We start from the raw sequence: 68,861 nt of genomic DNA on the forward strand, positions 1-68,861 counted from the left end.
TTGTCGATGCGAATAAAGGTATCGGCTCATTTCGTAATTGGACGGCAGTAAATCTTACTGGAACTCTACTGACGGCAGCGCAACCGAATATCACGTGGATTGGAACATTGTCATCTCGGAATGTGTCTGGAGGATTGACGGCATCTACGCTGACTGGAACGCTTAGCACAGTAGCTTAACCTAATATTACATCGCCTGGAACTCTCACAACTGGATTGGAAACAACGATCAACAACAGCACAACTTAATTTGCAAGTTATGCACGCGGGACAAATTGGCTTACTACGCCAATGAACTGTGTGCTCGAAATGTCAAACATCGCGCCTAGGTTCGGATCAATCTCGCAACATCCTTTTCGTATCTGTTCAGGCAATGTAAATGCGCTATGGATGGACGTGATCCAGAACGTGAGAATTGGAACCGTAGCACCAAGTGGAACGTAAAAGCTTGAGGTCGATGGCTCAATAAACGCTACCGCTATTAACATCAATGGCGTTGCCGTTGCTTCTTCGGCTGATATAACATCTATCACCGGTAGCACTGCGGGGCCAGCTTCCGCAAACAAAGCTTTGGTTGTAGACGGTGGTCTATATATCGCTGGAATAAATTCTCTCAGCGCAATATCATTGACCGGCAATTTGCTTACTCCAGCTCAACCAAACATAACGAGCGTTGGCACATTATCTAGTTTGAATCCGTTGGGTTCAGGTATCACTCATACACAGAGTGCCGGAGGAAATGCTGCTTCATTTATTAACTCAACAGCTGTAAGCACGCTCACCATCGGTATTGCAATTTCTGGTGGCGCATGCGATATTCGATCAGCTACTGCAAGCGATCTATACCTGGGTGCTAATAATACGAGAAGGCTCTCGATTAAAAGCGGAGGTAATGTCGGTATCAATACAACTTCTCCGGGTTATCAGCTTGATGTAAGCAGTTCTTTCAATTCAACCAGCTTTAATATGAACGGAACACTTACCACAGCCTCGGCAACAGATTTGAATGGAGTGACGGGATATGGAACGTATCTGAGTGGGTTCTTCGCAGCGCGCAAAACTATGGTTACCATTCCACACTCAGCGATTCAGTTCGGATCGGGCAGCGCTACCACAAACCAGGCCAAATACTTTGCGAGCACGAGCCTAAAGAGATAGTATTCGAGTCTTTAGTGTGGATGATTCCAGTCCACTGACCATTGGTACGCAAAATGATGGATCCTCTAGCACCAATAGAGCATATCCCCTTCTAAATCTCGTTTCTTCGATTGATCCCACTGCACAAGTAGGTGGTTTTCAGCTACAAGCGCTGACTTATTCAATATCAACTGGAATGATGAGCCACCTGTTGATTTAACGTCTCAAACGCATAGATTCTACTTTAATGTTAGAAATAGTCAGCCTCTTTAAAAGTGGATATCCGCATACGTATACTCTTGCAACTTCTGCTGATGCCTTTTGTATAAATTCTCCTGATTCACCCCCAGCACCAACGAGAGGATGTATCTACCTTGTTTCCGACACTGTTAATAAGATGATATCCAATTCGAATACGCCATACCCATTTCATTTAGACCAGCGCCAGTTACACTAAATTCTGGCAGTATTAACATATAGGCATCTAACGCATTAAACGATTAATCGGCAAACTTCGATATGCCGGTTTTCATGGAAGTCCTCCAACACGTCGCCGATTGTATTGCAGCTGAGTAACGTTAAGAATGCGACTTCAACCAGCTCTGCATATTTTGGGACCACAACAATAAACGACCTCGTGATGATGACTGGGAATATAAGATGACTAACGATAAGTCTTACCGGGCAATTAGGCATATAAACTGGTTCACCTTCTGCAACGCTGCATGTTTCAGGGGCAGTATCGAACACATTTAATGTTGGTGGAAGCTTATACTCTCAAACAACATCGACTGCATCAACGTTCAGTCAGCTGGGCCCAGTAACTGTTTCCGTTAGTGCCATGTTCTCGGGACCAATCCAGCGTTCCAGTATTTGTTGTACTTCGTATAGACGAGCTAAAGAAAACATCAAGCAACTTAATAAATCTAATGTGAAAACTTCTTCAAAGTAATTGTTTCACGTTTAACTACATTAAATCGGAAGAAACCATTCCTAAGATTGGCTTCATTGCTCAAGACTTGAATCGCCTTGGCTACATGCATTTGTTGACTCGTACTCCAAATGAAAACATCAAGAAAGAAAATGATGATGACATCGAAGGAGCTCAAATGAACATTGACTACAATTAGATCACAGTCAAGAAATTGAAGAAGCGTATTGAAGAACTAGAAGCAAAAATGGACCAGCTAATATAGACTATGAAGACCAAAAATCCAAAGCCAATACCCGAAGGTACAGCCATAATCAACTCAACTGTGATATCCTCGGATTCAGTAATGATAATCGATGGAAGGATTCTGCTGTCAATTTAAGAAGAAATAGATTCCAGCGTGATTGAGATAGATTTGAAACAAAAAATGATCGAGGTGCTTCGAGGAGTGAATGGGCGCTTGACAAATAAATTTCTTCCAACCAGCAAGAAAAAAACACCAAGTGCATTCGTATTCAAAAACGATTTGTAACTTCGGGAGGATAGTTTCTCGATGTAGAGTGATTTTGTTCAAGTAAAAATTTCGGTGTCTAATATAACATTCATCCACTCTTTCAATTGGTTTTTGTATTCGTTCAAGCTGACCTTCGTATGTTTTCCTTTCATTTTCGGTGCATGCGTATCAAAATAATATTACCATGCCTTTCATCTACGACCGATTTAAATTGTGTTATGATAGTATTAAGAAGATGGTTTCGATTCGCACCTGTGCTATCATCAACAACTCTATTAAAATAAGCTTTTACACGCTCCTTAACCTCCTCTTTCTTATCAGCGCCAAGATCAGGAGAGCGCTTTTGCACTCTATTTCTTCCTGTTTGATTTTAGTTTTTAGTCGGAGATTAGGAGACGTCTCATCTGGAGCAGGTGCATCTCGTTTACGTTTAAGAACGCTTTTGCGATTTCACTGGCCTTATCGTCAATATCTTCTTTAGTAGTCTTACGGTTATGCATAAATATCTGCTTCTAAAATCTTTATTTTTAGTTTAGTATTTTCGATTACGATCTTGAAAAACTTCTTCCACATCCATCTTTTCCTTTTAGTGTAATCGAAGTTGTTCATATGATTTATGAAATTTTCGTCATTGAACATTTCCTCGTACGAGGAGCTCGGTGGAGCATTCATGTTTCCGCCCGTATCAGTTAGCTGAGGAACATACTCATATTTTTTGAAGATGTAGATTTGGATTTGGTTTCTTTTGGTGAGGGTTTGGTTTCTTTTTAATGAGTCATGGGGTTTTCCTTCGTCACCCCTAACTAGTGGGGGAGCCTTCTTCGTGAGCTTACTAGTAATCTGATCATAGTCATAATCTCGTGATTTGCCCATGACTTGTTGGAACAGACCTGCCAAAGAATCGCTGCTAGCGTCGTCTAAAGCTTGCTGCTGAATCATTGTTTTCACCTTTGTACCTTGTACAAAGTCACTCTTCGCCATTGCATTGTAGTAGCGATCATGCGCGTTTTGCTTAGTTTGCTTATCAGTGAAGAATCCGTTCAATTGTGCCTGGATGCTATATTGGCAAATAAAAAACAAATACTAATTGATAGGGGTCGGCATTTAGTTTTGAACCGCGCCTTGAGAAACCGTTCCCATAGCAGTGTCGACGTTTGCGACAACTTCGCGTAGAATGTGATAATAAATCGTAAGCGCGTAGTTCGTGTTGTTCGTGCCCGAAACAATGATCGACTTGATTGCATCATCTTCGCTGGGTAGACGACGGCCAATGCCAACAGCAATGAATCGGTACAGTGATTCCCATAGACGCTGAGATAGTAAGCCAGCATTAGTGACATCATCGAGACCGCCATCAACACCAGATTTTATCATTTCATTGTAGGAACAGATCATAACCAAAGATGACTGGAGTGTTCCAAATTGGAGCGCTACCCACCGTCACCAGGATATTTTTAGGGCTGCATAAGGACTTGTCGTGGCCGGAATCGTTGAGAAGCAACTTCGGAACGGATTGATCACATCTGGTAAAGGGCTTGATCCAGGCTTAACGTTTGTGATAACAGGTTGCATAATCAATTACTTCGGATTGGCAATACCATTTGTCACCGTCCATGTAAATGACTGACCAGCTTGGAGAGTAAACTTGTAAGTTACACGTTCAAAGTAGCGGAACGTCTTTTTTTGGATAAGAGCGTTGTCTCCTGATGGATTTGGGCTATACGTTGGAACAAGTAGACGAGAGAACATCTGCGATGGACCAATACCACTTCCCGAAGTTGCAGTACCATTAACATCGGCTGTGACTAATAAATTTGTTGATCCTAAACCAGTTGCTGCATCAGTGTTGGTTGTATTTGCGGATGAGCCATTCCAGAGAATTGGGCAAGTGTTGCCAAAGTTCATGTTGCTGTTGATGCTAGCAATATTCGTTGCTGTAACCGTACCTGCTGCTGCACCAGTGGTAATTGACGTAGCAGAGCTGTTATAGCTGATATAGATGGACCCCTTCGGGTTCTTTTGCATTGGGCATTTCTTAATGGAGCCGGATAAACCAGATAGGCTAATGCAGGCTAAATAATGAGCTACGTAAAATGGATCACCGGCGGCAACGGCGCCAGCTGGCGCGACGTATACTTGCGGCTTTGACACAGCTTGGATATTGGCATTAGATCCCATGATATCATATGCAATTCACCGCTGCTTTGATCAAGCGCGGTGAATAGCGATCCATCGTACGCACCTACATTCGAAAATGAGTTAGAAAGGTCCTATTCGCAACAGTGCCGTTAATATAATTGGATGTTGTCATGTTGTCGAAATTTTGGGCGCCTCCGGGAATTGGTAGACGATATTCATCTAGCACGAAGTTGTTCGTTGGTCCTCGTTTAATGTAGGAGTTGTAGTCCCATTCGGTTAGCGCCTTGAACGTAGCATTCACATTTTCGTGAACTTGATTTGTCTGAACGGTAACGCCATCTACAACAACTTGAACGGAATCAATGAATTGCCAGGCACCTGCCTTATGAACAAGCTGACCAATGGGACAAGCAGTTTCCAGGTAGCACTTCAGAGCGGGGAACAGGACATTTATTGCGAGTGTCTGAGTGAATGGCGGGTTCGAGTTGCGCTGGCCGAGGAAACACCGAGAATGAAATCTACAACTAAGTGCTAGGTCTATCTTCGGCCTGGAACTGAGACGTGTGTCGAGTGAACTATCTTTGTTCTCGAACTGAGACGTGTGTCGAGTGAACGCTTCAGGCTCCTGGAAATAGGAGCATCCTTAACAGGATATTTCCACTTTCCAGGTAACACTTCAGAGTGAGGAACAGGACATTTATTGCGAGTGTCTGAGTAGATGGGCGTGGTGCGCGGCCCCATTTGAGAATTTATTTGCGTGGCGCAGGCGCCGGCTCAATATTCGCACTATCAGCTTTGATAGTCCCGTTGATGCTTGAGCAGCTTACCGGGGATATTCTTCGTAGCAATTTGAGAGCCACCTCCCCAGTAGCTTGATGGTCAGTCCGTCAGCACCGTCTTCTGCGAGTGCTGTGGCACCTCCAATTCTAAGTGAGTGAGTACCGTAGTTGGAGGGCTGCCCTTCCGCTTTCCGTGCGGTGGTCTTGATCGCGCTCGCCACTGATCGTGAGCTGAGATTGTCACACAGGTAGCGACAGGCTTCAATCTTGAGAGACTTGCGGGCACTTGAGATGTGTCGGAGTGCCTTCACTGGGTATAGCGCGCTGTGACCTGAAGCGTGCATGGTTCTCCGGGCACCCCGGCCAAACTGGTTGTTCTTCGCCCCTTCTAGGCCGACAGTGACAGACGTAGACCGTACTGGATCAACACGATGTCCTCTTGTGTCGGAGAAGTATACGTTCTTGCGTTTGAGACAGTAGAAGCTGTATTTCTCGTCGACCTGGAGGAATTCGAATCTTCTTAGTAGAAAGAAGTAGGCGAGTAGGACGCTACCCCAAAGCAGAAGCTGTCGAAGTTTGGATAAAATCGAGCGAGCGGTGCAGCATTCGCAAAAATGGCGGTGTGAACGGCTGCTTTTTGCGGCGAGGTGTAGACATTTGCTTGATACCTTGAAGCAAGATGTCAAGTCTGGGTGTCGAAGGTATGATAGTGTTTTTGTATCTCCGGTAAAACCAGCGAATTGCTGTATTCTTTAGAAGGATCGTAGCGTGTTGGTTTCCTTGGTGGTTCTTGTTCCAACCGCTCACCCAACAGTGCGTAGCAAAATACTCCGGTGGTCGTGACGTACGATTGATCAATACCCATCATGATCCCATCCGACGAGCGAATTGACACCACTGCTTCCAGTGCTGAGAGTACTTGGGTTTGGTAGCGCGCGCCACGGCGCGTCCGCGCAACATTGTTAGCACGCGTCGGAGAGATTGTTGATAGGAGGTTGGAGAGGTTCCTGCTGCCACGACGCCGAAAGACTAGTCCAAGTTGTTAATAAGGGGTGAGTATTGCTCCATACGCGAGATCCCGCATCAGCCATAGTGCTCATCTTTCCTGCGAAATGAGTAGCCGTACACACCAGATTGTGTTGGAACTCGGCGAGGGAAAATAACAATTTTATAACTGCGCTTGGGAATGCGATGACGATCGCTTGTTCACCCATGCTACTGAAGTCATGTTGTCGATGTGGAAGCAGACATGGGTTGGAACGTCTTTCGGTGAGGACGCCCAAACTGGACCCCATAGTAGGGCTGCCAGGACTGCACTACGCAACTCTCGAATATTGATAGACAGGTTAGATACTTTATCTGTAAAGAATTTCTGGCGGATGTAGCGGTGGCGTTGTGGCTCCAGAACGCATAAGCCGTCGTCGCTCGCATTCATATATACGTGTTTGCTTGGTTCTGCCAAATCTGCGAGCGTAGCAATCGGTATTTAGTTGAATCAGTCGGCGTACCGGAGAACCATGTGAGGTCGTTTAGTGCAGATCTGTCCAGGCAGTGAATTTCAAATCGAAGGACGAGTTAGCTGCTGTCTGAAGGCGCTGGAAAAATGAGCGAGCAGGGCGTAAGCAACATGAACCGTGACGCAGACTGCCCAGCACTTGCAGCAGAGTCGTCTTCGTAGCTTTCTTGGCACGGAGCGCTGATTGAACTCTGTAGAGAGCCTTTTTAATTTTCTCTGCCGGGATTGAGACATACTCACGGTCAGTGTCCCACAGAAGCCCCAGCGCTTTCCCAGTTATTGCCCATTTGGTGAACTTGAGTTCGTTGATGACAGACGGTCCGAGAACGGTAGCCATAGCTCTACGGAGGGCCAGATTAGTGTCGAAGCTTCGAGTAGTGATATTGGATTCGACGTTAATATGGCCGTCACACCACACGCCGCCGACTAGAGTACGGGTGAGTCCGTGCCCAAGATCGTACTGGCCGTTGATATGTGTACCAGCGAATGGAACGCGGGTGAGCCGCACCAGCCGAATCCGCAGGATAGATCGAGGACAAGTAAGTCGTCGATGAGGAACCCAAAGACGTGGACGTGTTCTGCGTTGATCGGTACGTGGCGGAATGCACCAGTGACGTCTCCTAGCATAACGTTTATCCGGGTTCTGGATCGAGATCGCTTTAGGCGATGGCACGCGGTGGATTGTAGGGAATTCCCTTTGATCCGTGTAATCGTTGACCGACGCGGAAGGGGGGGGGGGCGAATAGTCGTTGATTAAACGGATGTCGTAGCCGCCGGGCTTCTCGACGACACCGAGTAGGCTAATGAAGACTTCCGGCCAACGATCAAGAAGATGTGATTTGACGATCAAGTACCTACCGTCCGCTTGACCTATTCGAAGGTGTCGTGGGATTTGTGCGATATGGCCACAGATACGCCGATGATTTATCGGGCGTATAGACTGCGTAGGTGCGGCGCCACTTATCCGCTGAGGTATCAACCCATGTTGGACGATTTCATTCCAACGAACCGTGCTGTTGCGCACCACTGGGTTTGACGGTAAAGGGAGCTCGAAGAGATGCTTGTTTGGTTTAGGATCATCGATCGTCTCACCTCTCACCTGTCGAACCACGTCGGGTAGACTCCGTTTTTCGTGCTCGGCAACGGCTGTCCGGAACGACACAACATTCACATCGTTGTCGTCTGTTGAATCTGTAGTAGGATCAAGTAATTTGACGCCGAGCCGCGCAGCGAGGTCGGCATGGCTGTTTGTGGATTTCGGTGGCGCACTGATACTGAGCACGCTCGAGTGTAGACATAAACCGATCGTACCGGGAGACACACGCCGACTGGCAATATAATTGAATGCTGTCATGTTGTCGAAATTTTGGGCGACTCCGGAAATTGGTAGACGATATTCATCTAGCACGAAGTTGCTCGTTGGTCCTCGTTTAATGTAGGAGTTGTAGTCCCATTCAGTTAGCGCCTTGAACGTAGCATTCACATTTTCGTGAACTTGATTTGTCTGAACAGTAACGCCATCTACAACAACTTGAACGGAATCAATGAATTGCCAGGCACCTGCCTTATGAAGAGGCTGATCAATGGAACAAGCAGCGGTCGAGGTGACAGCAGAGTTGCCGCCCTTGAGAATCGGAAGCTTAATTGGAAGCTCAATCACAGCTTCTTCCCAGTTGACAAACGCAGCTTGCGAAGCGATCGTGGATAAATTGAATTGAATTTGACCAGCGTATTGACCAGGGTTACTAGTCGAATCCTGAATATAACGGATGCGCCCAAATAGTGTCCTGTGGGGTGCTACATGCCTGCACTATTAAATACAAGCCTCTCCCGAATAGAGTCCTCATAAAAGCTACCAAATCCGCTATTACAAGCTTGCTGACCATCCATTCTACAGAGAGAAATACTTTTCCGTCATTTTCAATAATGCCTCATCAAAGGCAGTCGGTTAGCAATGAGCTAAAGCAAGAGGTGATCAACTGGATTATATATGTCGTTGCAAGGACCTATTGTACATGGAAATAACGCTTGGAAAAAGTCAGACCGAGTCGAATACACTCGCTTTGGTAGTCCACGTATGTCAAGTGCTGACACCGTTTGCGATTGGGTCCTCCGCGCGTGGCGAGACAGAGGCAACAACCATGCGGAGCGCTGAAATAGCAGGCTTCTCGAGAGACCCCTCGTCGTGGTTTATATCCAAGCACGATGTGTATGGCGCAAAATTTCGTGAAAAGTGGTCGAGGAGCCGCATATGGACGAAGACGTCAATCTGTTAAATCCTTTAGAGTTAGATGATGCGTTAGACGATATTAACCTAGTACACGAATCATTTCAGCAAAGAATAATGTTCTCACCCGTTTAAAGTCCTCTCTGTCACTTTCGGGCGGCACTATTAAATATAGTCCGGACTCTAATAGGGCGCGTCCGTTTGGTCCATTTCTTATCACGGAAGCGCGTTTCGGCTGAAGCTGGCTCGACGGAGTGCTCGAAAGCAGAGATATCACTTGCGGTGGACATTGTATAGTACGAGATTGCTTCATATTGGGCAAGATATAGATCGTCAGCAAAAACATAATAGCAATTAAAAATTGCATGGTATCTACGAGATCGAGCATGAGCGAGAAGAAAATTATTAAATCGTCTCGAACAGCAGATGATCAACTAATGAAACTCGCTAATTCTCTTGGGGTAAAGGTAGATCAAATCGATGTCATGCAAAATCTTGATAGAAGAAAAGATTATTGCATTTTGAGCATGGGCAATCCAATTATCGGAGGAAGCCACTGACTCGGAGTCTCAAACAAAGATAAGGCTTTCTTCGATCCTCTTAGCGGAATTGATGTCCAAGACCCTCGATTCGGGCACTGCGGGACTTTCGTAACTACTATTTGCAGCATGGAAAAAGGAGGAGTTCTACAAGCTATTTAAAATGTACATGAATGGATCTATTTTAGGCGATGATACAAAGATATATAGCAAACCTATTTGATACAATTTGAGGCATCATGATTGGCCGCGTTTACAAAATAATCTGTTTAAAGTCAAACGACATCTACATTGGATCAACATTCAAGGCGTTACGAGTGCAATGGAAGCAGCACCGAGATCGCTATGGAGTTTACAAGAAGAATCCAGCGAGATCAATGAGTATTCACGCGTACTTTGATAAGCTCGACATCAAAGATTTCAGAATCATTTTAATCAAAGAATATGAGGTTGTTGATCGAAAGCATCTTGAATGTAAGGAGCAGCTTTGGATTAGCAAGCTTAAGTACATAAATCAGCAATCAGCATCCAATCCTTTGCGCAAGTCATATAATGCTCGGAAAGACTATAATCAGTCCTAAAAAAGTAGAAAAATAAATGTACGTGTGGATCCACATATCGAAACGGTAATTCAAAACGCTACGAACGCACAAAGAAACACCAAAAGTATTTGGTTGACAACGTTCAATAAACCAACATTTTTTTTTAGTATTTGACAAGGGCAAAAAATACCTCACCCCGAAGAATGGTTCATATTCGACATCACTAGACTCAAGGCCTTCGCTCGAATGTTAGCATCGAACTTCAACTTATCAGTGTCGATTGTAAATGGCTTCACGCTGATTGGTGTGATTGTTGGATTACAAACTTTGTAATAATTATCATCAATAACGACTAGCTCCTCATCAGTTGTATCAACGTATTGAATGTCCATTTTTTAGGTATATATATCTGATATATATTTAAGATAATGTAGAAACGATGTAATTATCTTCATGTTGTTCATGTGTCATTTCTGCGATTGACGCTTAGCGCCACCATGACTATCTACACACTGTCATTATCTATATCTAGGAGTCTTTAATTTTTTGCCAGGGTCACAAAAAATATCATAGTCAAAGCACTCTGTTCTTCTAGCCACCGCTTGTGTTTAAGCGATCGAACGTGAACATGGCGATTTGCAGCAGAATATTGACCACCACACTCGCAATTGGATCGAGTTGCCAGCCGCTCCTTAGAAGTTGCTTCCCATCGCCGCTTATTGGCTTTATAATATGGAACTGGATAAAGTCACACAGTGGGATCTGCGTCATAAAAAAGTAAAATTCAAGTAGGTGGATAAATTTACCTACGTTTGAAAATAAGAAAAAAGGAAACACCCCCACTCCCCCCTTTCACCCATCCTCCACCGTTTCCAAGTCTTTCATTTCAGAATCCAGCCCCGACAATGGAAAGTGCTGCGTCGTCGTCGGGCGCAGAATCTGAGAGAGACCAAGCTACGGCGGCTTCCCCCCAGACTCACGTCCCTACTACAGCTTCTGAGTGCGCACCATGTATGGTATGGCTCTACTACACAAGCTGGGACAGCTTTTTCGCCGCTTTGACTGAGTATCAAAACGCTACTCATCTAGTTTCCGCAAACGAACATCGACAAGTGTCGCTTCACGCTACGATGAATTGAACAAACGAGGGACACTGACGCCTACAACACAGATCCTGCTGTCCTTTACAACGTATTACCTATAAACGCTAACGGTGTTTGACCCTCAGCAGCAGAAGAAGCACTATGACGAATGCGAAAGCATAATCAAAGCTCTGTTCGAAGAGACCGCGAGAGCCATGGTCACGCAGCGAGAAGAAAATTTGAAGCAGCTAGATAGTCACAGCTGCGGCCCATTAGTGCTTCTTTTTTTTCGAGTGCGTTGTGCGAGGAATAGTCTTACCAGCCTCGCCTTCCAATGGCCTTCTACGCTACTATCTAATGCGGTGTTTACTGAAGACACTACAGGTTTAGAAATAGTTTTAAAAAACTTAAAAATGGCTTCCCCTTGCTTCTTTATTGTTGGTTCGACAGTGTACACAACAAGGTCAGGTTGATGTGGAAGAGGAGACGACAATGACGTTCATATTCCACTACTGGCAGATCTGGTCTCACTTCTGGTTGAGCCTGCGCACGAGAATAAGCGTGGTCTCGAGCGTGATGGGGCCCGTGAAGGTCGTACCCAGGCGTGTGCTGCTGGTCGTGGTGTTTACCGGCAGGGTGTAAATGGTCGTGATGCCTGATAATTTGGGTCAGTGGATGGTTGGCAACATTTTCTTGGTGGTTACATAGTTGGTTATCGCTATCAAGTAAGTAGCAACTCCTCCGTCGTTGTCGCATCTGAAAAGGACAAGTTCTAAATACGTTCCAGTAACAACCGCTCCTGTTCAGTTACATTTGAGCGACATTTTCGCAGCTTGGCTCCTGCTTCATTGTCTATATTTAGTGAAATCTATTGATGGTATCCTACGTAATTTACGCCTGGTGTGCCTTTTCATCTCACACACGGCTGATGTGACCCACGCAGTGACCGAAATACGCACTTAAGTACGAAGTCACAAACCGGCTGTGTGACTCTAACACTGATCTTATAATTTAGGCTCTACACCGTTCACGCTAATTAGTCGTACCCTGACTAATTGTGGTGTACAGATCAAAGCCCTTTATACTGGGATTTCAGCTGTCCATTTTGTAAAACCTACCTGTCTAATTTTTAAACCGAGCATACTGGAACAAAGAGCTCGATGAGATCTGCTCAAAACCGGTCTTTTTCGTTAGATTTGATCATTTTTGTCGAATATCCCGAATTTGTAATGTCACCAGTGCAAATCCAGGACTAATTGCGAACTACGACTAATTAGCGTGAACGGTGTAATGCTTTCTTTATTTTGTTCTTGATAATCCTTCTTACGCAGATGATCTATCGTAAATAAATTATTCTTATTCACTGCTGATTTTCTAAAACATTGCAATCCAGAGCTGTTCATATGCTTGAAGATGCTGTTGGTCGACAACCTCATACTCTTTTACAAGGGTGATCTTATATTTATCAATTTCATATGCTCGAAAGTATGCAAAGATTGACATATGTGTACGCTTGCCTTCGACCCAGCGTCGAAAGTTATGTTTATGCCATTGTCAACGCCATGATAGCTTATTGATAGTAGAAGCGATATAGCATAGGCCACTTTCAAGATGAATGATTCTGTAGACTCGGCCAATCTTTTTATATCTCAAATTGGATTTACAATTTTTATAGCTTCTTTGTATTGATGAACATATTTTATCAGAAATAAAAATATTGTTGAGTTCCGAGGTTCCAAAACCGCTTTCCGAACCGGTTCCAAAATGATGTGGTACTTACTAGAGCTGCTGTGGACAGGGGTTGGCAGTAATTTGGGAGAGCAGTACAAAATAGTACTATAGTACTATTACTGTTACTGCAGTAGCCAGTAGTCTCCTCGAATATGATCAAACTGTTACTGTAGTAACCAGTAACTCAGATGCGGCTACAAAAGTACTGCCGAGTTACTACTGAGTTACTGTCGATACCCAGAAGTGCATCTGACAATTCTCCATTTTGACCACCGCCCCGGACTCTATGTTGGACACGAGGAGGCTTGCTAACAGCACAGTATACAGTCTTTCACACTCTCGTCGTCTCCGTCGCACGATTTCGGCGGCTGCAGGATCTGAGCTCAGTCAACGGCCCCAGTTCGACCAGTCAATCTTCTTGCCGTTTATCTTTGATGGTTTGAAGCTCATTCTCGTTGCACCCCCAAGAACGCTTTCCCAGCTCTCGTCACGCTTAAACCAACACCCACCACGTCGATAAAGTGCTCCTTTGTTGACTGTATCAACCCGGAGCTAACAAAGACGGATCCGTGTTCCATCTGCGATCAACCCGTCCACCACCTGTGCTCGAACGACCTGTGCGACCCGAGTAACATTGCTGTTCGGTGAGTTACGGTTTAAAGATACTAAATACATTGTTAAGCACTAACTGTTGTGCTATAGCTTCTGCAGCTCCACGTGTGTCGCTGAATGGAAAAGCAAGAACTTGATGGTAACCAACGCTGCCGACGATCGCATCACCTTTGAGACTATGGGGTGGTCGCCAGATTCGTCTTGTCAAGAATCCAGCCAGACTGCGTCCAGTGGTTCGACGGAGCCATTCTTCTGCCAGATCTCGGATGCAACGCTTCCGCCTGACACCCCAGCCTGTGTGGACTCGTACGGGATCCCTCTAGACATACACCACTCCCGCCAACTCGGCAAGCGTGACAACGTATGGGACGTGGCCCACGTACTCGCGGCACCGTACTCGATCGGTAATGACGACGACGCCGAGAGGTTCACCCACATCTGCCTCATTTGTGCGGCTAACGCAGCCAGTCAGCCCAACGCGGCTGGCAACGCGCGGGAAACCGTACTTCGCCGGTGGAGCCACACGTCCAACGTCAAGGACCACATGGTTGCAATGCATGAATCGCACCCCGTTGGCATGGCTGAAGTGAAAAAGAGGACCAAACGTGCTCGTCGGCAGATAGCCTCGGTGATGAACGATGTTAGTGGATATATTTCGCAGCGTGTCACCGAGTCGCAAGAGCCGATGGCGAAGCGAGGTGCTCTGCAAAAATTGTGGAGCCCAACACAAAAGGAGCTCCATGTGCACATTCCACGTTGGTTGATCAACGATGGTAAATTTGTGTGCTTTGTGTGCTATCCGTTACACGATACACGTATTATGAAACTGGTGTGTGTCTTTGCAGGCCTACCGTACAACACAGTTGTGACCAAAGACTTCCGTAACCTCATCCAACGAGTGACGGGCACGGCGAACGTTACCATCCTCTCGTCGAAGACCTACGCCAGCATGCTTGAGGCTTCTTTCCAGCGGTTTTGTGCGATGGTGAAGCAAGGAAGAGTTTGAAGCGGCTTATCGTTTGCCGTTTCTGAACTTGTTGCACGACTCCTGTACCACCGGCAACAACAAGAAAGGGATTGTGGGCACCTCTGTGAGCTTCATCAACCGAAACTGGGACTACTGCAACCTCGCGCTACTGGTAACCGTGCACAATGGTTCGCATGCGTCGTCCGAGGTAAAGACACTAATGACCTCCCGAATTGAACCGTTGTATGGGATATCGATTGCGGACATGGCGCAGTTCACGATGTCCGACACGACTCCCAGCGCTCGCAAGGTCTCCAAGTTGTTCGAAGATTCGATTCCGACCGACTGCACCATGCACGTTTTAAACTTGTGTCTATTGTATGGCATGGGTATGAGGGAGAACACGGAGCCGGTGTACGTGATGGACTCCGCGACCAACATGCAGAAGAAAGAGCGCCGAGTGTGCACTGTCGGTGGCCCGTTTCCCGAAGGCGCCCGACTGATTAAAAAGGTGTGGAGCCTTAACAACTACTTCAACTCGCCGCAGCGTGTTGAACGGCTGACCAAGCTGCAATTCTACAGTCTCCCCGAATCAAGCCCAATTGTGGACTGCGATACTCGCGTGGCATCCTCTGTGACCCTCTTTCAACGTACAATCGTCGACTACTCCGCGTTCAGAGATTACTTCAGGCACTGTGAAAAGTACGACGATCCCCAAGTGTTCGACAACTTGTCGGAAGACGAGTGGGAGCTACTGGTTGAGATGGAGGCCATCACAGGGTCCTTGACCGACCTTGCCCGCATTGAAGTACAGCGGAGCAACCAAGTGGAATCGGAGCTGTTCGTGTTGCTGAAGGCAGCTTTTGATCGGCTGAGCACTGACAAGTATCAAATCTACAATATTGACGCGGTTAGAACACCCAAGACGAACGAGAACTCCCTTCCCCGCCGTGAAGTTCGTCTGTCTGCTCTCTCCACGAACGCTGAAGTCTGTGTCCGTCGTATCAAATCGCAAGTCGCAAAGCGACTGCCTACGCTTACCGCTGAGTCTGTAGTAATTCTTCTACTGGATCCGCGAACGAAATTCACGGTCAGCGATTTGGTCCGACCTGTCAAATTTGCGGAAGCTGGCATCGCGGGACCCTCAACTGATACTGGTGATGTTGGTGCTGCTGCAATCGATGCTGTCATTGAAGACGCGGGGCTCTCGACAGATGCTGGTGATGTCGATGCTGCCGCAATTGATACTGTCATTGAAGATGGCAGGACGATCCTGCAAAATGCTCACCGAGAGGTTTACTGCTCCATGCATGCCAACAATTTAAGTGGCGCCTAAATCAAGGACTTGGACATGCCACCGAATCTGGACTTGGTGTCATCTGTCCATGACGAGCTCGTCATGTGTGGTGCCCCCGTACCAACAGAGGCTCCTCCTGAAAACTCCATGGCGAGCCTCCACGACCAAGCCGACAGAGTCCTGGACAAGTGGTACCAGTACACAGTGCAATGGGTGCGTGTTGCCGTCCAGCAAGCACCGGACGAGATGCTGTCAACGGAAGACTTCACCCGTCTGCTCCTTGTCCGCCACGATGACAGTGTATGCTGGAGACTGCAGGCTCTAGCGAAACACGTGGATATCTGTCGCTGGTACCGCGACGCAGGATCGAAGCTATTCCCGTCCATTGCTGCGCTTGCCCGTGTTTGGCTTGGCCGAAGCCCCTCCAATGCTTTCCAAGAGCGCGTCTTTTCTACCGGTGCTTTCGTCATGAACTCGCTTCGCACCAGCACGGACAATATGCGAGCCGAAATGCAGGTTCTCTTGAAGCATAACCGTACTGAGAACCGTCGTATGGAGATGGAGAGCGTCGCCGTGTCTGATTACACACAGTCAGCCTAGGTGTTCGCAACGTCCAGTTCAGTGGACCACACACAGGACGATTAGGTGGTCGTAAGCCAGTAGTTTAACAGTACTATAGTACTATTACTACAGTAACAAGGAAGACCAAATCAGAGTTACTGTTACTGCCAGTAGTTTATATTTTTTACTGGCGAACTACTGCCAGTAGTTCAGAAGAAACGCCGGTTCTGCCAACCACAGTCTGTGGTGCTTCAATTCTATAGTGAATTGCAAATAATTGTTGAATTGTGGGAGCCCTGGTTCCAGAATTTTCGGAACCAAATTTTAATAACTAGAAGGGCTGTGGTTACATTGACATCTTCTATTGGTGCTCGAGTTCCGAGTTCCTATACTTTCAGATATAAAATATTTGTAGAGAGGGAGGGTAGGGTATCGAAATATAGAGAGGCAGTGCTGCGTTTTTTTTGGAACTTAGGAACTCGGACCCGCATGGTATATAATACCTACCATGATCATAATAGTTGGTGTTGCATGGTTCGGTGACATGGGACCGATTCAAATCATGTTTCGGAACTTTACGCACTACTTGATTTTAAATAACTACAATCAGTCGGGTGGTCCCTCGCTCAAAGTGACTTGATCATACAATGTATGGGATGCGGTTTATGTTCCGGAACTCCCAGAACTACTGGCTTTAGATAACTACACCTGCTCTGGTGACGCATTTGTTAAAGTGTCGATTGGAAACAACGTTGCCAAATTCACATTAGGATTACGTTCACTCGCGCGATCTTTCTGTTGGCGTACGCTGGTGGACGGACGTAATGGATTAGGCTACATCGTCCGCCCAAGCAGTGCATAAAATGACATCTAGAGTACCCCTAAACCCCCTTATAGTGACTGTAGGGACAGTGTGATGTACTACATAGTACAAATCAGTCCTGGAGCAATTGGCAAATGCTGTTTACTATCCTGGTGGCGCGGGTTGTCGGGGTCCATCGGCTGCAGTGAGTATCCTCGTGCTGGCAACACTGGAGATTTCGTCTCTTGTTTTCCTTCATTTTTTCTTGCAGTACAAGTTTTATTTTTCTGGAATGCACCAGCTTGCCTACACATTGGAAACCTGCGTCTGCCTCATGCAGGTGAAACTTCTAACCGGAATCCTATTTCTAATTCCATTCGAGCTAGGGCATTTCGGTACGCTTTTGGGTGCCGACTCACCTGATTCAGTGTTTTTCATTTGCCTTTTGTTAAGGTGCTGACTTTAGTTTTTGATTCGAATGGCTCGACGACAACTGAAAAGTCTCTCTGAGATGAGTCAGCTGTGTTGGCGTTATGACGCACTTTCGAAGTACTGGCCTGGCGGATCTTCAGACACTGCACCACTCGAAGCGCCAGCATCGAAAATGAGAGGCACACTTTGGAAGGTTTCTGTGTCTACGGTCTACGAGGTCGCAGCGATCGATCGCAAGAGGTCTGCAGTTCGCTCCAACTCGTTACAGCTGCGTGAGCGTCGGTCTTCAATACGGTCAACAAGTAATTCGGCTCGCTTGGTCACAAAATCGGCCACGCTGGCGTCTGAGAGAGACGAGAACGTGTCTCCTGCCAAGCTTGGAGGCTGCGCAAAGCGTAGTAGATGAAATTTCTCGGCAGCGGCATACAGCTGGGCCTTCCTGCTGTTCCTGCTGCTGCTGGTTGATGACTTGTTGGCTCGATGCCACTTCCAAGCGCGCTGAAGGAGCAGAGCAGCGCTCTCTTTGCGTTGACGAATGAAGCGATAGAAGCGTGCGACATCGAGCACTATTTGCTCTTGAGGACACAATTGCAGCGTGTCGATGAGTACGACGCGCAGCAAGCACGCGATGATCATACCGCCGATGATTCCTCCGATTGCGATAATGATCTTGCCCCCGAGAGTCCACGGGAAGGTGTCGCCGTAGCCAACTCCAGTGATGGTGACAATTGTGAGCCAGAAGGCGTCGCTGGCGTTCGTCTCAGTCGGGTTGCTTGCCCTATTTGACCCAAGAGTGGCGACTATGAGACCCCCTTACGTGTAAGAAAAAGACAAAGAGTAGTGTCGACGCACCGCTCGAAGAAGTTGAGTGCAACTGAAGTGAGCAGCCAGTCGATTGTCAGGAGGCTCAAACTCGACTCGAAGGGGAATTTCTGGATGGAAAACTTGACGTTGAGCCAGATCGAAGACAAATCCACTTGATGAATTGAGCCTGCACGAGCACAAGCCAATTAAAATTTAATACATTGACAATAAAGTGCATTTTGTTTTTTTCCTTGATCGTCGTCCGTACCAACAAGCCGCGCTTCATGTGATGAAGAATTCAGCCCCAAGTGGTTTCTCAACACCCGACCGAGCAGGTAAATGCGTAGGAACACCAACACGTCTGTGATCGACAACACATAAGCGTCACACGACAATTTAGTGAGCCTTTTTTATCTTCATATTTTCCTTACCCAGTTGATCGAGACATAACACGTCATGCTCTCCCCAGCGCCATATCTCGCGATCGGCACTGAGAAGTGGCATGTGCGCTATGCAGACCAGCGCTTCTAGTAGAAATTGACTACCAGTCAGTGAGCTATCGGTTAGCAACTTATCGGATAGTATTGTGTTAAGGAAATAGCGACAAAAGTTACAAACCTCCGTAGACCTGAGCACGCGCTGAAAAATGCAGCGTCGGGTGGCAGTTGATTCGCCAAAATCTTGGTCTTGCACACGATTCCTGTCAGCAAAAAAACAATAATTTCAAAGAATGAAATTACTTTTTTTTGCAAGCAGTCAGTTTACCATCTATACGGACGTACGATAGCGCATCACGAGGGCGTAGAGAAGCAGCCCCGACGTGCCCGAGAGAACGCCCTTCAATACGATAAACACTGTCGAGTAGGACTGCGACGACGAAACGTTTCTTCCCTCTTCCACCAGCTGAGCCAGCTCGACTCCGAGCATTTCTCCCTCGACGCTGGCACACAAGATGCCAAACACAGCCAGAAGCAGCATGAAACTTTCCCAGAACGCCCGTTCTTCTGCCAGCTATAAAACAATTATTAGTTTCGACAATGTTTAAAAGTTTTGCTGGAAATTGCTACTGTATTAGACCTTTCGACTGCGATCGAAACTCTGGATTGTGGCGATTGTCGTTTGCCACTTAGTGTCGTTATCCTGGAATTTGCGTCGCAGCTACAGTAAACGTACGCGGGGAAATCGTTAGGCAAATGCGGGAGTGAGGACCCGGTATGCGAAGCGTGGACCTGGTCAATGTAGATGGCTCGGCGAGATATCGAGGAGGACCTTGGAGGCACGTGGACGGCTACATGCGGTGCGGGGCTCGAAGGGGGTGGCATCTCTGACCTTCACCGTCGACTATCCTTGAGAAGTACTGATTTACATAAATGCTACACAAATTACCACAACTACATAATATGTAGTTGTGGTAATATAATATTATACTGGGATAGTCTGGAAGGCTAGTCAACCCAAATCGGATTAATTCGTCGCGGTTACTGAAGCCGGTAGCTGAAGCCGATAGACTGAAGCCGGTAACTGTCCGGTTTACCGGGTAACTGTTCGATTTGAGCGAGAACAAGGAACGGACTAGACCAGGTGCAGCACAGCTTGAGCTTCGAGGTCTTCAGCTTTACCCTGGCGCCCTGACATGCGGCGGCATCTGCAGCAGCAGCACGCTGTACTGCTGAGCTAGGACGACGGAGGCCGTAAGCTGTAGTAGTAGTAGTAGAAATGCTATGTCTACACAGGTACTAAGATGTGTGTTTTTCCTCTTGCTGTTGCAGAGGAATTGCGAACGTATTTGTGTTTCCGGCAAAGATATTACAGGCTCCAAATGGTCGATTATCAGTAAACTGGCAATTGGATTGACGTGAAGAATATCCCAACGTGAAGAAAAGGCCGAGATGAATTCTTTCACGTGTCGCCATCGAGTGGCAAAGCTAGGGATGCATACGAATGTGTACATGTCGCCTGCGTATCCGTTCCCACGCAAACAGGGAAGTATGTGGAATGCCAATATGGCGAGATGGAGTTTTTTGCAGGCTTAAATTGTCGAATGCTGTTTTATTTTCACCCGTACAAGTACCAAAGCTTGATGTCGCCGTAGGAGTACGCATACGGCGACCAACTTTACTATTTGGAGATAAAATTTACTATTTGCTTCCTGAGCTCGTACGAGACCACGAAAGAATACCACTTTGCAAAAGATGTCATGCCAACCCGCGTGAAAATGAGTTTAGTGTCGCTATGCGGCTACGATCAGTTAAGTGTTCGGCTGGAAGCATTTGCGTCTTGTTGACATCCACCACATCGTAGAAGCTCTGGAAGCTGACGTCACCGTTCGGGGACACAAGTGCTAGGTAGTGGACATTGTCACCCACATATCGTCTCGCCCTTCGTTCTTCAGCACGCTCGCTTAATTGTGACGAATACAGTGGAGGCCTAATCACGTACCGGCGAATCACGCTGCTCCGATCCAGCATTGGCTTCGCACTATTTGCTGCAATAATAGCAGTAACAATTGAGTTCTCGCACTTAGCTGATCGTAGCCGCATAGCGATGAATCTGCGCGCATTTATCCTCTTCAGGACTTAAAGCCCAGCACACCTTCTCCGTGGGCGTTTATCGCGCGTGTGATAGCAAGGGATCCCGTGCGTGAATGGAAAACCTGGCAAAATAATGGTACATTGCTTGAAGTTTTCGTTGCCGACTCACCCAATATCGTTTACCGGGTTACCCTGTTCAACAAGGCAATTACAAGTTAAGGTGACGTCATTGTTCCTGGAAACAGTTGCTCCTTCTCCGGCGGCCGGATAAACCTGCGTTTTCGGCGAAGAATTGCGTTGAGATATCCTTCGGATCCAATGCGGATATTCACCTGGCCCAAACTCCTTTGTTGGATGCCTCGCAAATACCTACCGTTACAATTGCCAACCTTGCGGCAGTTGAGGACGGGTCTGTAACAACAACTATTGCTATTGTGCATCGGTTGGGCTCGGTGAAGCGTATTGTAGCGCGGAAGGGGAAGACGACTGATAAGCGAGAGCTACTCCTTGTTGATGATTCCGGGTACCAAATAGTTTGTACGACGTGGGGTCACCTCGCCAATGGAGACATTTTACAAAGCAGCGTTGTCGTTGTGAGAAATGCTACGCTTTCTACGTACAACAAACTCCGGTATGTTTCAGTTGGTCCTGCATCGGAGATTCTACACGAACCTGCGATCGATCGCGTCGACCTACTCCGTAATTGGTACGGTGGTTTGGCGCCATCCCATACGTTCTCACCTCTTTCCGGGCTTTAAACCTAGCGTTTCGTAAACGACAATTTTGCATTTTTTTTTAAAAAAAAGTAAGAAAACAATACATTTTCGTTTTTCTTAAACTATCCCAGCCTTCGCTTCGCCCTAGTTGAAGGACTTTAAAACTTGCGGTATACAAGCCTTCGTCCACGGTGTCAGTCTCTACCTGGATCACCACAGTTTACCTAGCCGTGCAAGGCGCTCGCAACTCCGGATGAGGGGAGCGGAAGGACGAAGAGCTCTACTTCATTGTCGGCAACAATTATGCAGGATAATGCGACGAGTTGCTGGGTCCAGATGGATTATGAGCTGCCAGAGAGCGAGAATACGTGAACATCGGTGCGAAATTACGGAGCGGGCGCAGCACATGGGAGACCATGCGATTGAACATAGCGGGGCATTCTTCTGGCCTTGTGGCATAACAAGCCACTCCCAGAGCATACCACTGGGAGTGCTTACCGCTGTGAGCGATATGTCACTCAGCTTCATGAGGATTTGATAGAATCCTTCGGTCAGGTCAATGGCGTTGTAGACCTCACTACCCGACATAGCGTCGAGCACCATGTCCTTCCGAAAAATTGGCGTCTAAGCAGGAATGGTATCGTCGTTCAGCTTGTTGAAGGCACGGACGATGCGCCACCCACCCGTGGCTTTCTTCACAAGGTCGGACTGGAGTGCGGCGATGTGCACTCACGCACATGACCAGCCTTGCGGCGGCTCTCGAGGAAGTCGTTGATAGCTTGGACCTGATTTCGCGGGAGCGGTCACTGCCGCGTCACACAATGCTTCGAGCCGGGCACGAGATCGATCTCGTGGAGAAAGCCTCGGTCAGCTGATAACTCAGCTGGGATCTTATCCGGAAAGACATCTTAATATTCGTGGGCGGACTCGTAGCTTGGGCTGTTGGATTTGCATAGCGCTTCCTAAGATTGCGGTGCGAAGCGCTCCTCGCGGGCCGAGTTCGGTTCGGCGCTCTTTAAGCGCGAGGGAGCGTCGTCGTCACTGACTGCATTCACTTCGAGCGACGCCAAATCGGTGTCGGTGATCAGGTAGACCTTTCGATTTCATTGTCCTCGAAGCCGCAAAGGAAGTTCTTCCAAGAGAAACCTGGAAGTCAAATGATCGACTGCGCCTCTCGAGGTGGGTTTGCAAGCTCGAGCGTTCGTCAGCGACCGGAGGTACCTTCCCCGTACGCAAGCACGCAGACCGACTCCGTCGGTGAGTTGTCACTTGGTACGGTCTCTCGGTGAGGTTTCAGCCCGACGCCGCTTCGACTTCTTCTATTTCCACCTCGCGTGCGAATTCAAGGATGATGAGTCGCTTTCGCTGGACGAGATATCACCCCCCTCGAGCGGGAGTTCCTTCTCGACCGCGGTAGTGTTCAGCGGGAGCGCCGACTGCTCGACCACCGGCTCAATTGACGGGAGCTTCTGCTCGACCGCCGTCTCTTCGCTCAACGGGAGCCCCTGCTCGACCGCCAGTTGATCTTGATCCCCGCGTCGCCGCGGGGAATCATCAATTAAGAGCACTGCGCAAGCCGTTCAGAGAGCACCATCGCTCACACTGTGCACAACGTGCGTCGGGGATGACTGGTCCATGACGGTGACGTGATGCCAATTTTGCTTGGCGACCAGGAGGTGCGTGAACACCTAACTCACATCATAATCACTGCGGCACTTGACCGACCGGACCAACCAGTCAATTTCTGATTGATAGCGCGACAACTACGGCATACCCAGGATGCAGTCAAACGCGTAATTCATTTCAATGAAGAGGAAGTCGTCGCTGCTTCGGAAACCGTCGAACGTGTATGGAAGGGTAATCTCACGCCGCGCGACGCAGCGTGATTTTCCATCGGCTAAGCTGACAGCGACTTACCCTCTACTTTTAGGGACAGCGATGTCCGACGGGGGTACCGACAAGCGCGACACACGGAGGAAGTTGTCGGTCGCTCCTGAATCAAGGAGCGCACGCAGTGGTCGACGGGCGCCGGCGACATGGAAACTGACAATGATCAATCTTGAATCACTCGGCGTAGCGGTGGCCCTAGGAGGTTGACCTTCCACCGGGGCCCCCGGACCTCCGTTCCAGCCAGCACCTACTGACCCTGACCGGTTTTTGGCTGGTCAGAACTCACAGGCTCGGCATCGATATGCGAAAGCACGGGTGGAGGCGCTCGGCACTCCAGCGCGCGATGACCGACATTCCGACAATGGAAGCAGGTGAAATAACGACCGTTCCGGTGCGTTACATGACGCTGGCGATTAATCGTCGCATTGTTAGCGTCGATGTCCATGGGCCCGGGCGCAGATTCTCGAGCTGCAGCGGGCAGCACGTGGGCGTATGATGCCGCAACCACGTAGTCCTCGCGTAGAGCGAGAACAAACGCCTCTTCGAGTGTAGAGGGATCCGATCTTGTAAGGCAGTAGCGCGTCATGCCTTCGCGCACACCGAACACGAGCACATGAGGCTGAGAGGCCATATCTATAGGCTTGGACACGATACACAGCGCGATGTGTCACGTCTTTTGGACGTAGTCGCACATTGTCATCGTGCCTTGCCGAAGTTCGAAGAAGTCTGCCCGAATTCGGGATTTATCTTGCGACGGCCCGAGCGCGAGCCAAAGGTAGCTCTGGAGAGTATCCAGAGTGGGGGAGGCATTGGGGTCGACGCCCAACTTGCCGAGGGCCCAGTCCTTGGCTTTCCCAAACAGCCGCGAGAGGAGGACGTGGACGATCGCGGAAGGCGCTCGATCAACTTCGAGGCGATGACGATGTCGATCTCTCGAAACCAACGGTTCAGCGGATGTCGGTCCTCTCCAGCGCCGGTGTAGGTGGACGTCTCTAGTTTCACGACGTCTTTCGTTGAGATACGCGAGGGAGTTGACACTCGCCGTTTCGCATCAGCGAGCTCGCGCTGCATGAATTCCTGTGCCGCAACACGCTGCTCGTCGGGCGTCAGTGAGCGCAGTAGCGAGGTGACGACGGCTTCTTTAGGCACCGCCGTGGAGAGCTTCCCACTCGATCCAAGTGGGATGGGGGAAAGCAGCGTGGTCGAGGTCTTGGCTCATGTCGAACTTGGTCATTGGAGGACTACAAATTGCTACCAGGTGTAACGGGCCAGGTATTTACTCCGTTACTTGCTTACACAATAGTGTTAAGGAAACTCGCAATAGGACGACTGCCTTAGTGTGACGGGGTCACACAGCACCTTGCGCTAGAGGAAGTTATCTTCCGAGAGTATACAAACTCTCAGTGAACGGCAGTTCACAGGTCCCCTCTTTATTCAAAAGAGAGCGAAGTGACCAAATTAAGGTAGAATGTAAACTGAGTGTATTTATAGGTAGATAAAGCTTGGGTTTAACACAAACTATAAGTCACCTATCGATATGCAATGTCGTTAACCAATGGTTGGCTTTGAACGACCTTGGTACTTTGTACCAAATATCCCGAAGTATGACGTGTCATACTTCTGAAGTGTCCGGTGTCACACTTCATGTAACCAGGGTACACTTAGGGCTACGTACCCCGTTACATCCTCCCCCACTTAGCTTCGGTTTACCGACCAATCAGAATGAAGAGGGGTTTGTCACAAACTCTCATTCTCAAAGTCGAAACCATCGACTTGGCCGCGCGAGCGCGGCGGAGGCTCACTTCACAGTTAGAGCCTCGAGTAGCAGTCAGTGCGCTCTTCTTCTAGGTCTTCCACTTCGACCGTTAACCATGCCTCGTGGTACTGCAAAGAGCGGTGCGAAGACACGCCCCAAGGCTGCTGCCGAGAAGGCGCAAGCCAAGAGCACTAAGCCTCACGGCAAAGGCTCGGCACTTAAGGAGGCTACTCAGGTGACCTCCGAGGCAATCGGTTTCTCGGGTGACGCGGCTGTGGGCAAGCGAGCAAGCAAGCGCCGCAGCCCGTCGCCCTCGGCCTCTCCAGACAATCGTCCGAACCCTCGGTTCGTAGAACGTGAGTTCGACTCTGGCAGTGAGGACGAAGCCGAGTCCGAGAGCACGCACGATGCTCTTGCGGGCTCTGTGGGAGGGCACAGCTCAGTGCCCAGTGAACACAAGGACGACAGCGTGCAGTCGCTCGCACGTGATCAAGGTGATCACAGTCCCAGGACGTCTGTGCGCTCTGAGAGTCCGGCCGTCAAGGCTAAGGGCACTCCCAAAGCTGGTGGCGATGAGGAAGAGAATCCTCGCAAACGTGTCTCGCTTGCCGAGGGTCTTGCGCGTGCTAAGGCCTCTAAAGCCGAAGGCGCCAAGCCCTCAAAGAAGCGTACAGCCTCTAAGTCTCCACTCCGTGAGGAGAAGGAGTCTCGACACTCCCGTCGGGGCATCTTCGATTCCTCGGATGAAGAGGAGGAGAAGGAGGAAGAAGAGGAGGAGGAGGGTGCTATCTCTGAGCCCCGGGAGGTCTCGAATGACAGCAGGAGGATTACCAAGCTGCCCAGCGTGTGCGTGGGGGTTCGGTGGTGGCACCCGTCAGCCAGGGAGCTGCCATCAACTCAAGAGGGTACTAGCCTCCCGAGGAGAGCTCTGGGGCTGATCTCTTCTTAGAGCTTCTCGTCGCTCCTCGTGGCCTTGTGGCCGGTCACACTTCTAGGGGCATCTACGAACGTGCCCTTGTTCAGAAAGAACAGTTATTCGTTGACAACTTGGAGGGTGCTCGGTGTGTACTTCTCGCGCCACACCGCATTCCCCTTAAGGACTTCACGACTTGTCGTAAGAAGCCCGAGAACCGGGGTGGTCTCTATCCTCTTTGGGGGTACCCCTGAGTTATGCCCGAGATCTGTCCCACGTGGAGTTCTTGTGAGGACATGTTCTGGGCATGGGTGGAGTCTCTTAAGTACTCACCCACGGAGTTACGGGAACTCCATGAAGATCAGCTGCTGTCCCGCATCCTGGACCAGCGTGATCTTCGTGTGAGGCTTGCCCACTTGGTCAGCAAGCGTATGCTGCCAAGGGACATCCTGAAGCGCGCGGCTTCCAGCGCTCACAATGAGCGCGGGTACGGAATGTATTCATCGTCCGTACCCCGTTCGGGCAAGAAGCCCCGGACTACTTATGAAGCTGCCACTGCTTCTGTTCCCAGATTGCGACAGCCTTCGGGCGGTCAATCAGGAGCCGTTCAATCGGCTCCCATGAGTTCTCGGAGTGGGCATAACCCCTCCACTTCACGAGGAGCTGTCACTTATCGCGACGCCGTTGCTCCTGGAGGATCCGCTCCACGTGGAAGTGGACTTCTCCATTCCGGCCAAGCAGGGGCGGAGGTGCCCTCGTACGAGTACGAGTACTCGGTGCCTCCCGAACGCCACTCTCATCCGAGTACTCCGGCTGCGGGTCCGACACAGGGCCCTGAGGTTGACCGCCTCCGTCAACGTGTCCTCGTGCTTGAGATTGCACTTGGCCTTGGGACTGGCGGTGATGCTGCCGCCCAGGCCGGGAATCAAGGCGAGCTCGCTCGTCTTGCGGGCCGCCTGAACCTGTTGAAGCGAGAGGTCGCGAGCCTGCATCTGCGGGTGGATCGCCGGGCCTCTTCGTCCGATCTGGACGAGGCCTTTCGCATGATCCGATGGATCGAGGCTCTGCTGCCACGTCCGGAGCCGCCTGCGGCACACTCCCAGACGTACGCGTATGGTGCGTACCCGGCGTACTCAGTGTACTCGGCGTATGGCTCCGGGGTCCGTTCGTAAGGAGCCCCTCCGGCGGTCTTGACCGCAGCCTTGCCGTTTCGACCGAGGCTTGGGTGCCTTCTCCGACGCCCTCGTCGACGTCTGTGACCGGACCTCGCTTCGAGGAGCTGGGTCAAGGTGGGTCTGCGAGTCAGCAACCCCCTGCGGATCAAAGTACCGCTTAAGACGTCCAACATAGAACGTCGGGTGCGTCGTCATTGACTTTGGCAGGTCGATTGTGTACGACGCACCATGTCTGGCCAGGGCTGCAAATGGTCCGATGAAGCGGTGCTTCAGCTTGTTGCTGCCAACAGAGCTGACAGTGTCAAGAGGTATATTCCTCGTGTCTAGCAACACTAAGTCCCCCACCTTAAGTATACTTAAGTTTCCTCTTCCATGTTTGTCGGAGTACTCCTTTTGTTTATCTTGGGCCGCTGTCATGGCATCGCGGACCCTGCTGACAACGCTCAGCTTGGTATCCATAAAGAATTCCACTTGTTTCCGCAGCGAAACTGGTCTCACATCCGAGACCTGGGAGGAAAGGGCTTTCCGAGCCTCTCCCCCACTTAGAATAGAGGAGTCAGTGTCTCCTCGAAGAGTGAGAGGCACTTTGGGGTGACGGAAGCCGTTCAAGTAGAACGGCGTGAGCCCTGTGGATGCGTGCACCGCGTTGTTGAGCGCAAACTCAACAACTGGAAGCTGCGTCGACCATGTACGTGGTGCTGCCGCGCACACACTGCTCCGAGTATCCTCGAGCACTCGATTGACGCGCTCTGTCTGGCCGTCTGTCTGTGGATGATCCGCAGTGGACATCTGCAGACGAGTTCCCAGTAAAGGAAACAGCGTTTTCCAAAACGCAGCAGTGAACCGCGGGTCTCGGTCCGAGACAACCGTCTCCGGGAGATCGTGATAGCGGAATACGCCATCGACGAACAACCTTGCGGGTTGTTCGCCCGTAACAGTGACGGGAACCGGAGCAAGATGTACCATCTTGTTCAGCCGACACACGAACACCAAAATTTTGGTGTTGCCGTGTCCCTCGGCGGGAAGCCCAAAGATGAAGTCAAGACTCATCGACTTCCAACAGTCAGCCGGTACGGGCAGGCTCTGTAGTGGAGCCGAAAAGTGCCCTGCGGGTTTGACCCGCTGACATGTTTCACATGTCTTAACGTACCGGTCGACCCACTTGTACATGTGGGTCCACCAGAAGGCCTGAGATACCGACAGAAAGGTCTTCTCGCGGCCCAAGTGGCCGCTGGAGGGCGAGGATATCGCGAGGATATCGAACTTCAGATCCTCGTCGTTGGGTACGACCACCCGTGGAGGTTAATTGGGCTCCACCCGGTAATAAAGGAGGCCATCCTTCAACTCATATCGGTGGAGCCGTGAGCGCTGTCGCGACGAGAGCCAGTCGGGCCTCGAGCTCGTTCCTTCCATAAGGAACTTGACGATAGGCGCGACAGCCTCATCGTCCCGATACGCCATGCGTATCCGATCATATAGATCCGTTGTCACCCGTGTGATGTGGGCCAACTCATAGTCAGGACGCAGAGAGAGGGCGTCCGCAAGCACGTTGAGCTTGCCCGGCTTGTATTCGACGCGGAAGTTGTACTCCGCGAAGAAGGACAGCCACCTCGCCATCCTTTGGGAGAGGTGAGGCGACTTAGTCGCCGTCCTCAAGGATGCGTGATCTGTGTAGATCACGAAGGGCCGAGAGCCCAGAAGGTGAACACGAAACTTCACAAGGGCATATTTAATTGCCAGGAGCTCCTGTCGTGGACAGGGTAGTTCCGCTCGGCAGCTTTGAGCTGCCTGGACTGGAACGAGATGACTCGTTCATGTCCAGCCGTGTCGGCCTGCAGCAATGCACATCCGATGGCGTAATCGGAGGCATCGCAGACGACGCTAAACGGCTTCGTCTCATCCGGCAGGGCCAGGACAGGGGCCTCTTGGAGACTGGCCTTGATGCTGTGAAAAGCATCCTGGTGCTCTTGCTCGCAGCGCCAGTCGACGTCCTTCTGAAGGAGGCTCGACAAGGGCTTAGCAAAGCCAGCGTACCCTGCGCTGTACTTGTGAAGGTAGTTGGCCAAGCCCAGCCACTTTCGAAGAGGGGATCGGGGCGTCGGCCATACGGCTATGGCCTTGACCTTGTGTGGGTCAGCCCGAACGCCCACGTTGCTTACGAAGCAACCGAGAACTTTAATTTCTGGTGGCGCGAAAACGCACTTGTCGATGTTGGCGTAGAGCTTGTTCGCTCGCATCACGTCCAACACTCGGCTGAGGTGTCCTAGATGCACCTCCATGGCCGTTTTGCCTCCCTCGGCACGGCTATGGACGAATATGTCGTCGGAGTACGTCTGTACGAAGGTACGCAAAGGGTGGAACAGCTGCGTCACCAGGCGATTGAGCGTCGCCGGGGCGTTAGCCAGGCCCTGCGGCATGACGAGCCACTCCCAAAACATGCCGCTTGGAGTGCTCACCGCGGTGAGCGAGATGTCACTCTCTCGCATCAGGATCTGGTAGTATCCGTCTACCAAATCCAGCGCACTGTACAGTACGCTCCCGGCTATGTTGTTTAACAACACATCCTTTCGTGGGATTGGTGTTTGGGCCGGCACCGTCGCGTTGTTCAGCTTGTTGTAAGCATGAACAAGACGCCACTTTCCGTTCGGCTTCTGAACGCAGAAAGTCGGCGTCGAGTGCGGGGATTTTGACTCCCGCACCATGCCTGCCTTCGCTTTCGCGGCGAAGAAGGCATCAATGACCTCGCACTGTTCGCGCGGGAGAGACCATTGCCTCGTGACACAATACTTTGTGCCAGGCACGAGATCAATCTTATGCCGTACTCCTCGATCCGGTGGAAGTTGGGTCGGTGGATGTTTGCTCACCACGTCCGCATACTCCGTCACCAAAGGATACACCGGATCCTTGGGGTTCTTAAGGATCTCAGAGCCCAAGCGCGCCTGACGCTGCTTGTTAGGCCTTCCAGGACGTTCTCGTCAAATACAGAGGAGGAGTTCAGCTCCTCCCGAGTGGTATCAGGTCTCATGAGCACCATCTCAGCAATCTCTCCAGCCTTGAGGTTGGCCAGGAAAGACTCGACCGTCATTTCCTCGAGGTTCAGTATCTCTGCAACCTCTGGCAACGGTTCCAAGTGCACCAGATGCCATGACGGGTAAACCGGTCTCGCCATCGAAGATGTGATAACACTCTTCCACCGGCCTTGTCGGAGGAGCCCGGGCCCTGGACTCCGAGTCGCTTGAAGCGACGTCGATCTGAACGAAGCTCGGATCCGACTTGAGGCGGCGGTGGCGTCGTTGACGACGGCGACCGTGACGTGGAGCTTTGCTGCCCACGTCTAGGTATGTCGGCGCTACGACATCCGAGGCACTCGTGGCCTCGCGTGGTACTGTGGTACCCACACAGGAAGCGTGTTCGACGCCTTCCTGGGCGACCGTGAGTGGAACTCTGTTACCCACTCTGAACACGCTGTTCTCAATGTTCGTGGCAGCTGCAGCTGTTTGCGGAACTAAGTTACCCGCTTGTGGATCTAGGCTACCCACTTGGCCAGCGCCTCTTCTGGGCGCTGCCACCATCAAAACATCCTCGGAGTCGTCATATACGTCGACGACTCCCAAGCATCTGCCGGATGCTAAGGTCCCCTGGCAACCCTTGCGGGCGCCCCGGGTCCTGACAGAGGTGGGAACATGACTCACCAATGCTCTGTCGGACTGCGCAGGGCGGCTGGCACCGATTGCCTTGCCTCGCCAGTCGATCCAGGGCTCGTGCTTCTCAAGCCAGGGCATGCCCAGGATCATATCATATGGATCCATATCGAGAACAGTGAACTGTTCGAGGCTGTCAAAGTCCTCAAACTTCATGCAATATTTATTATATGAACCGCGCTACACTCTGCAGGTGCGTCAACACAATTGACAGCACCATAGTTAGTTTACCATATGTGCGGCCCCAAGCCTCGCGCTGCCCGCCAGTATACAAAATACAAAGATAAGCGGGGTAACGGGGGCTAAAATGATATATTATCCAAATTACTTGCTCTTCTGCTGCTTCTTTTGCTCGATATACTTGGCGTTTCGGGCGGCCCGTTTGTGAGGGTGGCTGCGCCTCTTTTTCTTCTGGGGGTACCAGTCAGGACCCATCGCCTTCTTGACGTTCGCCAGGCTTTCCTGGCGGCGCACTTTGGCCGAATCAGGTGGTGGGGGCTTTTCCTCCCAAAACTCAACCGCTTTTGGGCCGTTCTCGCAGGCAATACAGCGCCGCACGATGTCCCGCCCGCTGATTGTACGGAATGCGTAACCGTACTGCAGCTTCCCGCAGCCGACGCAGCGCGCCCGTGCATCCGTCGTAGACCGCTGCGGGTTCAGCAGAAGCGGGTCAATCTTCGCCTCGCATTGCTTGCACGTAGGGCCCACCAGTTTGCAAACTGTGAGTATGTTAGCAAAATATATTGTTTTAACCAATTACTTTCGTCCAAATATTAGCCAATAGCACGGTAATAAAAGGCTGATATTTATCATTAAGCAAAATAGTAAGATGTTTTATATTATTAATATTTGGCTTATCTTTAATATATTATTATCAGATTTCCAAACAAATACATACTTTACATGCAATAAAAGTGACTAAAAGACTATGTATCGTGCGCGCATGCATTCGTCGGGTGGGGTGCACGGGAGCAGATAGCGCAATGACCGTGCGGCCGCGCGCCTTCTTGCACGCTGACAGTGGAGAGGGCCAGGGGAAGTAAAAAAAATATTTGCAAAGCCCCTACAAAACGCGGTGGTTAGCGTGCCCGATTTGATGCACATACGACAGGTTTTGCGCAGCTAAATGTCAATAATCAATCATCTGCGCAGCTCGCCTGGCTGTTTGCAACCAATCGATGCGTTTCGTGCTCGGCAGAAATGTTTACCTTACGTCCAATCGCGAGGGAGAGAGGCGGTCTGATCGTGCAACAGATCCAGTCAGTGTCGCAGGTCGGCATGTATTGCCCAATTAGATGGCGAGTTAATTGTGTGACGCTTTTGGATATATTTGTAATTTTGGCATAGCTAGGTCGAGTCAGAAAGATAGGCGCGGTCGGTAGGATGGGAGGAAACTGTATAAGACAGGCCGAGTGTAGCCATGCGAAAAGGCAGGAAAAAGCAGGAAGACAGGGAGTGCGACGGACGGATTGACAGACGGACAGACAGACAGACACGCTACAAGGTTAGGGAGCGGGAAACTAGCGCTCTGGGCGCCCGCTCCGCGGACGCCGGGGCATGGTTGGTTGGTGTAGAGAGGGGCGACCACCTCCGCTGCGCTGCGGTGGGCTTAGAATTTCTACTCAAAGCGAAGCAACATATAGTACATGTATACTGTGATCTACTTATGCTACGTTCCAAAACAACACCGCACACAGTATCTATAGTGCTCATATGTTATGGTAGACATGACCAGGGTTTATCGTGATCTGCAAGATGAGCACCATCTTAGCCGGGAGGGTTTTGTCTATAATCTCATTTGAGCGCATAGCTCCCAAAATGTCACGAATCGGAGGCGCGCGTGGTTGCAACGCTAATATATGCTGTACGGAAGACGGGTCAGTATCAATGATGCTACGAAATATGCGTAGATCGGTGAGGAATCCCAGTGTAGCTGGAGTAAAAACGTCTACTCAAACATATTACCATCTGCACGTCATCGCCGTGAGGCAGTCGACACATATCATCGATTGCGACGGTCTAATAGAGCAATGTTAATCAGCTCCTCGCGCGAAGTATCTTTTAGGATAGGTAGTATTTGCCGATGGTCGCCACAAACATCAATATTATGCTTTGAAATTATTCTGCTGAGCTGTTTGTGATGTTACTGAAGGGTATTTCCACTATCTTCCGCATGCATTTATCTTACTTGCATAGCTGACGTACTTTCTGACTTATTGGCATAGCTACTGACTGACAAAGTGGCGTAAATCCTTTCCGACTGACATTATACTGGGTCCGATATATACGACAAACATACGAAGATATATGGCTGTAGGCAGAGTATCAGATCGTAGTGATGCTTAGACTTGATTTGAATAATAGTTCGTGTACATTAGATGGAGTACTTTCGCTGCCTACTTATCCGCTCGGCGTGCTATTTGATGTGTCCGTGCATATATCGCAAGGTCGTTAATGAGTGTATTTGCCACGCGCTCGTGGTAGTTCAACCTATGCATGGGGTCACTGTTTCTTTATCGGTACTTTGCATCGTGGTGCTAGCTTTTCTGCGCCCTACGCTTCTGATGGATCACCCCAAGCGCGCCACTAACTGGACGTAGGTCAGAACCGCGGTGATACAGGCAAGCTGACCGCGCGTATGTAGGTAGTAGTCAACGCGAAATATGCGCGCGGCGGGTACATCTTATAATCATTCGCGACTCAACCGGACTCTCGTCTCGACCATTATACACAGGAAACTAAAATACAGTACTGCGTACAGGCACATCGACTTGCGACGACACCTGTATGGTCAACACTACCATAGACGTGCTTGTGTCTATGTCGACAGCAACTTATTGGTCGGTGCATAGTGCTCACTCTATACTGAAGCTTACATTCGTGAGCGCACATTAATGAAATATACGCTGTGAGCGTTGGTGGTACAGATAGCATGGTTTTGCGTGTGCCCACGTGAGCGAGTGTACGTGCCATCTACGGTGACGCGTATGCGGATAGGAACCACCAACTTGCAGCGGTGCACAGTTGATTCCATGTCTTATTATATTTTGAAGCGCGCTACGCTCTATAGGCGCGTCAACACGCTTGGTAGCGCCACAGTCCGCTTACAGTATGTGCGACCCCAAGCCTTGCACCGTCAGCCAGTATACAAACCTATGCGGGGTAAGGGGCTAAAAGGGTATACTTACCAATTACTTGCTCTTCTGCTGCTTCTTTTGCTCAATGTACCTGACGTTTCGGGCGGTCAGCTTGCGAGGGCGGCTGTGTCTATTTTTCTTCTTGAGGTACCAGTCAGGGCCCATCACCTTCTCGACGTTTGGCAGGCTTTCCTGGCGGCGCAATTCGGCCGGATTAGGTGGTGGAGGCTTTTCCTCCCAGAACTTAACCGCTTTTGGGCCGTTCTTGCAGGCAATACAGTGCCGTACGCTGTTCCGTCCGCTGATTGTACGGAATGCGTAACCGTACTGCAGCTTCCCGCAGCCGACGCAGCGCGCCCGTGCATCCGTCGTAGACCGCTGCGGGTTCAGCAGAAGTGGGTCAATCTTCACCTCGCATTGCTTGCACGTAGGGCCCACCAGTTTGCAAACTGTGAGTATGTTAGCAAAATATATTGTTTTAACCAATTACTTTCGTCCAAATATTAGCCAATAGCACGGTAATAAAAGGCTGATATTTATTATTAGACAAAAATGTAAAATGTTTTATATTAATAATATTTGGCTTATCTTTAATATATTATTATCAGATTTCCAAACAAATACATACTTTACATGCAATAAAAGTGATTAAAAGACTGTGTATCGTGCGCGCATGCATTCGTCGGGTGGGGTGCACGGGAGCAGATAGCGCAATGACCGTGCGGCCGCGCGCCTTCTTACACGCTGACAGTGGCAGGAGAAGTTAAAAAAAAATATTTGCAAAGCTCCTACAAAAAGCGGTGGTTAGCGTGCCCGATTTGATGCACATACGACAGGTTTTGCGCAGCTAAATGTCAATAATCAATCATCTGCGCAGCTCGCCTGGCTGTTTGCAACCAATCGATGCGTTTCGTGCTCGGCAGAAATGTTTACCTTACGTCCAATCGCGAGGGAGAGAGGCGGTCTGATCGTGCGACAGATCCAGTCAGTGTCGCAGGTCGGCATGTATTGCCCAATTAGATGGCGAGTTAATTGTGTGACGCTTTTGGATATATTTGTAATTTTGGCATAGCTAGGTCGAGTCAGAAAGATAGGCGCGGTCGGTAGGATGGGAGGAAACTGTATAAGACAGGCCGAGTGTAGCCATGCGAAAAGGCAGGAAAAAGCAGGAAGACAGGGAGTGCGACGGACGGATTGACAGACGGACAGACAGACAGACACGCTACAAGGTTAGGGAGCGGGAAACTAGCGCTCTAGGCGCCCGCTCCGCGGACGCCGGGGCATGGTTGGTTGGTGTAGAGAGGGGCGACCACCTCCGCTGCGCTGCGGTGGGCTTAGAATTTCTACTCAAAGCGAAGCAACATATAGTACATGTATACTGTGATCTACTTATGCTACGTTCCAAAACAACACCGCACACAGTATCCTTAGTGCTCACATGTTATGGTAGACACGACCAGGGTTTAACGTGATCTGCAAGCAGAGCACCATCTTACCCGGGAAGGTTTTGTCTATAATCTCGTTTGCTCCTAAAATGACACGAATCGGAGGCGCGCGTGGTTGCAAAGCTAATATATGCTGTACGGAAGACGGGTCAGTATCAATGATGCTACGAAATATGCGTAGATCGGTGAGGAATCCCAGTGTAGCTAGACTAAATACGCCTACTCAAACATAATATCATCTGTCACGTCATCGCCGTGAGCCAGTCGACACATATCATCAATTGCGACGGTCGAATAGAGCAATGTTAATCAGCTGCGCGCGCGAAGTATCTTTTAGGATAGGTAGTACCTGCCGATGGTCGCCACAAACACCAATATTATGCCTTGAAATTGTTCCGCTGAACTCTTTTTGATATTACTGAAGGGCAATCCACTATCTTCCGCATACATTGATCTTACGTGCATAGCTGACGTTCTTACTGGTTTATTTCCGTAGCTACTGACTGACAGAGTGGCGTAGATCCTTTCCGAGTGGCATTTACTGGTTCCGATATGTATGCCGAACATAGGAAGCCAGATGACTGTAGGATGATTATCTGATCGTATACATCTTAGACTTGAATCGAATAGTAGCTCATGTACATTAAATGAAGTACTTTCGCTGCCTACTTATCAACTCGGCGTGCTTTTTGATGTGTCCGGTCCTTATCCCGCAAGGTGTATATACCACGTGCTCGTGATAGCCAGAACATATGCATAGGGCCACTGTCGCTTTCTCGGTGCATTTGCGTCGTCGTGCTGGCTTACGGTGCTTACGCTTCTGATGTGTCAGTCTATATGACCAAGCAGGTCACTAACTGGACACGCCATACTGCAGCGATACAGGTATGCTGAACGCGCGTCTGCTAGCAGTAGCCAACGCGATATATACGCGCGAGGCGGGCACACCTTATAGTCATCCGCGACTCAACCGAGCTCTTATTTCGGTCATTATGGACAGGACACTAAAGTACAATATTGCGTTCAGACACATCGACTTGCCACGTCCATCTGTACGGTCTGCACTGTCACGCAGTGGTAGTATCGATGTAAACAGCAGCTCATTCGTCGCACGTAGTTCCCACTCAATACTGTGGTTTAAATTGTGAGCGCCAATTAGTGCAATACACGCTATAAGGGCTGATGGTACAGATAACATGGTTTTGCGTATGCCCACGTGAGCGAGTGTACGTACCATCTACGGTGACGCGTATGCAGATAGAGACGGCCAACTTGCATAGGTACACAGTACATACCTCGTGCTAGTTATTATATGAAACGCTCTACGCTCTATAGGTGCGTCAACACGCTTGGTAGCGCCATAGTCAGCTTACCGTATGTGCGGCTCCAAGCCTCGCACTGTAGCCAATATACAAAATACAAAAATAGGTAGGAAAATGGGGGCCTAAAAGGGTATATTTACCAATTACTTGCTCTTCTGCTGCTTCTTTTGCTCGATGTACTTGGCGTTTCGGGCGGTCAGCTTGCGAGGGCGGCCGCGCCTCGTTTTCTTCTTGAGGTACCAGTCAGGACCCATCGCCTTTTTAACGATCGCCAGGCTTTCCTGGCGGCGCACTTCGGCCGAATCAGGTGGTGGAAGCTTTTCCTTCCAGAACTTAACCGCTTTTGGGCCGTTCTTGCAGGCAATACAGTGTCGCAAGCTGCCCCGTCCGCTGATTGTACGGAACGTGTAGCCGTACTGCAGCTTCCCGCAACCGACGCAGCGCGCCCGGGCATCCGTCGTAGACCGCTGCGGGTTCAGCAGAAGCGGGTCAATCTTCGCCTCCCATTGCTTGCACGTAGGGCTCACCATTTTACAAACTGTGAGTAAGTAAGCAAATGATATTATTTAAACCAATTACTTGCGTCCAAATATTAGCCAATAGCACGGTACTGTAAGGGTGGAATTTTTTTTAAAGCAAAATAGTAAAATATTTTATAGTATTACTATTTATGTGCTATAATAATAAGAAAATCAAATTTTCCAACAAATACATATTTTACATGCATTATAAATTGACTAAAACAATTATGTACCGTGCGCGCATGTATTCATCGGGGGCGGTGCACGGGAGCAGAGAGCGCAATGACCGTGCAGCCGCGCGCCTTCTTACACGCTGACAGTGGCAGGAGAAGTTAAAAAAAATATTTGCAAAGCTCCTACAAAAAGCGGTGGTTAGCGTGCCCGATTTGATGCACATACGACAGGTTTTGCGCAGCTAAATGTCAATAATCAATCATCTGCGCAGCTCGCCTGGCTGTTTGCAACCAATCGATGCGTTTCGTGCTCGGCAGAAATGTTTATCTTACGTCCAATCGCGAGGGAGAGAGGCGGTCTGATCGTGCGACAGATCCAGTCAGTGTCGCAGGTCGGCATGTATTGCCCAATTAGATGGCGAGTTAATTGTGTGACGCTTTTGGATATATTTGGAATTTTGGCATAGCTAGGTCGAGTCAGAAAGATAGGCGCGGTCGGTAGGATGGGAGGAAACTGTATAAGACAGGCCGAGTGTAGCCATGCGAAAAGGCAGGAAAAAGCAGGAAGACAGGGAGTGCGACGGACGGATTGACAGACGGACAGACAGACAGACACGCTACAAGGTTAGGGAGCGGGAAACTAGCGCTCTGGGCGCCCGCTCCGCGGACGCCGGGGCATGGTTGGTTGGTGTAGAGAGGGGCGACCACCTCCGCTGCGCTGCGGTGGGCTTAGAATTTCTACTCAAAGCGAAGCAACATATAGTACATGTATACTGTGATCTACTTATGCTACGTTCCAAAACAACACCGCACACAGTATCTATAGTGCTCATATGTTATGGTAGACATGACCAGGGTTTAACGTGACCTGCAAAAAGAGCATCATTTTACCCGGAAAGGTTTTGTCTATAATCTCGTTTAAGCGCATTTCTCCCAAAATGACACGAATCGGAGGCGCGCGTGGTTGCAAAGCTAATATATGCTGTACGGAAGACGGGTCAGTATCAATGATGCTACGAAATATGCGTAGATCGGTGAGGAATCCCAGTGTAGCTGGAGTAAAAACGTCTACTCAAACATATTACCATCTGCACGTCATCGCCGTGAGCCAGTCGACACATATCATCGATTGCGACGGTCTAATAGAGCAATGTTAATCAGCTCCTCGCGCGAAGTATCTTTTAGGATAGGTAGTATTTGCCGATGGTCGCCACAAACATCAATATTATGCTTTGAAATTATTCTGCTGAGCTGTTTGTGATGTTACTGAAGGGTATTTCCACTATCTTCCGCATGCATTTATCTTACTTGCATAGCTGACGTACTTTCTGACTTATTGGCATAGCTACTGACTGACAAAGTGGCGTAAATCCTTTCCGACTGACATTATACTGGGTCCGATATATACGACAAACATACGAAGATATATGGATGAATATACACGTCTTTCCGACAGACACAAAGGCAAGATTGTGAATATGTGATTAATATCCAATCATATACTACAGTGTACCATAATTCAGCCAATTAGGTCGCACAGGAGCAGGCTCTTCATTCCGACACTTTCTGACAAATATTTGTCGGAAGCTAGAGCTAACTATTTTGAAACCAATACTGAATTTAAGTCGTGTAAGATATATGTCAATATTTTTGTGGTTCCGACAATGCGGTATACCTCCTACTTTAGGTTAAAATTGAGCAGTAGTGCTAAGGTACACTCAACCAGCCAAGTCCAGTTAACAAAAAGCAGAAAAGACAAGCAGCAACCAGCATGAGCCTCTCCGCACTTATCCCTACAAACACGCAAAAAGCGCGTACTACCGGAATAGGCGCGTTCGAGCGTATGCTTAAAGTCGAGGATGTATCCATGGACGTTGTCCGAGCATGCATTTTCAGTGACAGCTCTGGAAAGAGCTTAGCGGCCGTGATGGATCGTTTTGGCTACTATCTCGCCACATGCGAAGGTAAGAAAGGTAAGTTGGCGCCCAACACCGCCATTTCTTACTTTAGAAACGTGAAGCTTTGGTTTTTCGATGAGTATCCTCATCTTAGAGTACCAACCGAGCTAATTTTGCTTAAACAAGGGAAGACTCTCGAAAAACACTGCTTAAACGTGATAATGGAGGATTTACTAACAAGGCGCCACCTTGTACAAAGGCGGATTTGCGCTCACTAATATGCTATGTGTACAAAACAGCATCCGTCGCCTCGGATTACGAAGATGCAGCGCTTGCGTGCCTTATGTGGCATTGCTTCGGCCGTTCATCAGATCTCGGCTACGTCACAAAGCAGCACATTACAATGTCAGCTGACAACGTTTTCTACATTCGGATGCTACGAATGAAAACAGCTGAGGAGCAAGGCCTCACGCTCGTACCTGATCGGGCGGATTTTGTGACCTGCCCGCTGCACACGCTCGCAGTAGCCTTGGTGATGCAGGTCATGGGACATGACGCGCACCAACAAAGGATTCGCCTACGTATTCAACACGCCACGCGAGGACCGTAAAGTAGCACGGGTCTTGAGCGGGTGGGCTGCGGACGAGGCACCGATGATTCTTGATGTTGCCATTCTCAACCATGGGGCTCAGGAGCGCATGACCCGGTTGCAGGAGTTGCTGTTCGCTTCCTGTGTAGGGCTGAAGAACAACAAGCTAAACGTGAGTCGCAAGGTAATTGGGGTCCTTACCGCCTACCTAATACGGCATTTCCCGGAAGTGAAGACTCTCGAACCCAGGAGCTTGTTCGTTGTTCGAGTGGAAGAATGCTTGGAAGCAGCTGACATCTCCCACACCGACTTGCTGGCGTGGTCGGTCGCGCTGAGCCATGTCGCCTCCAAACCTGCTCAACAAAGGAAGGACACTGAAAAGAACGGCTGCAATCGAACGGAGTGTCATCACGCTGCTGTCATTAATGAGCTTATCGAAAGCAATAGGCTGTTGTCTGCACGCCTGCTGGTGCTAGAGGCTGCCATCCTTAAGCGACCTGCGCACGAAGAGCCAGCCCAAACTACAGAACAGGAGCAAGTTTCGTCAGCTCAAACACCTGCAGCGAAACGCAGAAAGAAAGCGACTACCAACCTGTCATCGATCTGGTTCGAGTGGTACACACGGCAGCCTCGCGTCTGGAGCTCTAACGACCGACAAAAGAAGTCAGATTACCGCTTGATCGTCGCGTACATGAAGCTTTTCCTGGAGGGCGGATTCCAGCTTCACGAGAGATCGGAGGACTACAAGGATCGCGCTCTCGAGGTCGGCCAACGTGCAGAATCGGCGGTCCTTGGCTTCCTGAGTGGACAAGGGATCCGAGCAAAGGGCAGCGGTAGCGTACTGCGTGAGATGCGCAAACTTCATCGCTTAGGAGCCATCGACGGCCGCATCACGACGTACCGTACACACCTCACCTCAAACAAAATTGCTGATCCTGCGCCTACATCAACCCAAGACATACTTCAATTCGTAGGACATGTGTAAGACAAGTGAGTAGATGTTAATGAATTGCAACTCTTCGCAAACATCATAAGCCGACAGCAGGGAATTGGACCCCCCACTCGTTACCATCCGAGCGCTGCACCAGCAGTGCCGGCGATATTCGTGTGCGCAATGGCATACTGTGCTCTGGACTGGTCCTTTGCTACGGGAGATCTGCTGGGGTGGCTCTGGAAAAAGAAGACTGAGACCACAAGGCCCCTGTCGGTAATTTGTGGCGCTGCATGATTGGCTAAGTAAAAGACCTAGGCAAGGTTTAATAAGTGACGTTGTTTTATTGGCTGAGCAAAAAACCTGAATGAGGTTAATCCAAATGACTGGCCTACGACAATGATGTCACTATTTTTGGCTTAAGTGTCATTATTTTAAAATAACCTCTAATAGTGGCCCCTCACCCTGGCTTCGGGTCTCATTCATGAATTTGCTGGCTGTTGAGCACAGTGCTGTGAAGCCTATAATGCCCCTAAACAAAAAAAATGAGTTTTCTCGGCCTACAGGCCTCTTTAGAGCATTTCCTTGCGCCTTCGAACTCCCTTTCCAAAGCTGACTGGGATGGTCGTACTTATAAAAGCGACCGTACTTAGTGTAAACGTACTTAATCTGAGTACACCGTCATGATCTGATTGGCGGATCCGAACTGTCGGAAACATGTCGGAAAGGGGTAGGGTGTCGGAACGGTTGCGATATGGCTGTAGGCAGAGTATCAGATCGTAGTGATGCTTAGACTTGATTTGAATAATAGTTCGTGTACATTAGATGGAGTACTTTCGCTGCCTACTTATCCGCTCGGCGTGCTATTTGATGTGTCCGTGCATATATCGCAAGGTCGTTAATGAGTGTATTTGCCACGCGCTCGTGGTAGTTCAACCTATGCATGGGGTCACTGTTTCTTTATCGGTACTTTTGCATCGTGGTGCTAGCTTTCTGCGCCTACGCTTCTGATGGATCACCCAAGCGCGCCACTAACTGGACGTAGGTCAGAACCGCGGTGATACAGGCAAGCTGACCACGCGTATGTAGGTAGTAGTCAACGCGAAATATGCGCGCGGCGGGTACATCTTATAATCATTCGCGACTCAACCGGACTCTCGTCTCGACCATTATACACAGGAAACTAAAATACAGTACTGCGTACAGGCACATCGACTTGCGACGACACCTGTATGGTCAACACTACCATAGACGTGCTTGTGTCTATGTCGACAGCAACTTATTGGTCGGTGCATAGTGCTCACTCTATACTGAAGCTTACATTCGTGAGCGCACATTAATGAAATATACGCTGTGAGCGTTGGTGGTACAGATAGCATGGTTTTGCGTGTGCCCACGTGAGCGAGTGTACGTGCCATCTACGGTGACGCGTATGCGGATAGGAACCACCAACTTGCAGCGGTGCACAGTTGATTCCATGTCTTATTATATTTTGAAGCGCGCTACGCTCTATAGGCGCGTCAACACGCTTGGTAGCGCCACAGTCCGCTTACAGTATGTGCGACCCAAGCCCTTGCACCGTCAGCCAGTATACAAACCTATGCGGGGTAAGGGGCTAAAAGGGTATACTTACCAATTACTTGCTCTTCTGCTGCTTCTTTTGCTCAATGTACCTGACGTTTCGGGCGGTCAGCTTGCGAGGGCGGCTGTGTCTATTTTTCTTCTTGAGGTACCAGTCAGGGCCCATCACCTTCTCGACGTTTGGCAGGCTTTCCTGGCGGCGCAATTCGGCCGGATTAGGTGGTGGAGGCTTTTCCTCCCAGAACTTAACCGCTTTTGGGCCGTTCTTGCAGGCAATACAGTGCCGCACGCTGCCCCGTCCGCTGATTGTACGGAATGCGTAACCGTACTGCAGCTTCCCGCAGCCGACGCAGCGCGCCCGTGCATCCGTCGTAGACCGCTGCGGGTTCAGCAGAAGTGGGTCAATCTTCACCTCGCATTGCTTGCACGTAGGGCCCACCAGTTTGCAAACTGTGAGTATGTTAGCAAAATATATTGTTTTAACCAATTACTTTCGTCCAAATATTAGCCAATAGCACGGTAATAAAAGGCTGATATTTATCATTAAGCAAAATAGTAAAATGTTTTATATTAATAATATTTGGCTTATCTTTAATATATTATTATCAGATTTCCAAACAAATACATACTTTACATGCAATAAAAGTGACTAAAAGACTATGTATCGTGCGCGCATGCATTCGTCGGGTGGGGTGCACGGGAGCAGATAGCGCAATGACCGTGCGGCCGCGCGCCTTCTTGCACGCTGACAGTGGAGAGTGCCAGGGGAAGTAAAAATAATATTTGCAAAGCCCCTACAAAACGCGGTGATTAGCGTGCCCGATTTGATGCACATACGACAGGTTTTGCGTAGCTAAATGTAAATTTAGAATTGTCAACGCAGCTCGCCAGGCTGCTTGCAACCAATCGATGCGTTTCGTGCTCGGCAGAAATGTTTACCTTACGTCCAATCGCGAGGGAGAGAGGCGGTCTGATCGTGCGACAGATCCAGTCAGTGTGGCAGGTCGGCAGGTATTGCCCAATCAGGGCCCGAGTTAATTGTGACGCTTTTGGGATATATTTGTAATTTTGGCATAGTTAGGTCGAGTCAGAAAGATAGGCGCGGTCGGTAGGATGGGAGGAAACTGTATAAGACAGGCCGAGTGTAGCCATGCGGAAAGGCAGGAAAAAGCAGGAAGACAGGGAGTGCGACGGACGAATTGACAGACGGACAGACAGACAGACACGCTACAAGGGTAGGGAGCGGGAAACTAGCGGTCTGGGCGTCCGCTCCGCAGACGCTAGGGCATGGTTGGTTGGTGTAGAGAGGGCCGACCACCTTCGCTGCGCTGCGATGGGCTTAGAATTTCTACTCAAAGCGAAGCAACATATAGTACATGTATACTGTGATCTACGTATATTACGTTCCAAAAAACACCGCACACAGTATCCTTAGTGCTCACATGTTATGGTAGACACGACCAGGGTTTAACGTGATCTGCAAGCAGAGCACCATCTTACCCGGGAAGGTTTTGTCTATAATCTCGTTTGCTCCTAAAATGACACGAATCGGAGGCGCGCGTGGTTGCAAAGCTAATATATGCTGTACGGAAGACGGGTCAGTATCAATGATGCTACGAAATATGCGTAGATCGGTGAGGAATCCCAGTGTAGCTAGACTAAATCCGCCTACTCACACATTTTACCCATCTGCACGTCATTGCCGTGAGGCAGTCGACACATATCATCGATTGCGACGGTCGAATAGAGCAATGTTAATCAGCTCCGCGCGCGAAGTATCTTTTAGGATAGGTAGTATTTGCCGATGGTCGCCACAAACATCAATATTATGCTTTGAAATTATTCTGCTGAGCTGTTTGTGATGTTACTGAAGGGTATTTCCACTATCTTCCGCATGCATTTATCTTACTTGCATAGCTGACGTACTTTCTGACTTATTTGTATAGCTACTGACTGACAGAGTGGCGTAAATCCTTTCCGACTGACATTATACTGGGTCCGATATGTACGACAAAAGGCCTCGTCCAGATCGGACGAAGAGGCACCACTGCGTGCACATTCTTTTTACCGGCTGCAACATACGAAGATATATGGCTGTAGGCAGAGTATCAGATCGTAGTGATAATTAGACTTAAATTGAATAATAGTTCATGTACATTAGATGGAGTACTTTCGCTGCCTACTTATCAGCTCGGCGTGCTATTTGATGTGTCCGTGCATATATCGCGAGGTCGTTAATGAGTGTATTTGCCACGCGCTCGTGATACCCAACCTATGCATGGGGTCCCTGTTTCCTTATCGGGACGTTTGCGTCGTCGTGCTAGCTTTCTGTGCTTACGCTATTGATGTTTTAGTCTGTATAATCAAGCGCGTCACTGACTGGGCACAGGCCATTCCGCAGCGATACAGGTATGCTGAACGCGCGTCTGTTAGCAGTAGCCAACGCGATATATACGCGCGAGGCGGGCACACCTTATAGTCATCCGCAACTCAACCGAGCTCTTATCTCGGTCATTATGGACAGGACACTAAAGTACAATATTGCGTTCAGACACATCGACTTGCCACGTCCATCTGTACGGTCTGCACTGTCACGCAGTGGTAGTATCGATGTAAACAGCAGCTTATTCGTCGCACGTAGTTCCCTATTCAATACTGTGGTTTAAATTGTGAGCGCCAATTAGTGCAATACACGCTATAAGGGCTGATGGTACAGATAGCATGGTTTTGCGTATGCCCACGTGAGCGAGTGTACGTACCATCTACGGTGACGCGTATGCAGATAGAGACGGCCAACTTGCATAGGTACACAGTACATATCTCGTGCTAGTTATTATATGAAACACGCTACGCTCTATAGGTGCGTCAACACGCTTGGTAGCGCCACAGTCAGCTTACAGTATGTGCGACCCCAAGCCTTGCACCGTCAGCCAGTATACAAAACTATGCGGGGTAAGGGCTATAAGGATGTATATCCAAATCACCTGCTCTTCTGCTGCTTCTTTCGCTCGATGTACTTGGCGTTTCGGGCGGTCAGCTTGCGAGGGTGGCTGCGCCTCGTTTTCTTCTTGGGGTACCAGTCAGGACCCATCGCCTTCTTGACGTTCGCCAGGCTTTCCTGGCGGCGCACTTCGGCCGAATCAGGTGGTGGGGGCTTTTCCCCCCAGAACTCAACCGCTTTTGGGCCGTTCTCGCAGGCAATACAGCGCCGCACGATGTCCCGCCCGCTGATTGTACGGAATGCGTAGCCGTACTGCAGCTTCCCGCAACCGACGCAGCGCGCCCGGTAGACCGCTGCGGGTTCAGCAGAAGCGGGTCAATCTTCGCCTCGCATTGCTTGCACGTAGGGCCCACCATTTTGCAAACTGTGAGTAAGTTAACAAAACGTGCGTAAAATATTAGCCAATAGCACGGTAATAAAAGGCTGACATTTATAATTAAGCAAATATTAGAATGTTTTATAATATTACTATCTATTAATAATAATATCAAATTTACAAACAAATACATACATTACGTGCAATATAAATTGACTAAAACAACTATCTATCGTGCGCGCATGCATTCGTCGGGTGGGGTGCACGGGAGCAGATAGCGCAATGACCGTGCAGCCGCGCGCCTGCATTGCACGGCAGTGGTGAGTGCCAGGTGAAGTAAAGAAGATATATATTCGCAAAGTCCCTACAAAAAGCGCTGGTCGTGAAGCCTACTCTAATATTAAAAAATACTATCGTCTCTACTTTAGAAAGTCTGTGGAAAATAGCATCGCCGAGCTCTTACAAATGCGGCCTGTAAATGGCGTTTTCTGGCGTCACTAAAAAAATCATTGCGAAGCAACTACTGGAGATATGCTTGTAAAATTTTGGGAGCGGTCGTGCGGACACATGCGACAAGTTTTTTGCTAAAGTCTGCAGGCCAGATCTGCCGGGCAGCACATAAAACCGGAAAAAACCACCTAAAAAAAGAGCATGCCAAACAAAGTCTCACGTTTCGCTGAATAACTTTTGATCTAGAAGAGTTAGACAAATTCTGATTGCGGGAACGGCTCCGCCGTGTGTTTCTACATATGTCTATGTACCGTAGATAAAAAGTACATGTTGCAAAAAAAGTACATGTTGTACATAAATCTACCTTTGATATTCGGATTCCCCGTGACAAACTACGCCTAGGCCGCAGGGTTACAAAGACGAGTCATTGCACTTATGCCCTTTTATAGGCGCTTTTAGAAATCGGCCAAAACAGTATTTATTAATTTAGACAGTGTTCCGCTGACATGTCGCATGCTGCGATGTGAAGCTTATATTAATATCGTCTTTACTTTGAAAAGTGTGTGGAAAATAACATCGCAGGGCTCTTACAAAATACTGGTATGTGAAGTCTACATTAATAATGATAAATATCTCTATTTGAGAAGTAGGACTTCGTTGGGCTTGTGCGATTTTATGTAGGGGTAGGCAATTTTGTGTACACATGATACACCATTTTTCTTATACTACAACAGGCATGCCCTTTCAGAGAGGCCGCGGTAGGGTAAGGGCAATGGCTTTTTTCTGATGCCTATTGGATACATTTCGCACGGGACGCATCCGGAGCCTGCGCACGTTTGAAAAAATCTGCGCTTCACTATCGAATCTACCGCGAACCTATCTGCTCTACTGGTGCGAAGGGCCCACAGCGCACGTGCGACTACCAAGGCTATAGGCACACGTAATTTATATATAGTCTGTTTCGGTCCAACGTAATATATTTGTTTTGGTTATTGTATGCAGAATGGACATCTCCGAACTCCTGTCGACGCCAGGATACGTGTGTGACAGTTGTCACCACGACTTTGAGCGGTCGGACCACCTACGGCTGCACCAGCAAGGACGCTGCCGCGGTATCTCTGCGCCCCCGTGCCAGCTTTGTGACGTGTGTTGGCATTGGGTCAAGGGGAACAGGCACCATGTCACGCGCCATCAGCGAGGGAGTAGGTGCCGCAATCTCGCCGATCGCATCGAGCACCGGAACCAGCTGGCTGCAGCGAGGCGACAACGCGACGCAGCATACCACCGCGAGCGACGTCGTCTGCAGCGGGAGTCCGTTGGAACCCAAGAACAGCTGGTGGGACCTGACGATGTGCAAGGTCGGTTGGACCAGCTGCTCGAGTCGGATGATAGGCATGATCGGTCGGACCAGGTGGATGATTTCGACACGGACAATCCGACTCAGCATGATTACACCCGAGATCAAGCTGCTCGTGATGACGATGATTATGCACATGATCTTCTTGATCAGCTGCTGTTGACTGGAGATGATGAGCTATCGGACATCGTTGCTGCTCCCAGCTTTTTGGAGCTAGAACATCAAGACAATGACGAGTCAAGGTGCACAAGATAATCAAGTCCATCAGGAAAATGGGAAAGCGGAGCACGTCCAGGCACAAGGTCACCAAGAATCAAGTAAGGCTACGGGGCGCGACGGTGTTACTGATTGCGTCATATTCCTGGATCCTCTCGATGGTGAGACATGGGTGTGTGACCAAGACAGCTGTCGGCAGCCGTACCACCGTGAGTGCATCAAGCGAACAATCCCCGTTGACCCACGTTGCAGTAGCTGCCGCGCCTACGTGCACCTTGAAGTTGAAGACGATGAAGTGATAGTTGTAAGGCATGTGGCGGCACCACCAACGTGTGTGGTTTGCCTCAGGGTCATCACGGGCGTGGTACTGAAAGGACCTCAATGTAGCCACACGGCTGACTACGAGTGTCTCGTGGCGTACAACGCTCAGTATCTGCGCAATATCCGAGCCCGTGACTTGCAGTGCTCAGCGGGTTCGCAGCCGTTCCCAGTCCCCGGTGGGCTATCCTTCAGTGATGAGGAAAACGACGAAGGATCGGAAGACAACCCCTTTGAGTATGAAGAACCGGATGAGGAATCAGAAGAATCAGAAGGTGCGCAAGACGATGGAGACGGGGACAACAGTGTTGACGAATATCACGCGAGTGACTTCAGCAGCTCTTCTGACAGCGATGAAGATTACGCCCCCTAAAGATAGGGAGAAGGCATGAGAGGTAGTGCCTTAAAATTGAAGGTGCAAATCCGTCGTTTCAATTTGTATTGGAATTTGTAAGTATCAAAAGTACAAAAAGAGACGATAGTACAATAAAGGGCGACGGTACAATAAGGGACGACAGTATATTAGGAGACGACAGTACAATAAGGGACGGACGATAGTACAATAAGACACGACGGTACAAAATGGGACGGACGATAGTACAATAAAGGACGACAATAGTAGAATTGAGGGGGTAAGTACAACAGAGGACGATGGTACAATAAGGGACGATAGTACAATTAACACCGATGGTACAACAAGAGACGACAGTATGGTACAGTCAGGGACGTCAGTACAATTAAGGACGATCGCACACCGCTACTTTACTGGCTTTCCTTCGGTTACGAACTGCTGCAAGGATCTTGTTGACGGTGAGTTCCTCGCCAATGAAGGTTGCGAAGTCCATCTTGAACTTGTCTTGGTCATCGTCGTACTGCTCGCGAATGAACTCGGCGATGATCTTCATCCTGGAGAGACGCGAGCGATGAACTTTTCGCTCACTCCCGCGCGATACTGGTGACAGTCCGGGTTCGCATTCCAGTACTGATGAACATAGTCTTTCCACGACTTGGCGTCCGGAAGTTCAGACACTAGTGCTGTCGTATCCGATCCTGGCTTAAGATTAGCGGCCACTGGCACTTCAATATCGTCGTCACACACCTGTTCCTGGGTTGAACGAGGTGTATCGCTAATAGCCTTGACCATTTCATGCAGCCCTTGAAGCAGTGTCTTCAGCTCTCCCAACTCGGTGTTAGAGGTATTAGTGTGCTCTTGTGCGGCGTCTGCTGATTCGGTCGTATACTGAGTATCCTGCATAGTGTCGTCTGATAACTGTGAGCCTCCAAAGTCGATATCTCGTATACCTTCGAGAGTCGCGCTAGTGCACAAACACCTGCTTCCCTCCTTCGCTTCTTGGATGTGCCGCGTGGTACCTTCGTCAATGATGGAAACGCGTAGTCGCTGTCACGCCAGGTGTGGTGAAACTTCTTCCGCGCGTACGTAAACCATCTATCCAAGAAAGGTCAATGCTTCAGCTGCCCGTTCTTCCTTCGTGAGATGATGGAGTGAGTAGGTTCGACTTGCGAGGGGATCATGATCTGTCTTCCGGTCACGAATAGTGAAACAGCCAAACTCGATGTCGCTGTCATTAACGCGCGATTTGCGCTTGAGACCAAGCTGAAAATCGCCCTTCTTCATGAACAAGACTTCGTTGATACGGCACATACCATAGAAGCTAAGAGAACAAACCGCAGAAAACCACAGCCGCATGGTTTCGTTGAACATCGAATTCGACTCCAAGAATGTAATGGCCTTCGTCAGCATCAACAGGGACATCGGGGACGCACGCTTTGGAGTCCGCTCGCGCTTCTTGGATTTGCTGAGACCGGCGAGAATCCGCGTGATGGCTGCTGACCGTGTCGGGTTGCCTCGAGGTGCTGGGGTGCCGTCCGGAGAAGTCTCAACAACCCAACGATCGTGTGGGTGGCCACCGGCTAGCATCTCACGTTTCGTGTAGTGCCAGCTAAGCGCAGCGCGAAGCTTTTCAGCGGGCCATTGAGTTGAGTTGGAGGTTTCGAGTAAGTTGATGTACGCGGCCACCACACCGGGCAGCTCCACAAATCGTTTCTTCAGTGGGTCTGGGTAGCCATCACTTTTGCAGAACGCTGAGAATCGTCGGAGACTGCTGCTGTAGTCGCTACGCGTCCTGCTCTCGAGTCTTTGATCCGCAAACCGGGCTGCAGCGATCGCAGCTTGGTAGCGTCGACTTGTGGTTGGCAGGTCCATTAGCGCCTTCGTCACGTGTTGGTCTTAGCAGCAAAAGGTGAAATGAAGATCTCTTTCATTCGGAGGATGGTCTCGGGTATCCGTCGTCCCTTATTGTACCCAAAACGTCGTCCTTTATAGTCCTGTGCCTCATACGCAAACGCATGGTGCTGACATATGAGTTTTGCAGTAAATCAATGACTTTTCAGTTTTTTGACCAATCAATAAACATCGCACGGTCATTTATTGGGCTCGCACCAGTGGGAGAAGTGTGCAGACCTCTTAGAACAGTGCGCGTCGTAATTATAGCCGCACCTGAAAAATAGAGCTCTTGCGCCAGAAACTGAGAGCTGCCTGCAATCAAAGGGCTCGGAGGCCGTCTTAAAGGGATAGAAGACTTGTGCAGCAAGCGAGGTTGAAAACGACTAAGTCGGCTTGGAGCCAGGAGGCAAAATCTGGTTTGAGGTCGGGTCAGAATTATAGCCGCACTTGGTAATTTAAAATTCAGTAAAGTAATAAACAAAAATGATTGACTTTCAAATGTAATAAATGAGACCTGTGGACAGCCGTGTGAAAGACCTTTTAGAACCTATTCTTAGATTCGCATGGAAGCCAGAAACGATGCCACGAGGCAAGCAGCTAACCGAGGAGGAGTGCATGATGATAAACGAGCACTACAGAGGCGGAAAAAGCAACCGAGAGATCGGCAGGCTCTTAGGACGCGACGAGAAGGCAATAAGGAACTACTTGAAGCGCGGGAAGGCGTCCTCGCTGACGAAGAGGACAGGAAGAAAGCCGAAAATAGTTGGCCGGGAGGCCAGGCGCGTCGTTCGACTGGCAATTGTTCGAAACCTGTCCGCCCAAGAGATCGCAGGACTGCTCCCATCGACACCAAGCAAGTCTACGGTACTCCGCGTACTACGTAGCAACCGCTACGTCACGTACGCGAAGAGAAGACTTACCCCTGCCATCAAGCCGCTTATAAGAAGGCTAGGGTAGCATTTGCGGAGCGTTACGCCGGTAAAAGGGTCTTTTGGAGACGCGTGCTGTTCACGGATGAGAAAATAAAGTGGTTACTGTACCCGATTTGCACGACAGGTTTTGCGTAGCTAAATGTAAGAAATCAATCATCAGCGCAGCTCGCCTGGCTATTTGCAACCAATCGATGCGTTTCGTGCTCGGCCGAAATGTTTACATCACGTCCAATCGCGAGGGCGATAGACGGTCTGATCGTGCGACAGATCCAGTCAGTGTCGCAGGTCGGCAGGTATTGCCCAATTAGGGCGCGAGTTAATTGTGTGACGCTTTTGGATATATTGTAGTTTTGGCATAGTTAGGTCGAGTCAGAAAGATAGGTACGGTCGGTAGGATGGAAGAAAACTCTATTGGAAAGGCCGAATGTAGCCATGCGAAAAGGCAGGAAAAAGCAGCAAGAAAGGAAACGGACGGACTTATTGACAGACGGACAGGCTGCAAGTATCTACGTTTAGAACACACACAGTTTTTCACGCTGGACGTCCTGTTCTTGCCGTTCGTGCTGTCCCTCCTTGTGCTTGCTCTGGATAAGGTGGACGTCGTCGTAGGTGTACTGGCACACCGGCATATTGGGGCCGTTACTCAGAACTACAGGTTTCGCCCCGCTTTGGTTCACTCCATAAGAAGAGGCACACTCCGTGAATCTGGCCATAGTAGGCTTCACGTAAATGTTGTGAAGCACAGCTTCATCCCCAAAGTTCCCGTTCATCATGACAACGCTTACGTTTTTGCCAGCGCGGTCACTTTTAATAACCGCAAGGTCCACGTAAATGTTGCTCATGTTGAGGAAGCGCTGACGAGGGTTGCTCTTGCAGTTACCGCACGAGCGGTACAGCTTACCGAAGTCCTGTGCGTAGAAGCCATCGACAACAACTGTACCGTATCCGTTGTGTTGGATCACCTTGTCGTCAGCATAGCGAGCCCCGCCCCCAATAACCCTGGACACACTGGAGGGGTTTCCACCCTTGATACTTAGAGCATCCTCACATACGTCGTCCCACCACACGTTGTCGATCGTGCAGTCCGACATCTCGCAATGGACACCCTCCATTTGGTTTGGACCGATAATGACGTTCTTGAGCGTGGCACCAGGTTCGACCTCGAAGACAGCCGTGGATAAGTTGCTTTCGGTATTTCCGAGGCATGTGATGTCCGAGCGGTCGTACGTCTTCATACCGCCGTCAAAAACTTGACCCGATCTCACGACGTAGACATCACCAAAAGTGATATGGCCTTGACTAATTGGCCACCTACCATCGGGGACCGGGCCACCGAATGCAATAGCAGCACCGATCGCAAGGGCGGCAGTCGAACCGAGGAGATAAAGCATGGAAGACGCAATGTTGGAGCTGGAATGGCTTTGCTTTTTCGATGAAGGGAAAATGAGAAATGCACTGAACTCCAGCTCTAGCAAGTCCATGTATGGAGTTGTACGTCGTACGCTGAGTCAGCGTCGTTTCGTCGCTGACTAAGAACTCCACGTGATTTACGTGGAGATTCAGTATTATAGACTTCGCATGGAGGCAGGTCGTCAATCGCAATCAACACATCTTTCTGATTAGCAAGTAGATCTGTTCGTGCACGTTTTAATTTATTAAATGTACCGGTACTGTTTTTAATAATGCTGCATCGTGGATAGTCCACGGCGCCTCGCAATCAATCGGTGATCTCGCGTGTGCTTGACGTCAACTTGACCATCTAGCACACACGTTAAGCTGACGTCACATCGTTGGAGATCCTCAACGCATTGGTACTGTACCTGTGCAGTACTGTACATTACCCATGCGTTCTCACGTTTGGTGCACTACGCTTGCGTGAAGTAGCAGCATGAAACCAGTCCACCCCTTAGTTCACTTTCAGTTTCACACTCTGCTCAAGACTGCCTCCGAATTCCTTTATCTTTCTAAAATGCTTCAAGCACTGAGCTCCATCGCCGCCCTCGTGGTTGTTGCCACGATGGTCTCAGGTCGTGCTATGCCCGATGGCTCTTGGCCTACCAGCAAGGGCACTGTCAAGTTCGACGAAGTTTACACGATCAAGTCGGGCGAAGTGTATGACGGCAAGATGAAGACGTACGAGCGCTCTAACATCACTTGCAAAGGACAAGAGGAGAGCGGCACATTCACAGCCGTATTCACGCTTGAGGCTAACGCTACCCTCAAGAACGCGATCATCGGTGTCAACCAAATGGAAGGAGTTCACTGCGACGACAACGACTGCACTATTCAGAATGTGTGGTGGGATGATGTGTGCGAGGACGCCCTAAGTATTAAGGGTGGCGACGCCTCCAGTGTTTCACGTGTCCTTGGTGGTGGTGCGCGCTACGCTGATGACAAGATTGTGCAGCACAATGGACTTGGCACGGTTATCATCGATGGATTCTTCGCGCAAGACTTCGGTAAGCTGTACCGCTCGTGCGGTTCGTGCAGCAACAACCCCGCCCAGCGTTTCCTTAACATCAGAAACGTATACGCGGATCTCGAGGTCATCAAAGCCCAGCGCGTGGACCCGAACGTGAGTATCGTCATGATGAACGAAAACTTCGGAGACGAGGCTACTCTGCACAACATCCGCGTGAAGCCTGGTGCGGAGAACTACACTGAGTGCAGTTACTCGCGCGGTGTGCAGAAGGGTGACAAGCCGCTCATTCTCGGCAACGGTCCTAAGAAACCCGTGTGTAAGTACTCGATGGACGAAATTCACCTTGTTGAGGGAGGAGCCAAGCAGCAACAGCAGACCGTCGGAACGGTTCGCCCTGCTGCTGATGTGAAGGATGACAAAGACGGCAAAGACGACAAAGAAGTATCCCAGCAAAACAAGTGAGCTACCGACTTCGAAGGAATGGTCGAGTGAGGATGAGTTCTTTTGAGTGTCAATTAGTCAAGTTCAAAATAGATGTTTACGTCAAACTTGAGCAATCTGTCCATTGGCTCTTCTATTCCTCCGAAGGCCAAAAAAGAGAAGAAAGTAAAAAAAGAGAAGAAGGCTAAGATGGTTTAGAAGAAACCATGACTCAGCGTATAATGACGGTTTTCAAAAGGTTGGACGAGGAGGAGTTTTTTTTGTCAAGAATAGAGGCACCAAACAAGAACTAGTAAAACTTTTTATGCTGGGGCACCAAACAATAAAAGACACGAAACTACCAAAGCACGAAACAAAGAACTTTTTATTACCCACTACGCACTGGGCGCCTTCCAAAACCCACATAAAACTGGTTTTATCCGTAGGGCTAGGTCAGATCAAACGTGCAATTAAACGGCGGATTAAACCGAAATTGTTTGTGTAACGGGGTACGTAGCCCTAAGTGTACCCTGGTTACATGAAGTGTGACACTTCACACTTCAGGAGTATGACACGTCATACTCCGAGATATGTGGTACAAGGTACCAAGGTCGTTCAAAGCCAACCATTGGTTAAATGACATTGCATTTCTATAGGTAACTAAGGCCGTGTTCGGCTTGCAGGGGCAAATCCAGCTTGTTCGAAAATAAGCTAGAGCTGTAGAACAGTCGTTTTGTTATGTAAAATAAAGATAAAATAAGTGATCGTGTTCCATCAGAAAAAGACTGGATTTGAAGGCGCAAAGCAGGACGATTCAAAATTCAACCCAGAGCTAAATTTTGAAACCAGTCGTTTGGAGCTATCCTGCTGGATGTCATTTTTTGTGTTTCTTAGCGGAATAAAGCTGGTTGAGACATTTCAGCTCTTTAATACCAATTACAGCTGGTTTTAGCTTAAATCGAACACGGCCTAACAGTTTGTATTAAACCCAAACTTAACCTACCTATAAATATACTCAGTTTACAATCTACCTTATTTAGGTCACTTCGCTCTCTTTAATTAAAGAGGGGACCTGTGAACTGCCGTTCACTGAGAGTTTGTATACTCTCGGAAGATAACTTCCTCTAGCGCAAGGTGCTGTGTGACCCCGTCACACCTGGTAGCACTTGTAGTCAATCCACGCCACCGCGGGTAGACTACCTGAACCTCTCCGAAGTTCGTTGCCATGGATAGGAACGACTTCTCCCATATGAACGGCTCTCAGTTCGAGTCGGTTCGGAAGATGGCAGGTGTGGTGTTGAAAATCCCACGTGAACTCTAGCTACAGATGTAGTTAGGATGTTCCCACAACAATACGTCTACTAGGATAGTAAACGATCGTTCGGGCGGACCTGAAGACCCCAGTTCTGCCCTTGCACCGGGACAAACTGGACCTTGTAAACTACTTATATAGGCCAACCAGTAAAATAAGAACACGCTACTAGCACGAGCAAAGCTAGCAGGTGTTTTGAATCCTCGTGGTCCCAACAGCGGAAGGGTACCAGGCACGGGTAAGCCTTTTACGAGATCACCGAGTGTTCAACACTCGGCTGGAAGAAATAAAAGGGAGGCAATTCAAGCACTCCCAGTCGTGCAAATAGGCAACAATAAGCCGTCACGTAAAACCTCCCGATAATAATCGGCCAATACACAAAGTCTCTTGGCCTTGCCGGATGAACCCTCGCTACAGAGCTTCGAGTTCACCGACAGGCATAACACACTCAAACAAGCTTGACCTGACGCTTACCTTGAAGCCGGACGTCGCTCTGTGTGCTTGAGTGGAAATTTTGTTCTGTATTTAAGCTTACCCTTTCGGGTCTATTCCTAATAAGAAGTCCTAATCAAGTATACAAATATCAAGTGAACAATGATCCGTTATGGATCTTCTTGCATGCCAAGCGTCGTCTGCACCGTCGCATGAGCATCTTTAACGATCCGCGCCCTGTCCCAGACGGTGAACGTGTCTTCCAAAGGTCGCTGAGTATTCCGCGAACTCATCCCAACCGCCACTGAGGGTTCGTACCGTAGATGGTCCGCTGAATGCGAATCCGGCCTTCCATTATAAATAATAAGGACAGCCTGGATTCAGTGACATAGGGCCGTATCCGATACTTGTTGAAAACTCGGAGGTGACGCCGTCGAGTCCCTTGCACCTTGGCGTCTCCGTACATCACCCGACCGAGGGTTCGTCGCTTGAACAACTTGGGCGGTGTCACGTCTTTGTCGACGGGTGATAATCCGCAACTACGGAGAAATCACTACACCACAACTGCCCCTGTCGCAATGGAAGCCACGGTACTGGTGCCCGTTGTGACATTTCTTCATTCTTCAATTTACCATCTCGCCACCGTATGTCCAAGCGTCTGAATCGAGCCGTGTCCGACGCTTTTCAGCGTCTCAATCCTCGTAGACGTCGCGAACGTGAGCAGCTGGAGGTACGTAAGCCCATCCTTCTCCTGAATCATCGGTACCTTGCTCATCACCTCGTGTCACTCGACTTATTTCTCAGGAGGGCAAGACCGAGGGTTCGAACGCCCCTCAGTCTGCTGCACTTCCTTCGACAGCAGCGTCATCAACCGACACTCCGGCGCCCGCTGCCCCGGACTCTTCACTCCCTGTGGTAGCTCCTGCAGCACTCCCCGTCGTCGCTGAATCCGCGGAGATGGCTCCCGCTGCTCCTCCTGCCCCAGCTGGTGGTCCGCCACCACTCACCGAAAGTTCGCTGCGCGCCATGCTGGCTAAAAGTACGGAGGCATCGGTCGATCACATGATGACCTCGATAATCCCGTACTTGACTGCAATGGCTCGTCACCAAGTGCAGCTCAGCGTTGCGCCTCCTCTCCACGGCGATATGCACACTCAGCGTCGCCTCGAGACTGCTGTTGGTTTCGATGATGTCCTCGCTGCGTGTTCCACGACGTTCTCCAGCATCTCAGCCAACTGTTGAGGTATCCCGCGTGACTTCGTTTTCAGTGGTCGCTCTCCGGTCGGCATTCATGTTTTCTTATTCTTAATCCACTTCCACAGCGTAATCATGTTCATGTTGTTCTTTAAATGCATTTACAATTTGTTGTTGCAGTAACGTTTTTCGTCTGTTACCACAGGCTGCATCGCCCTGTGGACAGTTCACACGTGATCCAGTCACGCTAGTCTTCGTCCGCCACCTGCGCCATCTGCAGCCGATTCTCGCTCTTCTTGGCTCGCAAATAGTCGTACAGCAGACCTCCACATGACAAGTTTGATGAAGGTTCCCAAGTTGTATCTTCATAGCCCACCCACTTGACTTTGAACTCGCGTACAGCACGCTCCGTGCTCGTCGTCAGTGGTGTTCTGTCGTCGAGGATGGCCTCGACTTCATATTCACCGGCAACTTGATCTGGTTCCCAGCTGTCCTCAGGCAACAGTTCCTCATCGAAGTCGAGTCTTGCTTCATTAGTCGCGTCTAGTACCAATCGAGTGTTCGGTCGACTGTTGAACTCGTTGACAGCCTTGAGTCTCGACACATGCACTACTGGGTAGAAGCGATACCCACTTCGGTCAGGCAGTTCCAGCTCGTAAGCAAACTCTTCCACCTTGCGCTTGATCCGAAAAGGTCCATGCCATCGGTGAGCTAATTTCTTCGTCAAGCCCGGTTTGACGCGTTCCATGTACAACCACGCCCGGCTCCCAATCTCAAAAAGAGATCTCGGTGGAGCTCTTGCAGGATCTTCCATCTCTTCCTAAGCTTCTGGAGGGTTCGCCGAGTGTTCGTTTACACTTGGTTGAGGTACAGCAGCTTTTTCCAGTCGACTCAGGGCCTCATTATACTTTTTAGCCCTTCGCTCCTTTTCTACAGCCTGATAATCTTTGGCCATAGTGAGGGCGACCTCATGTTGTCGATTGATCTCGCGCCGCCACGCCAGTGCGTCAGACTGCTTGCCGAGTCCTCGTTTGAGTGATGACGCCATTGCCCTCAACGTCGACTGAGCATCCCAACCGTGAACGAGGTAGAACGGCGTTTCCTCCCTCGTAGTGTCTTGAGAAGTATTAATAGCAAATACTAGCTTCTCCGCGATTTCGTCCCAATCTTGCTGTAGAGGGTCTTCCGCGTACACCCGTACGGAACCCATCATCGACTTCACCGAGCGTTCCTGCTGTCCATTAGCCTGTGGCCGATAGCTCAAAGTCGCTCGTGATCTTGACTGCATCATCTCTGCAAATGCTTGGAAAACCTCGCTCATGAAGCGTGGGTCGCGGTCGTGCCTTATTAATGATGGGGCTCCGAATCGTCGGCACACACATTCTTCGAACACTTGGGCAACACTCAGTGCAGTCGTATCTGACATAGCCTTGGCAATAACGAATCCCGTGAACGAGCACTGAAATAGGAGCAACGCCGTGTTGCCCCTGCGAGATTTCGGTAGTGGGATTACAAAATCCATCGAGACGATCTGGAAAGGTCGTTCGGCTAGTACGTTGCCAGGTGAGTATCCACGAAACTGTGGACGGCTTTTACTCGAGCTGCAATCTGGACAGGACTTCACGTGCTTCTCCACGTCTGCGTACAAGCCGATCCAATAATAATCGGACTAAACGCGGTGGAACGTTCTCACCACACCTTGATGTCCTCCTTCCAGCGAGTTGTGACAGTTTTGCAGGACCTCTTGAATCATCGTTGTTGGTACCACAAGCCGCAGCTTGGTCTCCTCTTGCCAACCGTGGTCGTACCAACGATTCAATCCAAGATAGTGAAGCACGCCGTCTTCTGATAACACGAACCGGTCAGCATACTTCCAGGCATCTCGAGCTTCTTTGTAACTCAGCTCTTGTGCTTGGCCCTGAAGCACCTTCTTGATGTTAAACCACTTCTGTTCCTCGTCTTGTGCCACTAGTATCCGTCGGCGTCGCTCCCGCTGTATCGCTACCGGGTCAACATCTTCCGCATCGGGAAATGCCGCTAGTACAGTCTTGTGAGGATGGTCTGGCAAATCCTGGCCGATTGAATCTTCGGTGGACGTCTCTCGTCGTTCTTCATTCTGTTCTTGAGCTTTTGAGACATCCTCCGAGTGTTCATCTGCAAACCTGACTCGTTTCTTGGCTTTCGTCTGTCGCCGAGTCATCACTGCTATATTACCATAATCGCACTTTGGTGAGCTGTAATCAACCACGAAATTTTCGAAAGTTTTCCACTTTGAAGACTCGCTGCCTGACAGTACATGTACTTGACGCTCTGCTCCTTGTGACGAAACATCTACCGAGTCTTCATCCGGCTCGTAGATCATTTCCTGGATGCGGTTCAGCGATGCCAATTCCGACTTGCGAGTTTCAGCCAAGATTACCCGACTGACCTTTGATTCCAGCGCTTCAGTGGCTAACGAATCCGCGGCCGCGTTGTATTCTCGTACAACGTGAAGATATTTAACTGATCGAAGCTTGGCCGTGAGCTCCTTGTGAGTATTCAGCAGCGCTAGCAAAGTTTCCTTCCTGCATGCGATCACCCCTAGTGATTGTTGAATCGCGAGCCTTGAGTCCCCAACGATGACTAAATCCTCGGCACCGTGCGCAATAGAAGCCTTGACACCGTTTATCATACCTGTATACTCTGCCTCATTCACCGTGGTAGCCGAGAGGTAAGCGTTTGCAGCAATCGCTACCTTCCACTCAGGAAGGCTCCACAGCACCCATGAACAACTTCCGTAGCCACCGTACTTCTCTGTCTTCGCTGATCCGTCAAAAGACATGACGAATCCGCTGTAATTACGGGAAAGCCTGGCGTACAGCAACGCGGGGTCCATTCGAATAGTCGGGGAACCCTTGTTTGGAGGCGCCACCGGCGCGAGCGAGTCTTCCAGGTCAACGAAGCTCGTGATGCTTGACTGCAGTAGCTGCGCAAAGGCGACATCCTTCTCCTTCACGCGCTGCACCTTAAGGTGCCACTGCGATAGCAGCACTGCGAACTGGACCGCGCGTCCGAAGAGAGACTTCGACTTATGCACCCACTCTAACGTCGAGAATCGTGTATAGACATGTAGCGTCTTTCCTGCCAGCTGGACGTAACAGATCTTCAACAGCAGAAGTAACGCCAAAACTTCCTTCTCAGCAGGATGGTAGTTCATCTCGGCCTCCTTGAGCACCCGACCGAGGAACCGTACGGGGTGTAACTTGCCTTCATGTTCTTGCATTAGCGTAGTGCTCAACGCCCATTCATTCGCAAATAGCATGACGTGAACTTCTTTTGACCGATCGAAGTGCCTGAGGATGGGTGAATGTGAAACACTCGTCTTCAATTTTTTGAAGGAACGACGTGCCACAGAAAGGCCACCTTCAACGACAAAGTCTTCATCCTTGAGCTGGTACAGCGCCGCACCGTAGACCGCGAAGTCTTGAATGAAGCGGCTGTAGTAATTAACCGCTCCAAGAAACGACTGCATGCCCTTCTTGCTCGTTGGAAACGAAAGCTCGGTGATGGCCGCAAGCTTCTTGGGGTCAGCTCTGATACCTTCTGGCAAAATTTTATGCGACATAAAGTCCACCTTGGGTTGGCAAAAGATGCTTTTGGTGAAGCTAATGCTGATCCGACACTGTGCAAATCTGGCTAGCAATCGGTCCAGCGTCGCCAGGCAGCTGTCGAAATCCTCGCCACCGAAGCAAATGTCATCCACAAACGACCGTCGACCAAATACAGGTACCAGCGATGATTCGTCTGGCTCCCCGTTCGTAAACATGTCAGCGACGGGGCTGTTGACGAGTTGTAGTTCAGGGTCGGTCTCTACCGGTGCTTCGCGGTCTGCCGCGAACTTCGTTTGAAACGAACCCTCGGCGCTTGGCCCACGACGTTCCTTGGCCTGTTCTTCAGCTAAACGCATCTTCTCCGATTATTCAAACCAACCTTCTTTAGGTTGAACGAACCCCCAGAGTGCGTTGTCAATCATACGCTGGTAGATCATCGGCGCGTTCTTTAGCCCGAAGGGAATACGTAACCACTCGAAATGTCCGAGTGCGCAGACGAACGCCGATACTTTACGCGCTCGTAAGGTCATCATGACCGCCCAGAAGCCGCTTGCTGCATCCAGCGAGCAGAACCATAGGTAGCGCTCGAGATCTGTTAACAGGTCGTCGACTAGCGGCATTGCATACTCCATGATCGCAGTGATAGCATTCACCATCTTGTAATCAATGCAGAGCCGGATGTCCAGCCCGTTCTTTTTCATCACAATCACGATCGGTAATGCCCATGGACTGTCTGAAAAGACGATCAGTCCCGCACGCAATAAAGCGCGCAGCAGCTCGTACAGCTTGCCGAGAAATCGTAGCGGCACGCGCCGGGCACGCTGTTTAATTGGGGCGTGCCCCTGTGTGTCGATATCGCATACCGCACCGTAGGCTGGCGGCGGTAGTGCGTTACCACTAGCAATCAGGATGTGCTCGTGTTTCTTAAGCGTCGCGACCAGACGTTCTCGGCGTTCAGCCGACAGCTCAGTATCAGCAACATTAGGCGCAGTGTAGTCAATTGTCGTGTTGATCTCTTCGGTCAGATCCGGCAGGAATGCCAGCTCCTTCGCGTAGTCGTCCAAGCCAATGTTGTTAGCTGGGTGTTCGTAGAAATCATTTCTCGTATCCTCCGTCGCTTCATTTCCCTCGGTTGTTAACACTCGAGCAACCGAGATGTATGTTCCGTCCAACGCCGCTATGGATTCTTCCCTTGACTCAACATTGCCATCCGTTTCGATTTCAACAGTCGGTACTTGGTCCATCTCCTTCCCATCCTGGTTTCCCATCTCTGGGCCACCTGCCGAGTCGTCGTTCGCAATATTGAATGCGTGGGCCGTCGACATATTGGGTTGTTGACTTTTGTTCAGCTCCTCGTTCTGCCGCTGTCTTGACAGTTCGGCATTCGCACCAATCTTGCGATGAATACTCGGTGCCGTACTCAACACCTTCAGCGCGATGCCTGCATCCTCTGGATCAACCACCGGTGGCTCGTTCGCAGATTTGGTGACACACAAGGCTGGGACAGCTTCGTTAAAACGGGTGACTCCATTTAATCCAGTGCCGTTGCTTCTCGCTTCCGTGGTCACCCCTGACTGGACACTAACACTCGTTGGCGTATATACCACGTTTACCGGCCTCAGTAGTTCGTGTGTACGCACTACCGAGGCTTCGTTCGCGTTATTGCCTCCGCCATGGGTTGTCGTGTACGTGTCCAAAGGTTCTGCGGAAGGCTGACCGTCGGTCGAATCCCCGGCTGTCACCCCAGACGCCAGACAGGCTTCCACTCGTTCACGTTCTTCCAGGATCAGTGCCCAGCGCTCTGCACACGTCAGACGATCACTGGAATCCAATAGCGAGTCTTCTAGAGGTCGTGCTAGCACCCCACTGGGTTCTGGATAGTTCGGTCGATCAACTGCCGAAGGCTGAGTTGCAAGCCATTGTTCGTAGATTTCACATTCACGCTGAAAGAGCTCGCGGTCTCTACAACCTTCGTAGGCCAATACTTGCCAGTCTTGGTACGTCTTGGACTCCAGACGCACATAGCCGTCACCTCGTGGCAAATCCCCATCTGGAATCCACATTGCGATCGAGTCGTGTGCTGGTAGGTACACAGTTCGATCAGACACGTTGGTCAGTCGAATGCTCTGAGGCCGTCCACGTCGAAACCTCGTCACTGACGGGATTAGCTTGTTCGTTCGACGAACCCACAGTACGTGTTCTTCCAGACCGACGTGGCGCTTCGCTAGTCGGTATTCTCGCCACTCGTGCGCTTGAATGTCCAAACGCTCGGGTGGCCCGGCGTTAACATGGGAGCCGTATTCTTCGCTGTCGATCATGTTCTTGGTCTTAATCAGCGGGATTTGAACTTCGTGCGGTAATTGCGCCGCGCCGTGAAACAGGTCCAACCGGATCCCAGCTGGGATCATAAAGTCGGTCCCGAGTACCACGTCGACGCCTGCACTATGCGCCATTACCCACATCTCAAACTCGTACACCATCTCCCATCCGAGCGTAATCTTGACGCACGCTCGTCGCGTCGTAGACACCTTGCCTTCGTTGATTCCTTGAATGTCAATGCGGCGTCCGTGATCAGGTACATCTCGGAGTCGCAACTTCTTGGCAAAGGCGTCAGTGATCACACTAACGTTTGCTCCTGTGTCGGGGAGGATCCTCGTTCGCTGGTCGTTCACAGCGCCTTGCACCAGAGCTCTCATCCGGATCCGTCGGTCGAATTTCTTGACCGTCCACCACACCTGTCTCTCGCCAGGGTTCAACTTCATCATCTTGGAGTGACCCTTGGGCTCGTCTCGCGCTGCACTCGAAACCAAGCCGAACGAACCCTCGCTGGTGCCCTCATCAGCATTAGCACACTCCACTCTCTCTCCAACACCTTCACCGAGGATTCTACTCCTCTCCTTTTCATTTTCCGTCGCGTTCACACTTGTTACGTAATTATCAGGCCATTCACTCTGCCCCATGAAAGCAAAGATACACTCTGCTTCCATTGAAGGCTCGGTTAACTGTGGCAGCCCGATAGGGACCAACCCAGTTGTAGTTGGCGGGCTGCCTAGTTTAAATGACGTTCTTGAACGACGGCCTTGAGCTCTGGCGGGAGTTCCTCCTTCGTGCCTTTAGTGCGCACGAATTTGGCAAGGTCTTGGAAGTTGCGGAAAAGTTCGCATTGTCCAGCATCGTGGAGTTGTTTGCAGAACTTGCATCGCTTGTTACAGTAGTGGGCGGAGTGACTCATGCCACCGCACACCGCGCATGGTCCGTACTGTGGGCGTCGGTTGTCGCGGTTGAAGTCACGTCGACCGCGTTGGTCCTGAATGAACCCACGGTCACCACCTCGGCGATCTTGATTGAAGCCATTCTCGCGATCAGGCGTGTTTCCACGCGGTTGACGGTTGTCCGAACGTGCGTAGGTGCCTTCAGCAGCTGCACGGCGCTCATTTTCGCTAGCAGCGGCGAGGTATCGGTCGTTTTCGTCCAATGAGAAATCACCGTCCGTATTATCAGGCTGAAAGTCGTTGTACTCATCTTGGACATCGTCGTAAGCGTTCGGATCTTCGTTTGAATACTCGGTGCCTCCCTGAGCAGCTTCACGACCTTCTAATTCAGCTAGTAGGTCGTCCACCGTAGCTTCAATGAGTGTCACTCTCGGTTTGTTTCGATTGTCATCGCGGCGACGGTCATCACGCCGGTTGTTGCGGGCGAATCCATCGTCGCGTCGCGTATCACGACTCTTGGAATATCACAACTCACTGTCACGCTTGGCCATCCTCTCCTTGCCCTTGAGAACATCTTCGATGATCTCTTCGAGCTCGTGAATGTCGGCGACTCGAGCGTGGTAGAGACTCTCCGCCAGCTTGTCATCATCGCATGTTGCCAGGAACTGCTGTACGTGTTCTTTCGCGTCGCGACCACTCTTCTCGAAGTGTAGATGGGCGGTCCGAGCATAGCCATTCAGCCTGTTTATGTAGTCGCACAGATGTTCATTACGTTCCCGCTTGGCGGAGTAGTAACGCGACAGTGCCGTCTGCGTGAGCTGCGAGCAGTAGTAGCGGATGAACGCGTCGCTCAGCAGCTTCCACTTGCGCTTCGTCTTCTTCGGAAGTTGACGGAACCAATGAATGGCTCCGTCCCGGAGACTTAGCTCAAATGGAATGCACCATTATCGGCATCTGTGTGGGTTCCAGTCATTTCATAGACGAACCCACGGAGCCACTGCATACAGTCTCGCTCTTGTTGCGAGAGCCTGAGAACGGCGTGATGCGATCCAGCGGTCGGTTCGAAGCCATTTCAATCCTCGGTGTAAGTCCACGTCGTTCAGCGTCACTAGCTCATTCATCTGACGCATCAACTCGAGTTGAGGATCTTCCTCGTCGAATGTACGCACCAAAATGTCATCGTCACTGACCGAGCCATCGCTGTCGACTTGACGACGTCCGGCACCACCTTTGAGAGCTCGCGCACCGCCTCGGTGACCGAACGAACCCTCGTTACTTGCGTAAATACGTTGCATACGGCTCTCCGAACGTGGCGTAACCATGTGCGAGTCTTGAAAGTACGGTGAAGCTTCGGTAGTGCCAAAGGCACCACGCTCAGCTCCACGCTTGGTCGAAGGAGTACGAACGAGTCGTTGGGGCGTCGGCGGCAGTGGAATCTTAGACGGATCTTCATCTTGAATCATCGGTCGACTCACAGGCTGCTTTCCGGCATTGATGCCAACAGCGCCAAACGCCTTCCGAAGCTTCTTCTTCCATTTCTGGAGAGCAGCTCCGGCTTCATGTGGACTCCAATCCTGGAGCGACATCGTCGATGGGTACGTCTCGTTCTCGAACCCCAGCGACAACAGTAGCGAAACTGAATCCTCGGCAACTTGACTAGTCGAAACGAGTTGACTGGGTATTGAAGTTCCTGCGCAAGCGCAGGCCAGTCGGCCTTTTTCTTGGGGATGGGCTTGAACAGCTGCATCCACTCATCATTCTGCATCAGTGCTTGTACGCGGTCGAAAACGCGCTTGGCGGCTGGTGTATCACCGTTGATAGGTGGGCGAGGTGCCTTCAGCAGTGCTGAATGCTTTGCACTCGCCACCGAAGGTTTAAAACCCTCGGTCCCATCGTCATAATCATCATAGGCCGGTTCCGGTCCCGCAACATCATCGAGCTCGTCGGCGAGGTTCCTCGAAAGGGACTTGGTCGCCCCGCTCAGCCCCGATGATAGCGTGGCCGTCTCCGGCGTCGCTGCGCCTGGCTCTGGAGCCGGCGTCTTATCTTCGTAATCTTCATAATCGTGGGCGTCAGGACCGATGTCCGCTTCGTCGTCGAAGCTCACTGAAAGCTCGGTGGCGGCTGCAAAGCGCGCAGCCGGGCTTGAACTCTCGTTGCGAGCCTCGCCAGACTTGGCAGGCGTAACTGGTACCGTCGGTTGTCCTTTCGCCATGTTTCTTGTCTTTTTCTTGTTCTTCTTCTCTTGGTAGCTCGAAAACTGGAAGGCCATACAAACAGTTCACAATGGTCACAAGCTGTTCCCGGGTCGCGGCACCAGTTGTGGTGTTGGAAATCCCACGTGAACTCTAGCTACAGATGTAGTTAGGATGTTCCCACAACAATACGTCTACTAGGATAGTAAACGATCGTTCGGGCGGACCTGAAGACCCCAGTTCTGCCCTTGCACCGGGACAAACTGGACCTTGTAAACTACTTATATAGGCCAACCAGTAAAATAAGAACACGCTACTAGCACGAGCAAAGCTAGCAGGTGTTTTGAATCCTCGTGGTCCCAACAGCGGAGGGGTACCAGGCACGGGTAAGCCTTTTACGAGATCACCGAGTGTTCAACACTCGGCTGGAAGAAATAAAAGGGAGGCAATTCAAGCACTCCCAGTCGTGCAAATAGGCAACAATAAGCCGTCACGTAAAACCTCCCGATAATAATCGGCCAATACACAAAGTCTCTTGGCCTTGCCGGATGAACCCTCGCTACAGAGCTTCGAGTTCACCGACAGGCATAACACACTCAAACAAGCTTGACCTGACGCTTACCTTGAAGCCGGACGTCGCTCTGTGTGCTTGAGTGGAAATTCTGTTCTGTATTTAAGCTTACCCTTTCGGGTCTATTCCTAATAAGAAGTCCTAATCAAGTATACAAATATCAAGTGAACAATGATCCGTTATGGATCTTCTTGCATGCCAAGCGTCGTCTGCACCGTCGCATGAGCATCTTTAACGGTCCGCGCCCTGTCCCAGACGGTGAACGTGTCTTCCAAAGGTCGCTGAGTATTCCGCGAACTCATCCCAACCGCCACTGAGGGTTCGTACCGTAGATGGTCCGCTGAATGCGAATCCGGCCAGTCCATTATAAATAATAAGGACAGCCTGGATTCAGTGACAAAGGGCCGTATCCGATACTTGTTGAAAACTCGGAGGTGACGCCGTCGAGTCCCTTGCACCTTGGCGTCTCCGTACATCACCCGACCGAGGGTTCGTCGCTTGAACAACTTGGGCGGTGTCACGTCTTTGTCGACGGGTGATAATCCGCAACTACGGAAAAATCACTACACCACACAGGCATCTTTGGGATGGAGGCCCTGCAGAGCCTGGTGGTATCAACACCGGCTGAGCAGCTCGAGCGCGTCAATGCATTCGACGCGTACGAGCAGGGCCTCATCGCGCATGTGCGGGAGAACCTGCAGGCTCCGGCGGCGGGAGCAAACCCGCCTCACCCGAAGCCAATACGGCTGAAGGTAAAGCCGTATGAAGGGAAGGAAGGCGAGAACCTTCACTTCTGGGTCCGAGAAGTAGAGCTCGCGATGGACGCGGCTCTGATCTCGACCGAGCAACTGCGTGTTGCTTTTGCACTCTCCAACCTTAGCGGTCGTGCTAAGAGTTGGGTGTACACTCGGGAAGCGACATCCCCTGGATGTTTCACATCCTGGGCTCAGCTGTGCGAACAGCTCCGAGCCGCGTTCCTCCCGGCGAACTACGAGTACCGCCAGCGTTCGCGCTTCCTCGCGTGTAAACAAGGAAGACGCGAACTGCACGAGTATGTGCAAGAGATACGGGAGCTCACGGCGTCCCTAGTGGGAAACCCACTCAATGAACACATCAAGATGACTGTGTTCATGGACGGCCTTCGAGTGGGCCCCGCACGCACTCAGCTGTTCCGGGTGCAGGCAAGCACCCTTGAAGAGGCGATTCAAGTGGCTCTTCAAGAAGAATACAGCCATCGCCAGGCGCGTACGCCGGCCTCAGCGTGGCCTGGGAGTTCCTTGTCGGCTCCCGGTCGAACAAGCCCCAACGGACCAGTTCCCATGGAACTCGGGTCCGCCGAACAGCGTGACATCCGCTGCTTCGGCTGTGGGAAGATGGGCCACTTCAAGCGCGACTGTCCCGCGGAAAGACTCCGCAGACGGTCCTTCCCCAAGCCCGTCCTCAAGGGTCGCTGGCAGAAGCCAGGATCCCGGGGACAGGGGAACGCAGAGAACCAGTAGGGGCGGGGCGCCCTACTGGGGAAGAACTAAGTCTTCGTGATGGGTGCGCGGGTGGCGCGTGCCACGAAGACTTAGCCCCTGAGAGTCTTCGCACTCTCGAATCGGCGAAGAGCAGCGGCGGGTTGCTCGTAGTACACGGATGTGTATGGGATACGATCATCCCTTTAGAATCTTGATTGACTCTGGGGCGTCGAAGAATTTCGCACGCCGCCAGACGGCTGCTCGTAGCAGCAACCAGTTGTCTGATGCTTTGAGAGAAAGCAAGGGCAACGGAACGGTGTCAGTGCGA

General features: G+C 50.1%; 7 protein-coding genes across 7 annotated transcripts; 3 read left to right on the plus strand and 4 right to left on the minus strand.

Moving 5' to 3' along the window:
• Nucleotides 1-3,685: 3,685 nt before the first annotated feature.
• PITG_14161 (uncharacterized protein) lies at nt 3,686-4,759 on the minus strand (the record flags this gene model as incomplete). The annotated part of the gene is made up of 3 exons (XM_002899225.1): nt 3,686-4,011; nt 4,054-4,115; nt 4,164-4,759. The coding sequence occupies 3 exons, from the start codon at nt 4,757-4,759 to the stop codon at nt 3,686-3,688; spliced, it is 984 nt and encodes a 327-aa protein (XP_002899271.1).
• An 8,811-nt stretch (nt 4,760-13,570) lies between these two features.
• On the plus strand, nt 13,571-16,612 carry PITG_14162 (uncharacterized protein; the record flags this gene model as incomplete). The annotated part of the gene is made up of 7 exons (XM_002899226.1): nt 13,571-13,573; nt 13,698-13,780; nt 13,839-14,521; nt 14,594-14,733; nt 14,819-14,923; nt 14,990-15,625; nt 16,058-16,612. The coding sequence occupies 7 exons, from the start codon at nt 13,571-13,573 to the stop codon at nt 16,610-16,612; spliced, it is 2,205 nt and encodes a 734-aa protein (XP_002899272.1).
• A 1,405-nt stretch (nt 16,613-18,017) lies between these two features.
• PITG_14163 (Voltage-gated Ion Channel (VIC) Superfamily) lies at nt 18,018-19,589 on the minus strand (the record flags this gene model as incomplete). Its single annotated transcript, XM_002899227.1, has 6 exons — nt 18,018-18,585; nt 18,660-18,798; nt 18,880-18,972; nt 19,043-19,152; nt 19,230-19,311; nt 19,394-19,589. The coding sequence occupies 6 exons, from the start codon at nt 19,587-19,589 to the stop codon at nt 18,018-18,020; spliced, it is 1,188 nt and encodes a 395-aa protein (XP_002899273.1).
• Nucleotides 19,590-50,009: 30,420 nt separating this feature from the next.
• On the minus strand, nt 50,010-50,772 carry PITG_14165 (uncharacterized protein; the record flags this gene model as incomplete). Its single annotated transcript, XM_002899228.1, has 2 exons — nt 50,010-50,163; nt 50,210-50,772. 2 exons carry the CDS (start codon nt 50,770-50,772, stop codon nt 50,010-50,012), a joined length of 717 nt encoding a protein of 238 aa, XP_002899274.1.
• A 636-nt stretch (nt 50,773-51,408) lies between these two features.
• PITG_14166 (uncharacterized protein) lies at nt 51,409-51,750 on the plus strand (the record flags this gene model as incomplete). The annotated part of the gene is made up of 1 exon (XM_002899229.1): nt 51,409-51,750. The coding sequence occupies one exon, from the start codon at nt 51,409-51,411 to the stop codon at nt 51,748-51,750; it is 342 nt and encodes a 113-aa protein (XP_002899275.1).
• Nucleotides 51,751-52,237: 487 nt separating this feature from the next.
• PITG_14167 (polysaccharide lyase, putative) lies at nt 52,238-53,206 on the minus strand (the record flags this gene model as incomplete). The annotated part of the gene is made up of 1 exon (XM_002899230.1): nt 52,238-53,206. One exon carries the CDS (start codon nt 53,204-53,206, stop codon nt 52,238-52,240), a length of 969 nt encoding a protein of 322 aa, XP_002899276.1.
• Nucleotides 53,207-53,694: 488 nt separating this feature from the next.
• Nucleotides 53,695-54,609, plus strand: PITG_14168 (polysaccharide lyase, putative; the record flags this gene model as incomplete). Its single annotated transcript, XM_002899231.1, has 1 exon — nt 53,695-54,609. The coding sequence occupies one exon, from the start codon at nt 53,695-53,697 to the stop codon at nt 54,607-54,609; it is 915 nt and encodes a 304-aa protein (XP_002899277.1).
• Between the last annotated feature and the right edge of the window lie 14,252 nt (nt 54,610-68,861).

This window comes from Phytophthora infestans, genomic scaffold (assembly GCF_000142945.1).
Source record: "Phytophthora infestans T30-4 supercont1.32 genomic scaffold, whole genome shotgun sequence".
NCBI lineage: Eukaryota > Oomycota > Peronosporomycetes > Peronosporales > Peronosporaceae > Phytophthora > Phytophthora infestans.